The sequence below is a fragment of the Odontesthes bonariensis genome, chromosome 6 (genome assembly GCF_027942865.1).
Source record: "Odontesthes bonariensis isolate fOdoBon6 chromosome 6, fOdoBon6.hap1, whole genome shotgun sequence".
In the NCBI taxonomy this organism is placed as follows: Eukaryota; Metazoa; Chordata; class Actinopteri; order Atheriniformes; family Atherinopsidae; genus Odontesthes; species Odontesthes bonariensis.
This window is the reverse complement of record NC_134511.1, coordinates 2,084,610-2,154,551: the sequence shown is the minus strand read 5'-3', so window position 1 is coordinate 2,154,551 and position 69,942 is coordinate 2,084,610. Positions and strand designations below refer to the sequence as shown.

At 43.9% G+C, this 69,942-nt stretch overlaps 4 protein-coding genes across 10 annotated transcripts in view; 3 read left to right on the top strand and 1 right to left on the bottom strand.

The window, feature by feature from the left end:
* srp19 (signal recognition particle 19) overlaps positions 1–2,580 on the bottom strand; it is a 3,989-nt gene extending 1,409 nt beyond the window's left edge. The window contains exons 1-4 of the mRNA XM_075468888.1: positions 2,387–2,580; positions 1,597–1,672; positions 1,356–1,427; positions 253–361 (exon numbers count right to left, since the gene is read on the bottom strand). Of these exons, the coding sequence (XP_075325003.1) occupies positions 253–361; positions 1,356–1,427; positions 1,597–1,672; positions 2,387–2,424 (295 nt within the window). The 5' untranslated portion in view covers positions 2,425–2,580. The remainder of the gene's footprint in view (positions 1–252; positions 362–1,355; positions 1,428–1,596; positions 1,673–2,386) is intronic.
* A 4,283-nt stretch (positions 2,581–6,863) lies between these two features.
* On the top strand, positions 6,864–22,122 carry LOC142381808 (serine/threonine-protein phosphatase 2A catalytic subunit beta isoform). The gene is made up of 8 exons (XM_075467043.1): positions 6,864–7,296; positions 11,850–11,888; positions 13,058–13,228; positions 17,564–17,737; positions 17,855–17,944; positions 18,939–19,100; positions 19,186–19,304; positions 21,422–22,122. Exons 1-8 carry the CDS (start codon positions 7,195–7,197, stop codon positions 21,492–21,494), a joined length of 930 nt encoding a protein of 309 aa, XP_075323158.1. The 5' UTR covers positions 6,864–7,194; the 3' UTR covers positions 21,495–22,122.
* A 4,140-nt stretch (positions 22,123–26,262) lies between these two features.
* shld3 (shieldin complex subunit 3) lies at positions 26,263–31,518 on the top strand. 2 transcript variants are annotated; one of them, XM_075467041.1, is made up of 3 exons: positions 26,263–26,396; positions 27,975–28,590; positions 29,637–31,518. In XM_075467041.1, exons 2-3 carry the CDS (start codon positions 28,057–28,059, stop codon positions 29,838–29,840), a joined length of 738 nt encoding a protein of 245 aa, XP_075323156.1. In that variant the 5' UTR covers positions 26,263–26,396; positions 27,975–28,056; the 3' UTR covers positions 29,841–31,518. The 2 variants fall into 2 exon arrangements, with proteins under 2 accessions (XP_075323156.1, XP_075323157.1); XM_075467042.1 differs by having other exon boundaries at positions 26,263–26,428.
* A 684-nt stretch (positions 31,519–32,202) lies between these two features.
* On the top strand, positions 32,203–69,368 carry LOC142381806 (phosphatidylinositol 3-kinase regulatory subunit alpha-like). Of its 6 annotated transcripts, none has more exons than XR_012769897.1 (18): positions 32,203–32,368; positions 36,543–37,023; positions 41,621–41,750; positions 48,306–48,398; positions 48,778–48,849; positions 48,929–49,045; positions 49,122–49,320; positions 50,592–50,674; positions 58,587–58,692; positions 58,778–58,876; positions 59,783–59,963; positions 60,239–60,364; positions 60,774–60,916; positions 61,524–61,700; positions 61,785–61,859; positions 64,138–64,308; positions 64,473–66,348; positions 66,529–69,368. XR_012769897.1 is itself a non-coding variant. In XM_075467038.1 (17 exons), the coding sequence occupies exons 2-17, from the start codon at positions 36,832–36,834 to the stop codon at positions 64,660–64,662; spliced, it is 2,154 nt and encodes a 717-aa protein (XP_075323153.1). In that variant the 5' UTR covers positions 32,203–32,368; positions 36,543–36,831; the 3' UTR covers positions 64,663–69,368. The 6 variants fall into 6 exon arrangements, 2 of the variants coding, with proteins under 2 accessions (XP_075323153.1, XP_075323155.1); XR_012769898.1 differs by having other exon boundaries at positions 64,473–66,708; positions 66,739–69,368; XR_012769899.1 differs by having other exon boundaries at positions 64,473–66,788; positions 66,819–69,368.
* Positions 69,369–69,942: the final 574 nt, after the last annotated feature.

The following is a 69,942-nucleotide window of genomic DNA, read 5'->3' as shown; positions in this document are numbered from 1 at the left end:
AGACATGTCACTGTGTTTCACACACACCACATTCAGCTGCTTACAGATAACGCACAGCATGATACTTCATCACATATATCATAGTATATAGACTGTGTTGTCTCTTGAACTTATTGGTGGCTTTTGGGGGTGTCTTCTGTCAGCATGACAACAAATTCATGTGTTTTTAACGACCGTTACCTCCCAAAACTTTGCTTTGTAAAGCCACAGCAGATGTGTGATTGCAAACCAAACACTCAGAGTGGGACTTACGGGAGCTGAACTTCTCCTGACACAGGCTGCCGTCATCCTGCTTTATCTGAACTCTGACCCGGCCTCTGAACTGCACGTCCCTGTTCCACTCCCTGGGGTGCATCTTGTTCTGAAAACACACACATAAGCATCATCGCACTGGAAAAAAAATCTAAGTCTTACCAAGTATATTTGTCTCATTTCTAGTCAAAATATCTCATTACACTTAATATAAGACACAACTGCCTAACAAGTGCTATTTCAGCCAGATATAGGGACTTGTTTGAAGACAATACATCTGGAATATCTTGTTAAATGAAAAAGTCTTGAAAACAAATTGTTTTGAGTCACATATCACATGAAACAAGCTTTTTTTTTTACATTTGAAGAGGTTTTTAAGCTAATTTCAAGGTCACTTTTATCTCAAAAGTCCTAAATATCACATTTTATTTCAAGAAATCTTGACAAGCTTAATTACACTTAATAGAAGACACAACTGCCTTCACATGAAAAAAAATGCCCCTCCAAAAATAATTAAAAAAAACAACAAATGAAAGACGTTTTTTCTTGAAATAAGCAAAAAAAAATCTGCCAATGGAACTAGTGAAAATCGGCTTGTCAAGATTTCTTGAAATAAAATGTGATATTTAGGACTTTTGAGTTAAAAGTGATCTTGAAATTAGCTTAAAAACCTCTTCAAATGAAAAAAAAAAGCTTGTTTCATATGAAATATGACTCAAAACAATTTGTTTTCAAGACTTTTTCATTCAACAAGATATTCCAGATGTATTGTCTTCAAACAAGTCCCTATATCTGGCTGAAATAGTACTTGTTAGGCAGTTGTGTCTTATATTAAATGTAATGAGATATTTTGACTAAAAATGAGACAAATATACTTGGTAAGATTTAGATTTTTTCCAGTGTAACAAGCATTTCAAAGTCCTAATATCACATCTTATTTCAAGAAATCTTGACAAGCCGATTTTCACTAGTTCCATTGGCAGATTTATTTGCTTATTTCAAGCAAAAACGTCTTTTATTTGTTGTTTTTTTACTTATATTTGGAGGGGCATTTTTTCCAGTGCGTGCACCGTGTTTAACCCCCGCCTGAGAGATGCTCTGACCTCCATGTAGACGTTCATCCCCGCAGCCGTCAGGACGTCTTTGATCTCGCCGCAGGACGGATTCTCCACCGCCTGCAGACACACATTCAATCATTTCCTCCACCCCAGAGCACAGAGCACCCGGTCTGTGTGTCCAAACAGCCCAAAAATAACAATAAAAGAGCTCTGAAGTTATATGTTGTATTTATTCTGGTGCAGACAAGATGTTCACAAGAAAAGTGCAGAAAATGAGAAGCTTCACCTTCTCTGTGGGGATCCTGCGTCCTTCTGCCAGCGTCTTCTTGCTGTTGATGTAGACGGGATAGAGGCAAATGAACCTGAAACACACCACGCACAGCTGTTCAGATCTGGCACAACAATAAAAACTTTAAACTCAACACAGAGCACTCATCTCTCTGAGTATTTATTATTTAAATATTATTTATTTATATCTAAGAGGATTTCAAGAGAATTTAGTTTCATGACAATAAAGAAAAAGGCTGTGAACACATTTCAATCATTTCTTTAGCATTTAACTGAATAAAAACACGGAGGGACAGTAAATATAAAGCTAAAACAACTCATTACACGTCATGCTTAAGAGCCACCAAATACGGAAAGAGCGAGAGGTCAAAGTTAATCTAAACCTACCCAACTTTATTACTATCTGCTTTGAGACAGAAGGGGGAAAAAAACTGACTTTAGTTGTTATTTACTAGTGTTTCTTATTACAAGCACTTCAGTGTGGAATAGTAGGACAGATGTTTTATTAAATTTAATAGCAAACATGAATAGCAAATATTAGCGCCTTGATTCTGTTGAATTGGACTGTTTAAACCAAAAAAAATGCTACTTTTTTATTTTCAATCGTAATTTAATGTATGCCGAATTGTGGAACAGTTCTTCCACACCAACATGTTCACGTGAATGGCAAACATTAGGCAGGTTAAACTAGAAGGTGGCCTTGTTTTTCTTAAATTAGCAGTCTTAACAGTGAGGTTCGCCGCCTCAGCGCAGGGCTAGTGCTGTTAGCTTTAGCTTAGCTAACTCACCTCTCCTTATCAGCGGGGTTTTGGGTTAAATGAGCCATAGCAGCGGTCGATCCTGGACTGGAGTTGATTTCAATCGTTAAATCACACGATGAACGCCAAGATCTTTTGTATTATTTCATCACATTCATGGCACGTTCAACACGCAACCATACGTGTGTTTTTGCACCTTGTTCGTTGACTTTTAAGGTGGGTAACCATAGTGACTGTGAGCGTCATACCGCCACCTACTGCACCGGAGTGTGAAGTTCATCTGCGCATCCATTTTCTATACCTGGCTGATCCGGAGGTTTAATTTGTGCCAATAAACGTGTTCATATACGGTCACTGAGGCAAAAAAAAAAAAAAATGGAGGAAGAACTCGTATCTAATTTTCTATTTGAATAATAAAGACGAAATATCAAGTTTAACCCTCCTGTTGTCTTGCGGGTCAAAAGTGACCCACCACCATGTTTAGCTGTAGAAAAAATACCTTAAACTGTCTTTTTCCAACTTGAAATGTTATGCCTTTTCCTAAAGGGACCCCATCATTAGAAAAAGTCATACTTTATTTTTGTTTATGTTTCCATGTGGGCTGTACACCACTGGGGTACAAAGATTGTCTTATGGGTCATTTTTGACCCGTGAATTATAAAAACATTTAAACACCAGAAAAAAGTTCACTGCTTTTTTTCCCTTTCAATATAATTAATTCAGAAGTAATTACTTCACATTTATATAATAGCAATAATAAACCTTTATTATGTAAAAGAAAACTGAGAAAACAAGAAAACTGTTGGTCTGTGGACCAAAGTGTAATCCTGAAAACTGGTGATTGTCTTTTTGAAGACAAATGCAACTACTGGAGCATTGACTCGTGCCACCATATATAGCCGGCATGAAATCTTGACGTCATCAACACCGGCAACCATGCTAGAGGCTTAAGGCCCTACGCAGTGCGGTCCGATCTGCTGAGTGCATCATCGGTAGGAAACTCCCAACCCTTCATCTACCACACAAGCTGTCTCCGTAGAGGTGCAGGATTCTAAAAGACGGCCATCCCCCATCCCTCAGACTGTTCACCATCCCTCAGACTGTTCACCATCCTTCAGACTGTTCACCATCCCTCAGACTGTTCACCATCCCTCAGACTGTTCACCATCCTTCAGACTGTTCACCATCCCTCAGACTGTTCACCATCCCTCAGACTGTTCACCATCCCTCAGACTGTTCACCATCCCTCAGACTGTTCACCATCCCTCAGACTGTTCACCATCCCTCAGACTGTTCACCATCCTTCAGACTGTTCACCATCCCTCAGACTGTTCACCATCCCTCAGACTGTTCACCATCCTTCAGACTGTTCACCATCCTTCAGACTGTTCACCATCCCTCAGACTGTTCACCATCCCTCAGACTGTTCACCATCCTTCAGACTGTTCACCATCCCTCAGACTGTTCACCATCCTTCAGACTGTTCACCATCCTTCAGACTGTTCACCATCCCTCAGACTGTTCACCATCCCTCAGACTGTTCACCATCCCTCAGACTGTTCACCATCCTTCAGACTGTTCACCATCCTTCAGACTGTTCACCATCCCTCAGACTGTTCACCATCCTTCAGACTGTTCACCATCCCTCAGACTGTTCACCATCCCTCAGACTGTTCACCATCCTTCAGACTGTTCACCATCCCTCAGACTGTTCACCATCCTTCAGACTGTTCACCATCCCTCAGACTGTTCACCATCCTTCAGACTGTTCACCATCCCTCAGACTGTTCACCATCCCTCAGACTGTTCACCATCCCTCAGACTGTTCACCATCCCTCAGACTGTTCACCATCCCTCAGACTGTTCACCATCCCCCAGACTGTTCACCATCCCTCAGACTGTTCACCATCCTTCAGACTGTTCACCATCCCTCAGACTGTTCACCATCCCTCAGACTGTTCACCATCCTTCAGACTGTTCACCATCCCTCAGACTGTTCACCATCCTTCAGACTGTTCACCATCCCTCAGACTGTTCACCATCCTTCAGACTGTTCACCATCCCTCAGACTGTTCACCATCCCTCAGACTGTTCACCATCCCTCAGGCTGTTCACCATCCCTCAGACTGTTCACCATCCTTCAGACTGTTCACCATCCCTCAGACTGTTCACCATCCTTCAGACTGTTCACCATCCCTCAGACTGTTCACCATCCCTCAGACTGTTCACCATCCTTCAGACTGTTCACCATCCCTCAGACTGTTCACCATCCCTCAGACTGTTCACCATCCTTCAGACTGTTCACCATCCCTCAGACTGTTCACCATCCCTCAGACTGTTCACCATCCTTCAGACTGTTCACCATCCCTCAGACTGTTCACCATCCCTCAGACTGTTCACCATCCCTCAGACTGTTCACCATCCGTCAGACTGTTCACCATCCCTCAGACTGTTCACCATCCCTCAGACTGTTCACCATCCTTCAGACTGTTCACCATCCCTCAGACTGTTCACCATCCTTCAGACTGTTCACCATCCCTCAGACTGTTCACCATCCTTCAGACTGTTCACCATCCCTCAGACTGTTCACCATCCCTCAGACTGTTCACCATCCTTCAGACTGTTCACCATCCCTCAGACTGTTCACCATCCCTCAGACTGTTCACCATCCCTCAGACTGTTCACCATCCCTCAGACTGTTCACATCCCTCAGACTGTTCACCATCCCTCAGACTGTTCACCATCCCTCAGACTGTTCACCATCCTTCAGACTGTTCACCATCCCTCAGACTGTTCACCATCCCTCAGACTGTTCACCATCCTTCAGACTGTTCACCATCCCTCAGACTGTTCACCATCCCTCAGACTGTTCACCATCCTTCAGACTGTTCACCATCCTTCAGACTGTTCACCATCCCTCAGACTGTTCACCATCCTTCAGACTGTTCACCATCCCTCAGACTGTTCACCATCCCTCAGACTGTTCACCATCCTTCAGACTGTTCACCATCCCTCAGACTGTTCACCATCCCCCAGACTGTTCACCATCCTTCAGACTGTTCACCATCCTTCAGACTGTTCACCATCCCTCAGACTGTTCACCATCCCTCAGACTGTTCACCATCCCCCAGACTGTTCACCATCCTTCAGACTGTTCACCATCCTTCAGACTGTTCACCATCCCTCAGACTGTTCACCATCCCTCAGACTGTTCACCATCCCTCAGACTGTTCACCATCCCTCAGACTGTTCACCATCCCCCAGACTGTTCACCATCCTTCAGACTGTTCACCATCCTTCAGACTGTTCACCATCCCTCAGACTGTTCATCATCCTTCAGACTGTTCACCATGCTGCCTTCTGGTAGGCGGTACAGAAGCATCCGGTGTGGCACCTGCAGAATGCAGAGCAGTTTCTATCCTGAGGCCATCAGGCTCCTAAATGAACTATAATGCACTCTCATCACTTTACACACATGCCTACCTCCACTGCTGTTTGCTCCACAACATGCAATATTGCACAATATTGTATTATGTTTCTAGGTTAGTATAGGTCTTAGATTAGCATAGACTATTATGTGTATTATATAGAAATAGAAAAATACTTTTTTCATCCCCCAATGGGGGAAATTCAAATAAGTCAAGTAGCTCAACATTTTGTTTAAATATTTACAATGATTGTATTAACAACAACAATAATAATACCAATTCTAGTAAAAAAAAAATACTACTAACTAATAATAATAATAAATGACTAAATAAACAAATAAATAATAAAAATAAATAAATAAATTTTGAAAAAGTATAGCCCTAGTAATTAGCTCTAGTATCCATATTGCCTATTTATTGTCAGAGTACTTATGTCATGTCATGTTAGGGCATGTTATGTCTTGTTATGGTAGCTGCTGTACGGTGTCCTGTCCGACTCTGATTCTGTGCATCTGACAATAAAAGACTTGAAACTTGAACATATTAGAGAGTCTGAAGTCACCAGCAAGTGTAAAACTCCCGAAAAACACAAACCTACACTTTCATAATATATTTCTTCAATTTCAGTTTTTTTTTTTCCAAATAAACAGACACTGTGTCTATCATTTATGGAAGTTTTTCTGTGCCATCAGAGTTTGAATAGGAATTTCTAATATTGAATTTTTACAGAATCCAAATCAGACTTTGAATTTGAAAAACCAGCAGTGTGAAAAGAAAAATTCTAAAAACAAACATCAGTATGAAAAAATTCAACATCTAAAAAAAAAATCAGTGGAAAAAAATTGAATTTTTAAATGTCTAATTTTTTTACACGGATTTTTTTTTTTTTAAGAATAATTTTTTTTTTTTTACACTCTTGGTTTTTCAAATTCAAAGTCTGATTTTGATGCTGTAAAAATTCAATATTAGAATTCCTATTCAAACTCTGATGGCACAGAAAAACTTCCATACATGTCCACCTGGTGGCGATGGTGCGCCGAGTCTGCGCGTTGCTGAGATACCCGGATGTTATTGAGGCTAGCTCTTTTAGCACATCGGCTAGCTGCTGCGACGCTGCTGCCTTCTGCCGCATCGGGGACTTTCGACCATTTTGACTCCCCCGGCCCAAATTAATTTGGTTTTTAACATTGGAAACTCAATATAAGTCGTTTATCATGATATAAGTTAATTAAACGGATCGTTGATTTTTAGGTTTTATCGCTGATTTTCCAACCGGTTTGGCGGGACTAGATCGGGTTAACAAGGCTAAGGCGGCTAGCGCTGAGACACAGGCCCGTTTGTTTTGTGGGGAGCTAACACAGTTAGCTTACAGTTAGCTCACAGTTAGCTTGGCAAGCTACCGCTGCTGTCATGGAAGACAAATCATTCACTAAAGAACTAGACCAATGGATCGAACAGCTGAACGAGTGCAAGCAGCTAACGGAAAACCAAGTCAGGACACTCTGTGAGAAGGTAAGTGTGTTTTTTTTGTGTTTTTTTACTCCGACTCTGTTGACCTAATTTTTTTGTTGCGGCCTTGTGTTTGCCACAAGCGGCTCCGGCTTATTCCTGGAATGAGGTAACGCTACGGAAGAGTTTTGTCGCCCGATTTTTCGACCATTACCAATACTTTCGTTTATTAACATCAGAAAAGTTAACCAGTTGGGAGACCTTTTTGTATTCTTGAGAATCGGTCAGACCGTGTCGGTGTTGGCGGCTGGATGAGAGGCTTTCCGTCGGCTCAGAACAGGCCGAAAATTCGCCTCTTAACACCAGTAAATAGATGGAGCCCTCAATACCATCCACCTTCTAACGAGAATAAATCTTCTTCACCGACTGGTTTACCGATGTGTGGTTCCCAGTATGCAATGATTTTACTTCTGTTTTAAGAGTTTTATCGCTGGTTAATGTGTGTGTACGTGCAATGATTCGCACCGCGCCCTCTTTATTGATCAACCTTTTTTTTTTTTTACTTTTTTTTTTGAGAGAGTGAGCATTGATCAAAGTTATTCAACATACATATTTTTCTTATTCCCACCCCACCATGCTGTCAATACAAAAAAATAAGAAAAAAAAGCTGAGTAATAAAAATAAACATAGTGACTGAAAAGTACACCCCAAGTGTTACACTAGAAAAAAACTTCCAGACATGGAAATATACAAAATTAAAATAATAAAGACAATAATGATACAAAATAAATAAATAAAGAAAGAGTGGATATTCAGGACAGTACCAGCAGGCTATTTGCTTTCTTTAATTGTCACTCCACAGGTCTTCTGAGGTCTCAGAGTCTTCATTCCCGTTTACTTTTCAGTCATGTTAGAGGGCTTCAAGCTTCTCAAAATAAGATAAAAGTGGGGCCCAAGTTTCGTGGAATTTTTGGGTCGATCCTCTAAGGCAATATTTTATTAATCAACCGTTTTGTTGCCTAAACCCGACCGGCCTTCCAGGTTGATAACCGGTTCCGTTGCATTTCTGCTGCCTGGATCGTTTAAAGTTGGGCTAAAACAGAAGCCTGTGCTCTGTTTTCTGTTTGTGACTCGGATGAAATGAGAGAAAATGAGCTGTTCAGTTGGTGTGAGCACATTAATCCAAACAGGGGAAGTAAATACTGAGCATTTAACTAAGTTAAAGGTGCAGATTTAAACTTTTTCTTATGGAAATCAAATCCAAATCAGATTGAATTTATTTATATAGCACATTTCATGTAAAAAACGATTCAAAGTGCTTCACATAAAATAAAAGCATTGCAGCAGGGAGTGGAAGAAGCATTAACATAAAAGAATATAAAGAGAAACAAATAAAATCATTTAAATGAATTTAAAAACCAGCAACAGTCCAGATAAGTTCAAAGATATCGTGCAGATTTCATGCATAGACACATGAGAACAGAAATGTCTTTAACCTGGATTTAAAAATGTCTCCATTTGGTGAAAGTTTAATCTCCACTGGCAGTTTGTTCCACTTGTTTGCAGCAGAACAGCTAAGTGCTGCTTCTCCATGTTTAGTCTGGACTCTGGACTGTGTATTATTTCATGTAAAATGCCTCTAAACCTCCTCACTTAAAGATAAACTGCTGTCATGTGTTGGATTAGAGCGCCGTTGGGTCTGATAGGCACTGTTATATGGATATGAATCTATATTTTTAAAGGTATTCTTCTTAACTCATTGGCTACCAGCCATTTTCAGTTCAGAGCCACCCATACTGCCAAGTGTTTTTCAGTATTTTGACTGATATTCCAAGACCCACAGAAAAGTGTGTCTTATGACTATGTACACACCGAAATTACCAAACGAAAGAGTAGACTCTCTTCTTTCATCAGGAAAAAAAAGTTTGTTTCTACCATTTTCAGTCCTTTAGTAATAGACAGTAGAACATAGGTTGGTTTCACCAAAAACAGCTGTTTGACCCAAAAAACGGAGAGTTTTATGGGCTCAGTTTGGGGTGAAACAAAGACTTATTGATGGTCCTTCTCCTGTAAGGATTGGCTGCTCCCAGGTTACAGGTGCGGAATGTGAGGGTGTTATGAGCCAGGGTGCATTATGGGATGGCACGGCCGTCTTTGGTTGTCCCACTCCACTTTGCCTGCAGAACATTTTCCTGTTGACCACTGGACCTCTGCTCGTTTTTACTTCTGCCAGACTCTGGCTGTGTTCGACCATCAGACAGGATGCAGAGCGTTTACCCACAATGCATTTCGCTCCTGCCCGAGCCGAAATCAGCCGGCCTGAAGCTGATTTCTCTTAAGCTCTAAACTCTGTAAACTTTAGCAACATTTGAAACATTTTCAGGTGAGAAAGTAGTCGTTTAGATCCCCAACGTGTTGCAAACCTGACAAAATACCGGCTGTTTACAATTTTGTTCCCACGAATTCGGCGCTACTAAAGCTAGCCGCAGTGAGCAACGCACTTCCGGTTATTTTCACAAAATAAAATACCCGTTGCTTTTTATCATAGGGAAAGCCATTACCATACAATTGGTGCTTTTGTTTTGAAAACAGGAAGTGAACCTACCCTCGTTGTAGCTAGCTTGAAACTGCCGTTTTTGACAGGAAATGACAATCGGCGACGTCGCGTTACGTTGCATCTTGGGTAGTTTGAGTATGAGTAGTAACCTCATGATGCATACCCAACATTTAGGAGGATCTAGTATGCATCCGGGAACTTCTCGCTTACTCAAACTCGCATACTAACTCAGAAAGTTAGTATGAGTAGTAGGAGAAGTATGCGGTTTGGAACACAGACTCTGCCTCTCTTAGGTGCTCTCTTTAAACCCAGTAATGTCACTGACCTGTTCCTCGTTCACCGGACTAGTTTTAGCATCCGTTTCCTTTTAGTTTCACTAAGTTTTCCAAACTTTCGTTGCCCCGGTTCCGGCTTTTCTTCAGATGTGTTGCTGTTGTGCATAAAATGTTCGTTCATGAGCGGTTTAAATCTTTGCATTTTACACCATTTTCCTTTCTCAGTTTGTAGAATTAAATCGGGTGTGAAGCGGGTCCCAGAGGAGACGGACTTAAATGTTCTTAATGACGGTCGCAGCTCCATTTGGCCGTTTAATGGGATGGTTTGATGCATGTGGACTGAGAGATAAAACCTGTAACGGTGATTCTGTCAGGTGTGAAATCAGGTTTTTATTAGAGCAGAGCGACAGTGAGCCGACTCGCAGTCTGAATCTAACCAAACTAAATGATCTCAGTCTGCTTTGAGAAGCTGGATTTCGCATAGTTTCATGTTGACGGTCGTTCCTCGTCTTTTAGACGCTGACTTTAAAGGCCTGTCGGGCTCGTTCTGTTCAGAGCATTCAGTTTTGCTGCACCCAGAGACGCACCTTTGTTCCTCCAGGTGTGTCTCTGACTCACATGGATCCACATACCTCTGACTCTGACCTCACAGCAGCTTTTATTGATCACATGTTTCTGCTTCTGCAGAGCAAACGTGCTCGTTGCTCCCCGTCCTCTCCGTGTTCCTCTCACCAGCGTTAGCGACCACGTTCATTACAGCCGATGCCACCAAAGCAGCCCGTTTCTGCAGAAAAAACGGCTTCTTCTCTTAAAGCCCTTAAAGTCCCGTTTCTGCTGAAACTGAACTGTCTGAATCGATATTTGTGCATCAAATCGGATCAGAACCTCTTTGGAAATGAACTGATGGGTGAAATCGGTAGTGATGCTAACTAGCTAAACCTTTTCTAAAACGTGCATTTTCTCTGTTTACGTGCACATTTGGTGTTTGAGGACCCGGGACTGGAAGCACGTGACCTGAATTGTTTCCGTTCAGGCATTTAAGTCGATAAAGTTGGTGCTGAAAAGCTGGGATGTGGTGACTTAAAGCTGAGAACATCTGGAAAAGATGAGTGGTGGTTGGCCTGGAAACCAACCCGGTGACATGTTTGTTGTAGTTTTTATCAGCGAACGCGTTCCACCTTATTTTTAACCCGACTGCCATGAAGACGCGTCTGTATCAGGAGATTTTCTGTTTGTCTGCCTGAACAGATTCACCTCTTTCTGCTTTCTCTCTGTCTGCCTCCTGTTAAACTAAATGTTCCCTAACGCAGAGGGGTGGGTATCGGCAAACAAGTCGCGATTCGATTCGAATCATGATTCACATGCCACGATGCATCACGATAAAAAAAAAAATTCAGCCATTACCAGTGGCTGACTGGCTGTGTATGATCTGGATAGTGTCTTCAATTGATACATAACTCAAAGCAAATCAATTTATAACTGTATTTGTTGAAACAACTTTTGGAGGTATTGCCATTAAAATAAATATTACTGGACACACTCATCACAAAAAGGGCATAGGCTTTATAAAACTATAAATAAATATTGCAAACATCCCTTGCAGCGAAATGCATCAATTGCATGTGTCCTATCATTAAAGGTGTAAAAAGCCCAAAAAAATAAATAAATCGATACTTGGGGTCAAGAATCGATGCAGTAGAAAGTGAAAATTTAGAATCGCGAGGCATCGCCATGACTATTATTTTGCACACCCCAACTAACGGATCTGTTTGTTTCCTCTTCAGGCCAAGGAGATTCTGACCAAGGAGTCCAACGTTCAAGAGGTGAGTTTTCATCGAATCGTCGCTGAGTTACGGTCTAAGTCCCGTTGGTTATGAGCTGCCTGACCTACAAGCCTCTGAATAATAATACTGTGAGTTTAAAGAGTAAGAATAAGAAAGGATTCTTCTTTTTTCTGAAATGGAGCCGTGAGAAGACGTGTTCGGGTCCGGCTCCACAGGACATTAAATCAATCTGCCAGTTCTTAATTAAAGTCCATTAAAGACATAAATGAGCACAACAGAAAGCTTTCCAGAAGCTTTGAGACTGTTCAGAGGATAATAACGGCCGTCTGTGGCCTCTGCAGCCTGAACAATCTTATTAAAACATGTTAATGTCTGTTTCTATAGCTGCTGAAGAAGGAAACTGACATTACTGACAGAAACTTTGGTTTCAGTGTGGCAGGACGGTCGGTTTCCTTCGCTCCCATCGAAGGATCCGGTGTTTTTCTCAAGTTTTCTCACAGTTTTATCTCTATCCCCCTCGCTGTGAGGTGCACAGAGTGCTGAAACTGGAACAGTTCTCTCATTTTCCAGGGAAATCCGTCTGGTGTGACTTCATTTACTTTAATTTAAGACGGGATGTGACACAGCTGAGAAAATAACTTTATAAGCACCCGTAGGAAAGCTCAGCTTTATTTCTGAGCACCTGTAATCCAGATCAAATCGGTGCATGTTTCAGTTAATATGATTTATTGTTCTCTAACCAGCTCGTAAAGACAGTCAACAAATGACAAACAATCCCGAATCTGAGTGTTAAACCAAGTAAAACCAACTAGAGACTGTGCGTACTTTAGATTTGACTGTGTTCTGTGTCCAATCTGATCAGTTTTTAAATTAAAATCAAACCAAGGGGCCCTGTAAGCATCTCTTTAACATTAGAGACTCATTAAAGTCTTTACGGCTCTTTAAGACTATCTCATGACCCTTTAAAAGCTAAAAGTCTTGTTTCCTCTAATGAAAGGACCGACTGTTTCACATCACTATTAATACCTGATAACAAATAAACTAAGAATCCTCCAGGATGATACTTCAGGCTGCGACGTTAACTGTTAACTTTCCTGTTGGAGCTTCTGTAGCTGCATCAAACTGTTCCTCAGTGTGAGGATGTTTCCTGCTCTGAGCTGTGAAGTGAAACTGTGACCAAACTGTGACGCTGTGGCTCCTCCCTGCAGGTGCGATGCCCGGTGACGGTGTGCGGCGACGTCCACGGCCAGTTCCACGACCTCATGGAGCTCTTTAAGATTGGAGGAAAGTCTCCCGACACCAACTACCTGTTCATGGGAGACTATGTCGACAGAGGCTACTACTCCGTGGAGACGGTCACGCTGCTCGTCACGTTAAAGGTAAACGTTTGATGCTTCCTTTAGCTCCCACCGACATGTTCTGCGCAGCGGTAGCCCTGTTTCACACGGACAGTTGTTACTGTCGCACAACGTGCGCACGTTTGTAGCAGCTTGGTTTGAAGGAGGAAACCGGAGAAAAAGAGGAAAAAATGTTTAGGAGATAAAAGAGAGAATACTGAACAGTGTGTCCAATGTAAAAGCCAGTTAGCTTAGCACGATAGCACAACGTCAATGCTACAGCAGCTCAGCAGAAAGCAGCTAGTTCACATATCGAGTCCACTGAGCGGAACAAACACAAGGGAACATTTCAAATTAGCATTTTAATGGAAATCAGTCGGCTTGTTAGCTGAGAAGGAAGCTAGCAGAGAAGAGAAGGAAGCTAGCAGAGAAGAGAAGGAAGCTAGCAGAGAAGAGAAGGAAGCTAGCAGAGAAGAGAAGGAAGCTAGCAGAGAACAGAAGGAAGCTAGCAGAGAACAGAAGGAAGCTAGCAGGGAACAGAAGGAAGCTAGCAGGGAACAGAAGGAAGCTAGCAGGGAACAGAAGGAAGCTAGCAGGGAACAGAAGGAAGCTAGCAGGGAACAGAATGAAGCTAGCAGAAGGAAGCTAGCAGAGAACAGAAGGAAGCTAGCAGAGAACAGAAGGAAGCTAGCAGAGAACAGAAGGAAGCTAGCAGAGAACAGAAGGAAGCTAGCAGAGAACAGAAGGAAGCTAGCAGAGAACAGAAGGAAGCTAGCAGAGAACAGAAGGAAGCTAGCAGAGAACAGAAGAAAGCTAGCAGAGAACAGATGGAAGCTAGCAGAAGGAAGCTAGCAGAGAAGATAAGGAAGCTAGCAGAGAAGATAAGGAAGCTAGCAGAGAAGATAAGGAAGCTAGCAGAGAAGAGAAGGAAGCTAGCAGAAAAGAGAAGGAAGCTAGCAGAGAAGAGAAGGAAGCTAGCAGAGAAGAGAAGGAAGCTAGCAGAGAAGAGAAGGAAGCTAGCAGAGAAGAGAAGGAAGCTAGCAGAGAAGAGAAGGAAGCGAGCAGAGAAGAGAAGGAAGCTAGCAGAGAAGAGAAGGAAGCTAGCAGAGAAGAGAAGGAAGCTAGCAGAGAAGAGAAGGAAGCTAGCAGAGAAGAGAAGGAAGCTAGCAGAGAACAGAAGGAAGCTAGTAGAGAACAGAAGGAAGCTGAGGCTACTTCTTTTTATCGTATCTAAAATCTGTTGAAATGTCACCAGAACATCAAACCGATGAATGGTTCGTGTCTCTTTTCTCTCTCAGTTAGTTACGGTGTTTATTATCGATGGAATACTCGATTAAATAAAAACCTGTTTGCCACATTCAGGGAAGTGTGAAGTTGCTCGTTGTGTTTTAATTCCAGTGAGAAGAGTTTTCTGCCTGCCAACACTGAGGTGCAATGATGCAGCCGGTGTGCACGGCCAGCTCATTGATCAGAGCCGGTGTGCACGGCCAGCTCATTGATCCGAGCCGGTGTGCACGGCCAGCTCATTGATCCGAGCCGGTGTGCACGGCCAGCTCATTGATCCGAGCCGGTGTGCACGGCCAGCTCATTGATCAGAGCCGGTGTGCACGGCCAGCTCATTGATCAGAGCCGGTGTGCACGGCCAGCTCATTGATCCGAGCCGGTGTGCACGGCCAGCTCATTGATCCGAGCCGGTGTGCACGGCCAGCTCATTGATCAGAATCTGATCAGTCGGATGCTGTTTGTTGAGCAGGTGAAGGAACCTGCTGCCCTTTAAAAATCACCTCCAGTTCCTCGATGGGTTTGAATGACGCCCAGTCATGTGACTGTGTGATCAGCGTATGTGTGGTGGTTTCACCACACAGTCTCACGGTGCGGCCCGGCAGCTGACATCAGGACTCGGGGTGGGATCATGTTTAGGACACAGAGGCCGTCAGTAAGCTGCAGCTTCTTATCTCGTGTTGCTGTTTCACAGCAGAAAACAAAGCGTGTGCGGGCGCTGATGTTTCCACTGGAATCATGGCCAGCGTCAGCTGATCGTGGGACCTCGCTGTTGACAGCTGACACACTGCAGGAAATGCTGAGTCATGTTAAACTGAGGCTGCTGTGGGTGCTGCTGTCTGATTTAAAGGTTATTCAGAAGCTACGGCTGTGTTCGATACTACGTACTACATACTGCGTACTACATACTGCATACTGCGTACTACATACTGCATACTACGTACTACATACTGCATACTACATACTGCGTACTACATACTGCATACTACGTACTACATACTACATACTGCATACTACATACTACATACTGCATACTACGTACTAAATACTGCATACTACGTACTACGTACTGCGTACTGCGTACTACATACTGCATACTACGTACTACATACTACATACTGCATACTACATACTACATACTGCATACTACGTACTAAATACTGCATACTACGTACTGCGTACTGCGTACTACATACTGCGTACTACATACTGCATACTGCGTACTACATACTGCATACTACGTACTACATACTACATACTGCATACTACATACTGCGTACTACATACTGCATACTACGTACTACATACTACATACTGCATACTACATACTACATACTGCATACTACGTACTAAATACTGCATACTACGTACTACGTACTACGTACTGCGTACTACGTACTGCATACTACGTACTACATACTACATACTGCATACTACGTACTACATACTGCATACTACGTACTAAATACTGCATACTACGTACTGCGTACTACGTACTGCATACTACGTACTACATACTACATACTGCATACTACGTACTACATACTGCATACTACGTACTAAATACTGCATACTACGTACTACATACTACATACTGCATACTACGTACTACATACTGCATACTACGTACTAAATACTGCATACTACGTACTACATACTACATACTGCATACTACGTACTACATACTGCATACTACGTACTACATACTACATACTGCATACTACGTACTACATACTGCATACTACGTACTACATACTACATACTGCATACTACGTACTACATACTACATACTGCATACTACGTACTACATACTACATACTGCATACTACGTACTAAATACTGCATACTACGTACTACATACTACATACTGCATACTACGTACTACATACTGCATACTACGTACTACATACTACATACTGCATACTACGTACTACATACTACATACTGCATACTACGTACTACATACTACATACTGCATACTACGTACTACATACTGCATACTACGTACTGCGTACTACATACTGCATACTACGTACTACATACTACATACTGCGTACTACGTACTACATACTGCATACTACGTACTAAATACTGCATACTACGTACTACATACTGCATTCTACGTACTACATACTGCATACTAGGTACTACATACTGCATACTACGTACTGCGTACTACGTACTGCGTACTACGTACTACATACTACATACTGCATACTACGTACTACATACTGCATACTACATACTGCATACTACATACTGCGTACTACATACTGCGTACTACGTACTACATACTACATACTGCATACTACGTACTACATACTGCATACTAATCGATCAGGCAGTATGCAGAGCGTTTACCCACAATGCATTTGGCTCCTGCCCGAGCTGAAATCAGCCGGCCTGAAGCTGATTTCTCTTAAGCTCTAAACTCTGTAAACTTTAGCAACATTTGAAACATTTTCAGGCGAGAAAGTAGTCGTTTAGATCCCCAACGTGTTGAAAACCTGAGAAAATACCGGCTGTTTACAATTTTGTTCCCACGAATTCGGCGCTACTAAAGCTAGCCGCAGTGAGCTAACGCACTTCCGGTTATTTTCACAAAATAAAATACCCGTTGCCTTTTATCAGAGGGAAAGCCATTACCATACAATTGGTGCTTTTGTTTTGAAAACAGGAAGTGAACCTACCCTCGTTGTAGCTAGCTTGAAACTGCCGTTTTGTCAGGAAATGACGATGGGCGATGTCACGTTACGTTGCATCTTGGGTAGTTTGAGTATGAGTAGTAACCTCATGATGCATACCCAACATTTCAGAGAATCTAGTATGCATCCGGGAACTTCTCGCTTACTCAAACTCGCATACTAACTCAGAAAGTTAGTAGGAGTAGTAGGAGAAGTATGCGGTTTGGAACACAGCCCAAATCTTCTCAGAGCTACGGAAGCCCAGAGGGAGTTTGCCCTGAAACCCAAAGTCGAATGAATCCATGAACACTTTGGTTCCATGAATGTGTGTTTTCATACCTGAAAAAGATTAAAAGATGGCGGCGGCCCGTCTTCTGTTGGACTGACCTGATCTGTTCGCCCTCCTGTTCAGGTTCGCTTCCCGGAGCGAATCACCATCCTGCGAGGAAACCACGAGTCACGGCAGATCACGCAGGTGTACGGCTTCTACGACGAGTGTCTGCGGAAATACGGCAACGCCAACGTGTGGAAGTACTTCACAGACCTGTTCGACTACCTGCCGCTCACCGCTCTGGTCGACGGACAGGTAGGAACCTTTCCTCTTTTCGTTTCCTCCCGGTCCAGTTTAATCATTGAACTCATTAAACGATGGATCCTGGACAGAAGGGGAGGAGCTTAAATCTTTCTGCTGTTTCTTCCTCAGATCTTCTGTCTCCACGGAGGGTTGTCTCCCTCCATAGACACTCTGGATCACATACGAGCTCTGGACCGCCTGCAAGAAGTCCCACATGAGGTACGAGCGTGCACGTGCACTCATTTCCACGTGCACAAAGAACAGGACGGCAGCAGTTTGTTAATCTGCTGGACCTCCATCTTTAAAAACTAGGGCTGGGCGAGTTAACACGTTAATTATTAACAACGATACATATTTTATCGCGCATTAACGCAGGTTTCATAAATTTAATTAATTTTTTATAATTTTTGGGGGGATTTTGTGCCGTTAATGGAAAGTTCAGAGAGACAGGAAGCAGGGGGCAGAGAGAGGGGGAACGACACGCAGCACAGGGCCGTCCGATGTGGGACTCAAACCGGGTTTTTATTTTGTAAAAGTCTGTTGCTCACAGGCTTTTATTTTGTAAAAGTCTGTTGCTCACAGGCTTTTATTTTGTAAAAGTCTGTTGCTCACAGGCTTTTATTTTGTAAAAGTCTGCTGCTGTCTGCTGTGGAACAGGAAAAGAAAGTAATCTTTGGATCCACCAAACATGGAGAAGGGTACGGAACTTTTACTCGGCCATTTTCATGTTAAAGTTCTTCCAGACGGCGGAGTCGACAGAACCAAAGTCATCTGTAAACACTGCCAAGTTGAATTGTCTTCTCAGCGTAGTAGTTCCAGTCTAAAATATCACTTAAAGGCAAAACACACAACTGATAGCAGCAAGTCATTCAAGGAAACAGACAGTGGAGCGAGGCTTCTACATAAAAACTACAGAAAGATGCTGATGTTAAAAGTGTGTTTGCACAACAAATGTTATGGCACTTTCATTCATATGGCAGCACATTTAAAATAAAACTAAATGCTAAAAGCTATACGCTACTTTTGGATTCATTTTTGGATTCTGCGTACAAATGCGATTAATCGCGATTAATCAGGGAAATCATGTGATTAATTAGATTAAACATTTTAATCGTTGCCCAGCCCCATTAAAAACGCTTCTGATTCCTCTCTAATGAATCCAGACCGGCTGAAATGATGCGTGACTCTAACTCTCTTCTTCTTCTGCTCTCAGGGCCCGATGTGCGACCTGCTCTGGTCCGACCCCGATGACCGCGGCGGGTGGGGCATCTCTCCCCGAGGTGCCGGCTACACCTTCGGGCAGGACATCTCTGAAACCTTCAACCACGCCAACGGCCTCACCCTGGTGTCCCGCGCCCATCAGCTGGTCATGGAGGTGCGCACGTCGCTCCGACTCCTGAGGGTCACGTGACCTTTTAAAAAAGCTTTTCCCGGTCTAACTGAACCGTTTCTGTCTCCAGGGATACAACTGGGGCCACGACAAGAACGTGGTGACCATCTTTAGTGCTCCAAACTACTGCTACCGCTGCGGTAACCAGGCGGCCATCATGGAACTGGACGACACTCTGAAATATTCTTTGTAAGTGGAAAGATTTTTAACGGTCGGTTTGAAGGCGCCGGGCGTCCCCGATGAGATTTAAACAAACATTTGTCAACATCTCCCAGTGTTTCCCACAGAATTTTTGGAAACTATGGGGGGGGGGGGGTGTATAAATTCACGCGGCGTAAATTTGTGGGACTGCAGATTTTATTTTATTTGATTGATTTGCACACATTCATTCAAATATAACAAATACACAATAAAACAAACAAATTCCTTTAAAAAAGGAATGTGTGCTGGAGATGTCAGAAACCCTTGTGGGCTTATAAGGAAACCTCATCTTGTCATTAAAACCCAATGATAACAATTGTAATAGAAAATATTCACAGGTTAAAACTAAACTTCATGAAAAATATGAATGGATCATATACAGTGAGTACTTATGCCTTTTTGAGAAACTTGAAAAGGTTTTCCTTGATAACAAAGGGTGTGGGAAGTACACAATGAGTTCAGGAACACATCAGAAGTGGTTTGGTGTTGATATCTTTAAAAACAAGAGAGCTATTACAAAATAAAAGTCTAAAATGGAATTAACTATGCACACTGAGTAAATGTTCTACCTAAAATTATTTTTCTGGAAACTAAAAGACTGTGAAAGCTTTATAGTGAGTTCACAAACCCATCCGAAGTGGTTTGGTGTTCATTGGTTGAATATCCAGTGAGAACAAAAAAAGGCGTTGCACTTTAGCGACGGTCCCTAAGCGCTCCGGCTGCCGTAGTTCACTTAGAAATATATTCAGCGCTGTTACTCTGATCTTTCAGGCTTACTTTGGTGAGTTGATAAAGCCTGTGGTATGTTAGTCTTAGTTTTCTGGAAATATTACAATTACAAAGCCGGAAAATAGGCGAATGTCGAATATAAAACCAACTTCACCCCGCTCCGCCTAGTCGGGATGGTTGAACCACACATGCGGGACGGATGAAACACCTTATTTTAAACAGAAACTATTGAGCTTACTATTTTTTTAAGCAACATACCGGACAACATACTAGTGTACCCGTCATTGCTCAAATTTCACATTATTTCTCAGAATATAAATAGGTAAAAAAAATATGTTTGTTAACGAAATCACGATGATTACAGCTGACCTTTATGCACGCGCACCCACTGATCGATAACGTGTGTCAATCGCCCCGACAGCGACTAATAACACATAAACCTTTTTTTCCACTAAACTTCAAAACTCTGACATTGCACACTGTAGGACATGTTTAATTACTAATTCACCTGTTGTATAGTCATATTGGTTGGTTTTCGAGGAAATCGCTGTGTTTAAAAAAATAAAAAATAATTCGCTGTTGGGGATTCAGAAACTATGGCGGCCAAAAGGAAACTATGGCGGGCCGCCATAGTTTCCTCAATGTATGGGAAACACTGATCTCCGCTTCAGATTCAGAGAAGAGATTCACTGAGACCAGCTGAATATGTGGAGATGATTTGGTTAAAGGCTGTGTTCCAAACCGCAACTTTTTGAGTTAGTATGAGTTTGAGTAAGCGAGAAGTTCCCGGATGAGTAAGAGTTTCCCTTAAGCTCTAAACTCTGTAAACTTTAGCAACATTTGAAACATTTTCAGGTGAGAAAGTAGTCGTTTAGATCCCCAACGTGTTGAAAACCTGACAAAATACCGGCTGTTTACAATTTTGTTCCCGCGAATTCGGTGCTACTAAAGCTAGCCACAGTGAGCTAACGCACTTCCGGTTATTTTCACAAAATAAAATACCCGTTGCCTTTTATCATAGGGAAAGCCATTACCATACAATTGGTGCTTTTGTTTTGAAAACAGGAAGTGAACCTACCCTCGTTGTAGCTAGCTTGAAACTGCCGTTTTGACAGGAAATGACGATCGGCGACGTCACGTTACGTTGCATCCTGGGTAGTTTGAGTATGAGTAGTAACCTCATGATGCACACCCAACATTTCAGAGAATCTAGTATGCATCCGGGAACTTCTGCTTACTCAAACTCGCTTACTAACTCAGAAAGTTAGTATGAGTAGTAGGAGAAGTATGCAGCCAATGATTCAGCAGCACCACCCGGCTCATGTTGATGATGTCATCAGGAAGTCGTCCCTAACGACCCTTTTCTCTCTCCCCAGCCTGCAGTTTGACCCCGCCCCTCGCCGCGGCGAGCCTCACGTGACCAGACGCACTCCCGACTACTTCCTGTGAATGTCCAGAACCTTTCCTGTCAGTCATCTATAAGCCCCGCCCACCCCCACCCCCACATCCAACCCCTCGTTTTGGATTTAACGACGATGATTATTACGATGAAGCTGTTCCAGGGAGAATCGGGTCAAACGATTGGCTGTCGAATTGAAGATTTTATGAAAAGGAAACCTAAGGCGCCCCTCCCACAGTGGTGTTGTCAGTATGCGTCATTAATGCTGTGCAACACGTAAACTATCATCTGTTTTCTTTTCTCTTTTTGTTTCTTACATGTTTGAAAACCAGATAATAAAACTACCGACGTGGACCAAATGTGCCATATTCTGATCCTTTTACAGCGCGCGCCACGCGCACCTCTTTCTGTTGATCTTTCTTTTATAGGCCGCACTATAACCCCACCCGACGCCACACCGCCCGCCCGCCCGCCCGATGGCATATGTGCTTATTTTCTGTTGCAAAGATCATTTTAAAAAAGAGGGAAAAAAAAATCTAAAAAAAATAAAAAAAAGTTTGCTTTAAGTAGTCCAGCTGTCAGTTTTAGCTGTCCAGCCTCTGGTCATCTCAGCAAGTATATTACTGTAATTTGAATTAAGACAACAGACATATGAAATAAAATGTCCTATTGACAAACTCCTGGGATCAGTCTGTCTTTTATTCAGTTTGAGGCTTCGCATCAGTTTCCTGATTAAAAAAGGGGAAATGAGACTTTACTGTATTGAAAAGTGACGAAATGAGATGAGCCGCCGTCATTCAGATGGTTATTAATATCAGAAGGTAAGTTCAGCGACTATATTATCACTTCTTCATTTCTATTGGACTGGAATTATGGTTTAAAGCACTCCTACTTCTTTTAGCCTAGCAAGCCAGACCCGTACAGCAAAAAGCTGTACATGGGTCTAGTCACAGATTCTATAATAGGACAGATACGCCACTCACGGTGCATTTCCGGTTTCCAACGAGGCGATTTTGGTTGCAGTTCCACCCTCTTTCCACGTGGGGCGCCCAATTTTGGAGACCAGAATGAATGGAGTCCTATGGAGCTATACGCCCTTTCGTGCCCTTATCTCAAGATGTAATTTTTTCTCTAGTAATTCGAATGTTGTTTTCGAAAGAGGATGTTTAGAAAATACCCATGGCTGAGTTTTAGACTTTTAGAGCCACTCATTTGCTTAAAAAAAGGATTTGAAGTGTATATGACGTCATACATAGCTTACGACCGGAGATGCCGCTTTACGGCAACAATCCTGCTTGTTGTTGGTCTCAAAGGCAGCAGCGTTTTCAAGGAAGAGCTGTAGTAAGAGAGAATGTGTGGTAACATCACAGATTCTTAGGCTGTGGTAACATAAGCGGAAAAAGTCCATCTTAATTCTGTTGTCGCTTGGTATGGAGCCAGCCGTCAAGCGGTGCCTCTGGTCGTAATTCTGGTCGAGCGCTGTCATTAGCACAATGCTAGCGCGTGGTGGACAACAAGAAGCCAACCAGTAAGAAATCAAAGCGATATATGTACTCGTTCAGTAGATTTTTGACTTGAAACCCATGTTGAGCTCTCAGAAACTACATTCAAATCTGAGCGCTCTTTAGGAGACTTAGGTGAAACTGACCATTTGTAGCATCTAGCTCCATTGGGCCCCATTCATTCTGGTCTCCACCGACGCCCCCAGTGGAATTCTGGTGGAACTGCAGCCAAAAAGCCGGTACAATGGGGCTTAATAGTAAGTGGCAAGGCTGTTAGATATAATGGCTGTGGTCTAGTGACGCTGCATAGCAGTGTGGGCGGGATTAACGGCTGTCTGTCAGGTTCAACGCCACGCAATAGGATGGCGCAACAACCAATCAGAGCGATGAAGAAGTTTTACGTCGTCAACGCGACGGAATTTACATTGTGGTTTGTAGTCTATGGCCTGAAAAGCTGATTTCCCTTAAGCTCTAAACTCTGTAAACTTTAGCAACATTTGAAACATTTTCAGGCGAGAAAGTAGTCGTTTAGACCCCCAAGGTGTTGAAAATCTGACAAAATACCGGCTATTTACAATTTTGTTCTCACGAATTCGGCGCTACTAAAGCTAGCCGCAGTGAGCAACGCACTTCCGGTTTTGACTACTCTCGTCCCGTTAACGGAATTTGACCGTTCAAATGCCTCACCGGAGAGTTTTGTCAGCTCTGAGACGAAGATCGGCCCGCTGTCTTCGGTACATCATGCTCGCAATTGACTGGGGATTGTACTCAGATGTAAGTTTACTTCGTTTCCCTATAAAGCTAAAGAGAGCTAGCTAATGGAACTTTTTTTTTTTTACCTCTCTCTGGAACTACACACTGAAACGTCGCACCTCTGTCGTCACTAGGTAGCCCCGCCTCCGACCCTGCTCCTCACGATTTGATTGGCTCGATCAAGTTTTGATTTGGAACGTTGCAAAACGACCGCAAGTGACTAGACTAGCCCCGGAGCAAATTCCATTTGCGGCCGCTAGGGGCGTCTAGATTTCTAGGCTATACTTCTTTATTTATAAAACACTTTAAAACAGCAGCAGCTGTACAGACGAAAATCAATAAACATGCAAAATATGGAAAAGACAACAGAAATAATAAAACACGATAACAGAAAGTAAGAGAAAAAGTCTCAACGTGTGTTAAAAGCCAGAGAATAAAAATATGTCTTATATAGGGCTGGGCAACGATTAAAATGTTTAATCTAATTAATCACATGATTTCCCTGATTAATCACGATTAATCTCATTTGTACGCAGAATCCAAAAGTAGTGTATAGCTTTTAGCATTTAGTTTTATTTTAAATGTGCTGCCATATGAATGAAAGTGCCATAACATTTGTTGTGCAAACACACTTTTAACATCAGCATCTTTCTGTAGTTTTTATGTAGAAGCCTAGCATCATGTTTTGGGGGTATTTTGCTGCAGGGGGGGCTAGTGTCCTATCATTACATTACATTACATTACAGTCATTCTGCAGACACTTTTATCCAAAGCGACTTACAATCACTCAGTGGGGGCACATGGCTCTGAAAGGATCAGATTATTGGCTAAATTACAATCAGACTGAGCTGAGCGAGGGTAATTCTCCTTGGATATATGGCGGTGAATGAATGGGATCAGAGGCACAAAGCGTGTCATACCCCGGTATGATAGGTGGCGCTGTACCCATTCCAGCTGTTGCTAATAGAGCCACTTCCTGTTGACCTCTTCACCACCAACAACAACAACAAACTCAGGCATTGGAGAAAGATGGAGAACGCAGAGCCAGATGAAGCTACGTCCCTCTACATTTGCTCTGTGATGAGCTGCTTGTTGCACAAACTCGATGCCCAACGGAGCATTCTCCATCGCGTTGTTTGTTTCTTTCTGACGGCGACAACAACAGGAATATCGTCTCCTTTGACTTCCGGGTCACGACCCCGGGAAAACATCTGGAGCATGCGCAGAACGCAAAGTCTGATTCACCACGAGCTTCAGCGTCTACAAGCAGGTTTAGAGTGACTTTCAGCCCAGTTATCTCGGGGTCTGAATCCGATCCGATCCATTCTTAGTCAGATTAAGGTGTCTACATGCACTTAATAACTCAGTCTGATTGTAATTCAGCCAATAATCCGATCCTTTCAGTGCCACGTGACCCCACTGACAGTGTTCCACATCGGTAGGCAAAAGAACTTCAGATCACAAGAAATCAGAAGTGCATTTCCTTCCAAAACCAAACAGCTAAGAACATAACTAGTGCTAGAGTAAGTGCAGTAGGTCAAGTACCGAGACAAATGGGGGAAAAAGACAATTTAGGAAACAAAGGAAAGAAAAAAAACTCAAAGAAAGAACATTATGTGAAAGTAGTGAACAGGACATCAGCCAGGAAGTTAAAGTTTGATCTTCCAAATGAACAGTGGCCATAAGCAGGACAACAAAGTCAGTGTTTCACACCAGTTCTGTCAGGAGGAATCAGACAGAATTCCAGGAAACTCTTGTGAGAATCTTTGGGAAGGATAGCAAAAACATTTAACTCAAGTCATCCAGTTTAAAGGCAGTGCTGCCAAATACTAAAGAAATGTGTGTTAAGTAGTGACTCTAAAGAAAGTAATGAAAAACTCTCTCTTTCATCATTCTTGCATTTAGCAAACAGAAAAAAATGAATAATCCTAACTGACCTAAAACAAAAAGTTTAGTCTGATTTAATGTCAGACAGTGGAAGAAATAACTCTAACCTGCCTGTGAAAAGGACACACAGGACCAGAATATACACTTTGTATCATAGATAAACGTCCATCTGAGTTCTGTTCACAGTCAGCAGCCAGAAACCCTTGTTTATGTTTTATTAGAATGTAGAAATAGAAATAGAAAAATACTTCATGAAATACTATATTCTATATATAATATACTATATTCATCCCCCAAATTAGTCAAGTAGCTCAAAAATTATTAATATTTACAATGATTGTATATTAACAACAACAATAATAATACCAATTCTAATAAAATACTACTACTAACTAATAATAATAATAATAATAATAATAATAATAATAATAATAATAATAATAAATGACTAAATTAAAAAATTAAAAAAAGAGAAGGTCAAGAAAAATTATCCAGCAAAACTCACAAAGAAGGAAGAGCTTCACACTAATAAGGGATTATTTAATGTTTTTTTCTTTAGAAAAAGTCTTGTTAATAGAAAATAAAAAAAATGTATCCACTAGGTGGCGGTACGGTTCAAATTAGCTGTTCTTCAACCAGAAAAAAAGACCACAGAAGAAGAAGAAGAAGAACCGGCTCACTCCAATTTCCACTTCCGGAGTTCCGGTTAGCTTCTTTGTGGCTAGCTAAATTCGGGACGGCTGTTTCCATGGAAGACGGTTCGGCTGGTTTGGCTGGTTTGGAGGTTCCTGTTACCGGTTCTAACTTCTGGTTAGTGGCTGGTTTGGCTGAAGGGTTTATCGGTCTGTTCTCCAGCTATTTCCTAACATCTTTGCGCTAATGTTTGCTAAGTGATGAGCTAAAAACATTAGCTTCTATCGGACTGTTGCCCGAACAAGTCTTTGAGTTGTATTTTTTTAAATTAATCTTTTATGATATTTTATTTCTGTATATAAAGAACCTGCGAAAATTGGTGAAAAGTTAAACATTCTTATTTTAATGTGTGGAAATCTCATCAAACTTACAGATGTGGTCACATTTATTATAAAGCTCTGCTTTATTACTGACATAATTACAGCTCTTTTTATTATTGTTGTTATTAATAATACAATATATTTTATTTATATCCAGTTTCGGATTTTTGACAGTATAAAATTCTGTTTTGATTCATAAAGTTTTCAGCATATTTAGAGTCTCCTTTTTCCAGCTAATATTTTCAGTTTTTGGCACCTTTTGATTGTCTTTGTTGTTATTTGGTGTTATTACCTGGTTCATTATAACTGATTATATTCCTGCAGCATTAATTATGATCAAAGTTCAGCTGTTGTTACAGATAACAAAATTAAATATAATCAGCTGAAGTGTGGCAGAGAGGAAGGTGTGGCAGAAACCTTCATGTCCAGGATTACAGCATCTGTTGTTAACCAGCTCTGTGATCCTCCTGCTTTCCTGTTCCCGCTCTGTCTGCCCGGATAGTCTTACAGCTGAGCAGAGAGCCGTTAGAGTTTTTCCTCATCAGGTCTCCAAGCTCGTCCATTTCATCCTCCAGTGATCTCACATTTCCCCTGATGATCACCAGAAGAAAAGGTTTAAACTTCCTCCTCCTTTTCCTCCATTTTGTTCCTGCCCTGCATCCCAGATGTCTCCTCTTCAGCTCATCTTGATTTGAGGTCTTATTCCAGGCATCACTTTGGCCTTTGGAAAGCTCAGTTATCAACAGTTACCAGCAGGAATCACAGCATCTGTAAAAAAAAAAAAAGTGTTTTCATAGAAAAAAGCTCTGAAGAAAATGCAAAGAAAGACACAGTTTCAGAATATTTAACCTTGTAGCACCCACAGTTGCAGATATGCAACAAGCTTTTTATTTATTTACATTATTTATTTACATTACATTATTTGATTTTTTTAAATTTACATACATTATTTACATTCATGTGTAATATTTTTTTACATTACATTCTATGTAAAAATGGGTGGGAATAAACCAATATTTTTGGTTTATTGGCAGTTGCATATCTGCAACTGTGGGTGCTACAAGGTTAAGCTGTTCTGATTCTGAGTCTTTGTCGAGTAGAGTCGGGGGTTAAATCAGTGCAACATGAAGCAAAGAGTCTTTACTTTAAACTGAATTATAAGTAAAAAGAAAAACCAGGAACATGTTTTCTTTGGGAACAGGTGTAAAGGTGTTTTTCCGTCTCACAGAAGGTAAAACATTCGTCCGACCCGCAGGTTTTATTTCTCAGACTCATTCTTATAAACCACCTTAAACCAACCCGTCCGAGCTGGTGTGATTAAAGATGATCTGACATGTTCGGGCTCCACTGAGGTAACATAAACGTGTTTCCACAGACGCTCTGCGGCTCATCATGAAGAAGAAGAGGACGAGGAGGCGGAGCAGGGTGGTGCTGCGGGGGCTCTGACCTGCGCCTGCATGGAGCAGGGTGGTGCTGCGGGGGCTCTGACCTGCGCCTGCATGGAGCAGGGTGGTGCTGCGGGGGCTCTGACCTGCGCCTGCATGGAGGATGTGGTGCTGCATTATCCGTCTGGCTCTGCGGACGGGCTCGGCTCCCTGCTGGAGCGGACCGAGAAGCTTCTGGAGCTTTTCCCCTGGCGGACCCCTCCGGCCTTCAGCCCCTGGTTCCCCCTCGCCTCAGCGGACCCCCGGCTGCCCATCAGACCCGCCAAGCCGGCTCCTGTCATCACCGAAAGCCCCCAAAGAGCCGTCTCAGAGCCCCCGAACCACCTCCGCCCGGCAGAGCCCGGCGCAGCGTCGCCTGGGAAACCGCAGGAGAAGGCGTCGGCTTCGCCGGGCCGGCGGTCCTGGAGCGTCTTCAGGCAGCGGGCGGTCCTGCTGCAGCCGGCTCCGTCCAAGCGCTTCGGTCACATGGTGGCGGCCCACGGGCTCCACCCCCGGCAGAGGGCCCGGTGGGTGATCCGTGAGCACAACTGCAGGGACGTCGAACAGGTGGGTCAGCCGTGAGCTCAGTGATGCTGCCATTAGGCTGACGTCTGTTTTCTGATGTTAAAACTGAAGCCACAGTTTTATAGTTTTTAGCTTTAATTGGCGGCTCGCACTCGCATAGTAGCTTATAACAACATGGTAACAATAACAATACATTTTGTTCAGATAACATACAGTGAATACTGAACAGTATTAGGTATTTTTATTAAGTATTAATTAAGGCTTAATGGTGTTTCCTAAAGGGGGCACACTGTTAAACCTGGCAACGCAGCCCGCTTAAACCACCTCACGCTAGCTCCTTTAGCCGGTTTTTAATTAAAAAAGGGCAAAAAGCAGCATAAAAACAAACGAAAATCAGCATGAAGACGCCAGAGAGGGGACGAGCAGGCAAACGTCGGGTGTACCGCGAGATGCAGGCACAATGGATCTGTTTTTAACTAAAAAAGGGCAAAAAGCAGCACAAAAACCATGCTCATCCTGAATGTCTCACTATGATTACAACAACAAACTACAAACACAACATGAAGAAAGTCGAGCACATGCACGCCAGCTTCCGCTCATCCCAGTATTAAGGTAAATGTGCTCTGAATTGAAAATGTATCGGCTGTGTTGGTTATTTTTTTGTGGGATGTTTTATATGTAGAAATGCATATTTGCAAAAGGGGACTTTAGTATGTTGTGTTCCCTTGATTTTGCTGCCTATGTGGAAAAAATAGTGAGTATCACTGAGTTATAGGGTTAAAAAGTGAGAGTAAGGATGGTGCTAACTGGGGCCAGCTTCACAAAGCACATTAAAGGGACAGTTCGCCTCTTTAAAGGGACAGTTCGCCTCTTCTGACATGAAGCTGTGTAACATCCCATATCAGCAACATCATTTCTGAACATCTTCTTACCCCCTGCTGCGTCCTGTGAGCAGAGTTCCAGCCTCGTTTTGGTGTTGATGAAGGTAGTCCGGCTAGTTTTGCATCACAAAATGGTTCTCCAGGAAAAAGTCAGAGCTCACAATCTCTTGGCCCTATTTTCTCTGAGTCTTCTCCTTCCTCCTCCAGGCGTGGCGCACCCTGAGCCGGGCCGTCGGGCGGTCCAGGCTGCCCACCTGCAACGCCAACATCCAGAGGGAGCGGGCGGAGATCTGGGTGTTCTGCGACCTTCTGCGGTCGGAGCAGGTGGGGCGCCTGCTGAAGGAGGAGCTGCAGCTGGGGGGCAGGATCGGCCTGTGGGTTCACCGGCTGGGAGAGATCTTCAGCATGTAGAGAACCGGCTGTGAAATACGCTGTGAGATCAGTCCTTTTCCTCTGGTCAAACACCCTCAGGTGGTGGGGCCATTTTTACACTGTAGTGAGCAGTGTGGCCTCCAGGGGGCAGCAGGAGCACCTGGGGGGGTTAAAGTTTCTCTGGTTTAAAGGCCTCCAGGGGGCAGCAGGGGCACCTGAGGGGGTTAAAGTTTCTCTGGTTTAAAGGCCTCCAGGGGGCAGCAGGGGCACCTGAGGGGGTTAAAGTTTCTCTGGTTTAAAGGCCTCCAGGGGGCAGCAGGGGCACCTGAGGGTGTTTAAAGTTTCTCTGGTTTAAAGGCCTCCAGGGGGCAGCAGGGGCACCTGAGGGGGTTAAAGTTTCTCTGGTTTAAAAGCCTCCAGGGGGCAGCAGGGGCACCTGAGAGGGTTAAAGTTTCTCTGGTTTAAAGGCCTCCAGGGGGCAGCAGGGGCACCTGAGAGGGTTCAAGTTTCTCTGGTTTAAAGGCCTCCAGGGGGCAGCAGGGGCACCTGAGGGGGTTAAAGTTTCTCTGGTTTAAAGGCCTCCAGGGGGCAGCAGGGGCACCTGAGAGGGTTAAAGTTTCTCTGGTTTAAAGGCCTCCAGGGGGCAGCAGGGGCACCTGAGAGGGTTCAAGTTTCTCTGGTTTAAAGGCCTCCAGGGGGCAGCAGGGGCACCTGAGGGGGTTAAAGTTTCTCTGGTTTAAAGGCCTCCAGGGGGCAGCAGGGGCACCTGAGAGGGTTAAAGTTTCTCTGGTTTAAAGGCCTCCAGGTGGGATTCCTCTGAAGATGATTCTCTACAGATCAGGGAGCTCTGAACCCTGAAATGTCCCTGCTGGGTCTCCGTAGACGGGATCTCTGCTCCGACAGGCGGCTGAAGCCCAGAGAAGCGTTAAAAAAGAAATAAAATCTTTGTATCTGAACTGAAACGCCACCGTTCCTTCAGACGAAGAAGAGTTCATCTCTTTTATTCCACATTAATCTGGAGACGTTGAGTTTGTTCTCTCTATAAACGGCACTTTTTTCCTGTTATTTGGACTTTAAACTGGAGCCACTTCCTGCTTCTTATTCGTGTTTTTATTCTGTCACGGCTGTGAAATCTGAGCCTTTTGTTTTCATGGCGTCAGTGACATCAGCTCCTTTGTACCTCGAAGTCTCTGAACCCCAGAACACGGCCGCAGTTATGTGTTTGTTTCAGGAACATTAAGTTTCTTAGTGGGACTTTCAGGAAGCTCTTCAGGTGTCTCATGATGTTTCCGCTCAGATAAAAGCTGCACAGAAGCCCGTCGGGTCACATTTCTGATGTTTCTGAATGAAAAGCTGCTGAATGCAATGAGCTGAACACTCTTTCAGCTGCTCTGGGGATGTTATTCTGCCTGTAAACACACTTTTTAAAGGAATCAGAGCCTTTTTAAAACCTTTTAATCACCAGCAGCTCATCCTACACATGAAATGTTATAAATAAAAAGTCATAAATGTGCTTTTATTTCCACATTTCAGCCTCACAGCAGCCCTGAAAAGCACTACTGCTGGAATGTTTTACAGAAATGTGTTTTTTTTTTTTTTTGCTCCTCATGAACTGAGCTGAGACGTTCTTTTTGTTCTCTGTTGTTGTGTTTATAAAGTTTAAATGAGAAACTGTGTTTTCCTCTGGTGTCAATAAAGGTTTATTTTTATAAAACAGTAAAAAGCTTCATGAGTGCATGTGATGTGCAGCGTGTTGTGGAAAAAAGCTGCAGCAGCAGCAGTCACATGGTGCGGGAGTTACCCTGCTGCTCACGCGCACGGGCACGCGCACATGCGTTGTGTGCTGCCCGTGTCAGAGCTGAATGAATGAGGGCAGCATGAAAGCAGCTCACACGCACTCCTTTGTTGCTGGGAGCTCCTGTCTGACATCTCTGCACGCTGCATTAATATCTGGGTTACCGGATGTGACGTCAGAGCCCGGCCTCCCTGCCCAGCTGTAATCTCCAGTAATCCGCCATTATGCTCCGCCAGCGCAACAAACGCGTCATGCAAAAAGAAGGCCGGTGCATTTAGCTCAAAACGCACCGTTTAACTGAACATTTAATAAAAAAAATGGAGTTTTATTTGGCCCTGAAACAGATTTACGCGTCACATCTCCGCCCTTGCGCTTTTATTGTGAAAGCCAAGCGGAAGCTTCCGGGTGTCTCGCTCAAATATATCCTCCAAACACACCTTTAGGAGGAACATTAAGCGCCACTTGTTGTTAGTAGTTATACGGAGCAGTCTCCATCAAAACTAACCTCCGTTTAAAGGTTTTAGCAGTTTGATGATATAAATCACTTTTATTTTGACAGGCTCCACCGGAAGTGGTTTTGGCTCATGCGCATGCGCACTTGACGTCAGTCTGCCAACCAGCACACAGACGCCCGTCCGCCAGCGTCTTCATCCCGGGAATAATCGACAAAAGAAGGAGATATCTCCGCTCCGGACCACCTCTGGATGTTTAATGGCGGCCGCCGGCTTCTCTCTCGGAGGTTTCCGCGGATGAAGAAGCAGAAAATTCGAAGGTGAGACGCTGGAGCGACACACAAACAAGCTAACAGGCTAAGCTAACCGGCTAAGCTAGCGTTGGCATGCATTGTCGTTTCCCGTTTCCTGGAGGGCTTCACGGGCTCAGAAATGCGTCTTTATGCCCCCCTCATACCACACCGGGGAAAATGGATTTTTAAAGGTAATTTAGGGGGATACTACGGAAGAGTATTAGGGCCAGGCATAAGAAAAAATATTTATATTTTGCCTGTCAAGAATAAAGTCGACATGTCGAGAATAAAGTCGACATGTCGAGAATAAAGTCGACATGTCGAGATTAAAGTCGACATGTCGAGATTAAAGTCGACATGTCGAGAATAAAGTCGACATGTCGAGATTAAAGTCGACATGTCGAGATTAAAGTCGACATGTCGAGATTAAAGTCGACATGTCGAGATTAAAGTCGACATGTCGAGAGTAAAGTCGACATGTCGAGATTAAAGTCGACATGTCGAGAATAAAGTAATTAGATGATGGACCAGAGGAGTTGACTTTATTCTCGAAAATTCGACAAAAAAGTCAACTCCTTTGGTCGATCATCTAATTACTTTATTCTCGACATGTCGACTTTATTCTTGACAGGCAAAATATTATTATTTTTTCTTATGGCCCTAATACTCTTCCGTAGGATACCAATGAAAAATAAAAGTAGTTTTTCATCAGTTTGTGTGACTCAGCGGGAAAGTACCATAAAAGCTTTTTTCTTTTTTTTTACTGTTTACTGAGCGAAACTTTGTGTAATAATCGACATATTTCTCATATCTTCGCGCTCCCATCTGTTTAATGTGTATTTTCCTTTACTTTTAGGCGTGTTAATCTATTAGATTTACCGTAAAGACTCCGGCTCGTTTGCTTAGATAACATCAGTCATGTCAGCTCATTTATCCTGAGAACAACCGAGCCTGAGCGTCTCATGTTAAAATACCAAAAATACTTTTTATCACCAGCTACTTTAGAGTAGATTTACTCATTTTACTGCCCAAAATCTGCCGGTTTTAACCTAAAAAAAGAGAATATTTTCTGGTTTCCGTCATATCAAACCAGGCATATCTGCTGTGGGGTTTTATAAATGTCTTTATTTGTCAAATTAGTAATTCTGACCCCACAATTTTTTCTTTTTAATCACATCAGACAAATAAAGTCACTAAATTTCAACAGGGAAGAAGCAGAAACCAGTTAAAACTGACAAAATAATCCCAGATTTACTGAATCAGTGGATTTATCCATAAATAAAATTATTAATCGATTATTTGCATGATTTTTAACTGGTGTTTATCAAATTAAATTTATTTGTATAGAACATTTCATGTACAAAACAATTCAAAGTGCTTCACATGAAATAGAAGCATTGCAGCAGGGAGTGTAAGAAGCATTAAAATACAGAAAAGAATATAAAGAGAGACAAATAAAATAATTTAAATTAATTTACTGGAATTACATCATTCCTGCCATCGTTTAGGGCTCATAAATCCATTAAAAATCTATTCTTATTTCACATAAATCTTGTTTCATGACAGACGAAACGCTGTGTGCAGTATCTGTTCATGTCTGGAGGAGTGAAACCACCATTAACCCCCCAAAAATACAAAATTATAGACGTGGCAAAAGAAATACGTTTTGTTTGATTATAAATGCGACTAAAATTATGCAAAAAAACTCGTATAGAATGTGAAAGAGATGCATTATTTAGAGGTGATAATGTTATTTTTGGGTGTATTCGCGTCCCCGTTATCACTTTGCATTATTTAACAGGGAGAAAATGCAAAGCACATTTATTTCCATGGTTTCTTCCAACATTTCCCCACAGCTCTGTTTTTACCTTCAGCTTCATTATGCAAATGAGGGGCGTCAACAAAGAATGAAATTTAATATATTCCACTTTGAATAACAAATCAAAGTGGAAACAACAGCAACACAAACTTTGATGAATGCAGTTAAAAATCAGATTATAGTCATTGCATCATTTCTGTAACTTATTTAGCCGTTTGGAACCTTTATTTTAGGCACCTTCAGGCCTCCGTACTGCGTGTAAAGAAAGCCGAATTAAAATACTTGTAGTTGGATTTAAACTACGATTGATTATCAGGGTCTCCTCTTTCTGTGCAGGCAGTGAGCTCAGCATCTTTCTTAAACTCCGTCCTCTTACTGCGAGATAAACGTTACACGAGGAGATGTTCCATCAGGGCCAAACGTGCACGTTTCTGTGCTGAAAACCTGTATAACCTGTAAAACCTGAGCCATCGTGGGTTTATCAGCCTGTTCGGGACAGTTCCTGAATGTAATTTATACAGTTTTACATGTTAAACACGTCCTCTCTGGTGCTTTGTACAATGCAAACAGAAGGCTGGCCCATTTAATGAAACTAACTGATCATTTCATTGTTTTAACCCCTGAGGATGAACTCCACCCTTGTTGTAGTTCCCTGCTGGATTTCCTGCAGCTCCATATTGATCACTGGCTCTGAGAACGCTGCTGGTGGAAGATTTAGGACCAGCTGACTCCTCCTGCTGCTTCCAACGGCGTTAAAACGCCAAAGAGACGCGCGGAGAGGCGGCTTCTGTGGGCTGAGAAACTGATTTACTAACTTTTTAATGATAAGAATCCAACTCCGATATGGATCAAGAATTATTTCTTTCTTTATACTCAGGAGAATAAATAGGAGAGCGTCGCTTCCTATCTATCCGTCGAGCGGACTGTCATGGAGGCTGATTTAGGACCAGATCCTGGCCACAGTACATCATTAACTGCCCCTCTTCCAACTTCTTTTGGTTTGTGTTGCTGGTCTGAAATGTAGAAATAGATGCAGATTAACGAATGAAAATAATCCTTAAATGTGCTGCTGTTAAAGTTTTGGCTGCTTTAAGTAGTGAAAGTGATTAAAAAAACACAACGTTTCCTCTGAGATCCTGAAACATTAACCTGTAGAGAAGCAGCTCTGAGCTGCAGATGATCAGAGTTTTAATAAGTTTCCCAACACGGCGTTAATCTGCGCTCCGGTGGGCTCTGATGTGGCTGAGCCACTTCCTGTGGAAACTGCAGCAGCCTGACAGCCGAAAGCACCGGCAGGAAACCAGCTGGTATCACATCAGTCTGTCAGCGAGAAGCTTATCTGGCACAGAAAGTGTCGGCTCAGCCACCGATGATCACCAGCTTTCTGCTCTGTCTGAGCTCTGTCTGAGCTCTTTCTGCTCTTTCTGAGCTCTTTTTCTGCTCTGTCTGAGCTCTTTCTGCTCTTTCTGAGCTCTTTTTCTGCTCTGTCTGAGCTCTTTCTGCTCTGTCTGAGCTCTGTCTGAGCTCTTTCTGCTCTGTCTGAGCTCTTTCTGCTCTGTCTGAGCTCTTTCTGCTCTTTCTGAGCTCTTTCTGAGCTCTTTTTCTGCTCTTTCTGAGCTCTTTCTGCTCTGTCTGAGCTCTTTCTGAGCTCTTTCTGCTCTTTCTGAGCTCTTTCTGAGCTCTTTCTGCTCTGTCTGAGCTCTGTCTGAGCTCTTTCTGCTCTGTCTGAGCTCTTTTTCTGCTCTGTCTGAGCTCTTTTTCTGCTCTGTCTGAGCTCTTTTTCTGCTCTGTCTGAGCTCTTTTTCTGCTCTGTCTGAGCTCTTTCTGCTCTGTCTGAGCTCTTTCTGAGCTCTTTCTGCTCTGTCTGAGCTCTTTTTCTGCTCTGTCTGAGCTCTTTTTCTGCTCTGTCTGAGCTCTTTCTGCTCTGTCTGAGCTCTTTCTGCCCTTTCTGAGCTCTTTTTCTGCTCTGTCTGAGCTCTTTCTGCTCTGTCTGAGCTCTTTCTGCCCTTTCTGAGCTCTTTTTCTGCTCTTTCTGAGCTCTTTCTGCTCTGTCTGAGCTCTTTCTGCTCTGTCTGAGCTCTTTCTGAGCTCTTTCTGAGCTCTTTCTGCTCTTTCTGAGCTCTTTCTGCTCTGTCTGAGCTCTTTCTGCTCTGTCTGAGCTCTGTCTGAGCTCTTTCTGAGCTCTTTCTGAGCTCTTTCTGCTCTGTCTGAGCTCTTTCTGAGCTCTTTCTGCTCTGTCTGAGCTCTTTCTGAGCTCTTTCTGCTCTGTCTGAGCTCTTTCTGAGCTCTTTCTGCCCTTTCTGAGCTCTTTTTCTGCTCTGTCTGAGCTCTTTCTCTGCTCTTTTTCTGCCGGCTGTTAAACCTCCTCCCCTCTGTCCTCAGGTCCAGCCTCCCAGATGTGGCCGCCACCCCTGCTCAGGCTGCTGTTCATGAAGGGCGAAGACGCCTCTGCGATCGGGCGGCCGCGGCTCGGCCTGGAGGGATGACGGCACGTTAGCAGACATGGAGACGGGGGAGACGCACAGGAAACCCGAAACGCCATATTTTCACAGCCTCCATTCCCCACATTAGACCTCCTCAGGACCAGAGAACCAAACTATTTTTGTAACTTTTTTCTACTCGCTGCTGTTTTATTGAGCGTTTGTGAAGCCATACGCCGTTAGACGTCAGGATGAGCTCGGAGGGCTTCCAGTACCGAGCGCTGTACGACTACAAGAAGGAGCGGGAGGAGGACATCGACCTGCACGTGGGCGACGTGCTGCTGGTCACCAAAGGGGCGCTGCTGGCGCTGGGCTGCGGGGGCGGAGCCGAAGAGCGGCCCTCAGACATCGGCTGGCTGCCGGGCTTCAACGAGACCACTCAGGTAGGACCCCCACTGACACCTGGTTCTGCTCTGACCAACCAGAGATGGTTACTCTGAGGGTCCCACTTTACCTACAGTAATCAATGAATCAATCAATCAAACTTTATTTATATAGCCCTTTACAAAAGCCAACTGGTACTCAAAGTACTTTACAACAGGATAAAATCAACAAAACATAAAACACGATTCAAAAATGCTAAACGTGCTGCAGGGCATTAAAGGTAGGGTAGGAGATCCTGGATTTTGAGTCCAGCGAAGCTGCATTTTGAAAATACACAGGTAAAAAGTCCCAACCCTTTTCTTCACTTTCCCCCCGAAGGCACGCCTCTAGAGTACATGAACGCACATGAGCACGAAGGTGCACGAGCGCTGTTCTGACAGCAAGCATCGATCGTTGCCGTATTTAGTATTTAGTTTATGCTAACTATACGTTTAATAATGCTAGGTGCTAGCCAAGCTGGCTCTAGTTTAGCTTCCTGCCAAGCTTCGTTCACGGAGCAGGGTACGCGCACAGGGGGAAGGAGGAGCAGATTGCAGTTTGATAGACGGCATCAGAATCCAATCATTGTGAACGGTCCGTTCAGTATGATTGGATACTGTTTTTCCTAGATTGTACTTGTAGAGGCCACTAAAACTTTTCATTTTTGTGTCAAAACTTTTAATTAATTGGTTGCAATGGGGGTGTGAAGAGTATTTCAAGCAATATGTAAAAAAATGTTCCAGAAAAAGAACCCCTACCCTGCCTTTAAACGCCTTCCACAAGTTCCATAAAATGAATTGAATAAAATTTGTATAAAATTAAGATAATTAAAAAAGAGCGGATAGAATGGATGCATAGTGGCCCTAATCAGAGTTGGAACGCCAGTCTAAAAAGGTCTTAAGCTTCGATTTAAAAAGGCCGAGATCAGTGATGGTGCGGACGTCGGGGGGCAGTTTGTTCCACAGTCTAGGAGCAGCAATGGCAAAGGAACGATCACCCCACTGTTTAGATCTCCACCTTGGGACCTCTAAAAGAAGCTGACCTGAAGAGCGCAGGGCTCTACCGAAGTTGCGAAAAGTGAAAATGTCCGACAGATAAGAAGGTGCAGAGCCATTAGTGGCGTTAAAAACAAACAACAGGAGTTTAAAATCGATTCTGAATCGTACCAGAAGCCAACGGAGAGACTATAGCACAGGAGTAATGTGTTCGTGCCTAGAAGTGTCCGTTAAAAATCGTGTTCTGCACAAGTTGAAGACGTGAGAGAGGTTTGACTGAGGCCAACATAGAGAGAGTTGCAGTAATCCAGTCTGGAGCTGATAAAAGCATGGATTGCCTTTTCGAGGTCCTGCCGACTGAGGAAGGGCTTCACTTTGGCCAACAGGCGCAGCTGGAAGAAGCTTGTGCTGACGACTGAGCTGATCTGTTTGTTAAACTTCAGCCCACTATCAAATGTAACACATGAGATTTAAAATGGGGTGCCAGCGAACCAGAATTTAAAGTAAAAACATTCACTGAAGTCCCAAATAAAATACATTCAGTCTTGTCCTCATTCAAGAGTAAAAAGTTCTGTGCAAGCCACTGCTTTATGTCCAGAAGCTTGGAGAAAGCAGTGTCATCATTTGGTCGCATTGGCAAGTATAACTGAAGGTCGTCGGCATAAAAGTGGAAGGACAGGTCGTGTTTTTCGATTATTGATCCCAGGGGTAGCAAATATAAAGAAAGTAGAATAGGGCCGAGAATAGAACCCTGTGGTACCCCACAGGACAAGGGTGAGTCTGAGGAACAGAGGTCACCAATCATGACAGCAGAACTCCTGCCTGCCAGATATGACCTAAACCATTGGAGAGCGGTGCCACGGAAGCCTACATACTGGACCCTGTGGTCATCTCTAGGGCTGAGCAATTTTATCCATACTGCGATATTTATCCATATTTCATTTCCCGATAAAGTATCCATCTTTCAGCCGCGAGTAATGATTTTTTTTTTTTTAATTATTTAAAACGTTTTTTATTTATTTATTTATTTAAATCTTTTTTTAATAAAAACATTTTTTAAAGCAAACTTTATTGAAAAGTCAGACGTTACAATTAGTGAAAACACAGAACATTAAGGTTAGGGGTGGGCGGTATGCACGGTATCATACCTTATGCGGTATTTTTCACCAACGGTAGAGATTTTTTTGGCATACCTTATACCGCAATAGCTCATGAGTCCGGCAGTAATGCAAAGTTTTGAACATCCGCTTGGATATGCCGGACGACAGTAATCGCAAGACAAGGTAACACGAGTAATTTGTTTTACCACCTGCGGGCTAACCATGCTCCGGAATATGAAACGAGTCAACGCCGGTGTTCTGTCGACTTCTCCTACTTGTCGAGATTTGCTACTTTGTGGTTTTGTGCATGCGCCGAGCCGATTTTCTAAGTTTCGTTTTCACGCCCATAATGTTTAATGCTACCCTGCGTCTCAGCTGGTGTGTAACGGTGACATCCTCAAAATCCTGATTATTTTCTCTTTTGGAAGACATGCAAAGTAATAAAAAACTTATCGTATTAACAAGCAGTTAGCTTAACATGCACAAATGTTCTGTCTGAAACATGACGCATATTTGAGCATGTTGAATAAGTGGAAGGCGCCTATGAAAGTTACGTTATCCAAGAGGCAGCGGCTTTTCTCTCGCAGAGTTTATTCGAGGAAATTGACCTTTTCTTATTTTTTAAAATATTAATATAACGTATATATTTTTTATATTTCCTGTGTTTTCTGTTATGCACAATACATTTAAATTAACATTGCTGCAAACATCCTGATTGAAAGTGTTTATTTGGTGCTATGGTAACCACTGAGAAACTGTTCTGTTGTAATTTATATACAAAAGTACCATACCGCGATATGTGCCGTATACCGTCAGTGGCTCAAATTTTACCGGGGTATACATTTTAGGCCATACCGCCCAGCCCTAATTAAGGTAATACAATGCCAGGGGGTCACATTCTACAAAACAGTGATAAATTAGTTGATAAAAATGTTGTATAAAGTGCACAGCTCTCAGGTTTGTGACATGTTTGTTTGCTTCCGGGTCAAAGGTCGGACCACCGGTCCAATCAGCGCCGATTCATGTCAAATCACACTGTCCCTTTTTCCCCAGAAAATGATGCAAGTGTATCGAATCGAATCGTTGGCTGAATATCGTGTATCGTTACAGCCCGAGCCATTTCCTCATGAGAACAGAACCGCAGAACCATCCCTCAGTGGCGAACTGAAGCTGCCAAATGTTTGTTAGAGGCTCTGAGCAGTGATCTGACCCAGTTTACAGACTGATGCTTGATAAGATCTGCAGCCATTTAGAAAAGACCAACTCGTATGTGGGGATATAATTTATGTTTTAGCCTTTAACTCATCCAGTGTTACATAATGCAGAAACACAGACATGATGAAGCTGTTCCTCCAGCTCTACATACAGATACAGATAGTTCCTCTGTTGGTCCCAGAGGGAAACAGGTTAGCATGTAGCTGGAAGCTAGCAGCAGATGCTAGCAAACAATGCTTTTTCATCAACAGTGATGGACCAAGCCGGAGATGTACACAACATTTAAATACGTGCACTTTCGGGTGTTTTAAGTGTTTGGCCCCTGATACACTTTGAGTTTCACAGGAAATGGTTTCTGATTAAGGAGTTAAAGGAGTTTAAGGTGAGCCGGGGCCTGGTTTATAATATCTGTGGATGGTTCGGACCCCTGAGCCGATGAACCAGAAACCAGCTGAGCAGCAGGCTTCAGATGAGCTGGAGTAAAGATGGCCGCCCCTGTAAATAAGAAGATATCTCGGGATGCTTTAGCTTTATGCTGCTGGGATGCACCTTCTGTGTTCTGGAGCTTCGTGTTTAAGGACCTCTTTTATGTGTTTATCTTTCTTTTCCACATCTGTGCTTTCCAAGTTTCCTGCTCTGGGCTTGGTGATGAAGTGTTTTGGGTGGTTTTCATGCTGGTGATGGCCTCACGGTTCCTGCTGGTTGTTCTGCTGTTTGTGGTGAAGCTCACGCTTCTCCGTTTGACAGCTGAAGCTCTTCGGTTTTCCTTTGATTAATGGGATGTTCCACAGGTAGAACATGGTGCATTTTTCCTTAAAAACCCTACAAAGTGCACTTTTTCCATGCTGTGAAACGGCTCTGAACCCCGCTTCCTTTGACCTTTCATCAGGAGAGTTTCAGGCTCTTTGTTTGGTGGCAGACGGCCTTTCAGGCGGTGAAACGCAGCTTTAGCAGCATAGTTTGACGTGTTCCATGTGAAATCTGAACCTCTGCTGGTTTTATGTGGAAACCGAGTCCTTCTTCTCGTCTTTCCTCACGAACTCGCTCCATCTTTACTCCTTACTTTGCTTTGAGGGGCCTGAGAGACGCTTAATTCTAATTTATGGCTCAATAACACAACTCGCGGCTGGGTTGATCATTTTCTGTGCAGAAGCTCTGATTCAGACGGGTTTGATGTGACGTTTGTCGTGATTTGGCGCCGTGTTAATAAAGCTGAATTTGGACAGAACACGCTTTGTTCCGTCTGTTTGATGACCAACAAACTGTGGATGCTGAGCACCTCCGTCTCTGTTCTCTCCCCCCGACAGGAGAAGGGCGACTTCCCGGGGACGTACGTGGAGTTTGTCGGGAGGAAGAGGATGTCCCCGCCCACCCCGAAGCCCCGCCCACCCAGACCTCCGTCTGCAGCATCAGTGAGGACCGACTCGGAGTCAGAGGGTGAGTAAAGCTCCTGGATGTGTGGTTCCAGCTCTGCTGTTGGGTTCTGTTTCGTTCTTTGACCCAGTTTGATGGTTGTTCCTCGTCCAGGATCAGAACCAAAGCAGCTGTTGAGCAAACAGAGCAACAAAGAGAAATCAAAGTGTTTTTTTTTACTTGATATCTGCAGCGTTTATCATTAGTTAAACTTATTATTTACATATCGTGTTTATTTCTACCAGTAACTGCAGGGATTACAGTCTCACTCAGTGGGGTCACATGGTCCTGAAAAGATCGGATTATTGGCTAAATCACAATCAGACTGAGTTATTAAGGGTAGTTCTCCTTGGATATATGGCGGTGAATGAATGGGATCAGAGGCACAAAGCGTGTCATACCCCGGTATGATAGGTGGCGCTGTACCCATTCCAGCTGTTGCTAATAGAGCCACTTCCTGTTGACCTCTTCACCACCAACAACAACAACAAACTCAGGCGTTGGAGAAAGATGGAGAACGCAGAGCCAGATGAAGCTACGTCCCTCTACATTTGCTCTGTGATGAGCTGCTTGTTGCACAAACTCGATGCCCAACGGAGCATTCTCCATCGCGTTGTTTCTTTCTTTCTGACTAGGTCCCGACCGATATGGTTTTTTCAGGGCCGATACCGATAATTATGGAAATGTGAGGCCGATAACCAATAAATAGAAACATTATTCACGATAAATTAAAAATAGCATGCCCTTCATATCCATGAAGTCTTTTTAATTGTAAAAATTAAAAGTGCAGGGAGCTGCCAGCAGCATTTGTAAAATAAAGCCAAACATAACTTAGAATAAAACGGGAAATAAAATAATAATTAGGGCTGGGACTTTAGCGCGTTAATTTCGATTAATTAACTACACACATATTAGCGCGTTAAAAAAAATAACGCATTTTAATCGCACACTATAATTTATTTATTTATTTATTTATTTTTTTAAATACAGACGGATGGAAGCGTCGACAAGAGCGTGGTTGTGTGCAGATTATGCAACAAGGAATTCGCGTATCACCGCAGCGTATCAAGCCTCAAATATCACCTCAACGCTAAACATGTAGCAGCTAGCGTGGAAGCTAACGGGGGCCCAACGCAGCTTAACATCCAAGATTCTATATACTGTGTTTTCATGCATGCTACATTCAAATTTCAAATAGGGATATGTTCTGTGTTTGTTGAAATATTGTTGAAAATGTTAATTCTCTAAAGGATAAAGTATATGCGATTAAAATGCGATTAATTTCGATTAATTAATTTCAAAGCCTGTAGTTAACTCGATTAAAAATTTTATCGAGTCACAGCCCTAATAATAATAATAATATAAATACATAATTATCAATAAAAAAATTAATCACTCCCTGCTATGAGAATACTTGAATATATGCTATTTTTATATTAAGAAGTAATAGAAAATGAACTGACTGAGAACTAAAAATCAAGTGTAGGGAGCTGCTTATAGCATTTTTAAACAGTAAAATAAACATAAACATCCCTGTACAACTTTACAATGAACCATCTGAGTCGCGTCGCATTGCGTACGGCTTCATGAAGTTGTTCACCTAACACCATGGTTGTTAGCACAAGCCTGCTAGCTACTTGGTGGTGGTGTGACAGCCTGTCTGGCTTCCCGTAACAAGATGTTACTCCAGATGTTTGAAACGCAGCGACTGGCCAAAACTTAATTTTATTAAAGTTAATTAAGAGGGACATTACGACCAATCACCGCTGGTTCTAACGTGCTGGGTAACCAGTTGTTACGGAACGAGATGGGCTCTCACACCGGCAGGCTACCAAGTAGCTAGCAGGCTTGCACTAACAGATGGTTAGTTTCAGGAACAAACACAAACACGTTTTATTTGGTCCTCATTGACCATGGCTTTCAGTCCACCTTTCGTGTAGAACTACAGACACGTTCACGTTTCCATGTGGTGGTTTAAAAATGACTGTACACTATGCTGGGACTGCTTTATGGACAGCCGTTTCAGTGAGGAGTATTCGCCGTCATTCTGGTTATCCTTACGTGAGCTGAAGGTTTGCGTCGTTACACAGATCAAACGGACCATTTTCACTAGTTGTATACACTAATAAAGACGTTGTGGTGCCGTGCTTTTGCAACGTTGGTGTGTTTGTGACTTATTGCAGGGGATAAGGCTTCGTATATGCTTACCTTGAAGGGAGTTTGTTCTCTGCTTCAAGTAGTACTGCCACCACCGCGGCCCCACTTGCACCGCAGCCGCCTTGAAACCGCTCACAGCGTTCAGTAGCCACCCCGCCCCCAACTTGCGCCACGGCCGGCTTGAAACCGTTCGCAGCCTTGCGTGTTGATTGGTTGTATTCCGTGTGTCAAACAAATCAGATGCTGTGACGGGCGGGGCAATGCTCATGAACTCAAAGTGGCGAGAGCAGAAGACGCGTTCAGAACCAAACGGCTGCAAAATTGGTTGTGAAAATTATATAAACTTATCGGTGGAAATTTATGGAAAGTATGGCCGATGCCGATATCCCCAAAATGCTAAATATCGGCCCGATATATCGGTCGGGCCTTATCTCTGACGGCGACAACAACAGGAATATCGTCTCCTTTGACTTCCGGGTCACGACCCCGGGAAAACATCTGGAGCATGCGCAGAACGCAAAGTCTGATTCACCACGTGCTTCAGCGTCTACAAGCAGGTTTAGAGTGACTTTCAACCCAGTTATCTCGGGGTCTGAATCCCATCCGATCCCATTCTTAGTCAGATTAAGGTGTCTACATGCACTTAATAACTCAGTCTGATTGTAATTTAGCCAATAATCCGATCCTTTCAGGGCCATGTGACCCCACTGACTCAGTTTTTAAGAAGTCTGATTCGACACAATAAGAAATCCTCTTTTAAATCCTTTAAAAGTTTATAATTAAATACTTAAGAAGTGCATTTAGTTCTGAAACTGTCCCATTACAAATGGAAAGCAGCTTAAGCTCCAACTGGATATTCTCTGATGTGTAGAATCTTTTTCTAAGCTGTGTACAAGCAGGTTTAGTGTAGGGCTGAACGGTGTACCGTTATCGTATCAATATCTAGATATGAACATTCAAGATGTTAATATCGCAAGTTCAACGATATACATTTCCCCCACATGTGCAGCTCAGGCAGTCGCAGACATCATTTTTACGTTCGCCCTTATGTACAGCTGAGCTCAGCCAATGACAAACATCCGAGGAAGACGGACACTCTACATTCACAGCGGGGAAATTAAAAAGAGAAACATGATGAGGCCGGTGCAGAATCTGCACATTCGACAGATATAGTGGCAAAAAATAAGTAATTCTCCATTATTGGAGGTATTTTGGATTCAGAAAAGAGGATGTGGACCAGAGCGAGGTGTTGTGCAGGTCGAGGTAAGACGACACACATGTTCCGCTTTCAGAAAAGGGTTCAGACGCTGGACAAATGTTACAAAATACCCTCCCGAACATATTTTAATCAAGTGGCCGTTCCAAAAATCTACAACGAACGTAAAATGAATGTTTAACCACGGACCTGTGGTGGAGCTGGAGACTGAACCTTACGTCAGTTTAACGCTCCATTTCATAACAACAAACTTCCAACTCAACACCCGATGGATGCAGACGTCCTTCTTTTGTATTATGTTTTTTATTTTTCAGGAAAATTCTCAGTTTTCACTGAACCCACTGAAGTCATATCGTATCGATATTGAGATATGAAATTTTGTCCATATCGTTCAGCCCTAGTTTAGAGTGACTTTCAACCCAGTTATCTCGGGGTCTGAATCCGATCCAGTTCTTAGTCAGATTAAGGTGTCTACATGCACTTAATAACTCAGTCTGATTGTAATTTAGCCAATAATCCGATCCTTTCAGAGCCATGTGACCCCACTGAATGTTTTCTTCTTCTTCCTCTCTGTCATCCCTCCGTTTGCACGTCATACAGAATAGATTTTAAAAGCCTGCTGATGGTTTACAAATCCCAGAACAGTTTAGGCCCAAAATACATCTGTGATGTGTTCAGAGAATATAAAGCCAGCAGAGCTCTGAGATCCAAGAACTCAGGTCAGCTGGTCCAGTCCAGAGTCCAGACTAAACATGGAGAAGCAGCATTTAGCTGTTATGCTGCAAACAAGTGGAACAAACTGCCAGTGGAGATTAAACTTTCACCAAATGGAGACATTTTTAAATCCAGGTTAAAGACATTTCTGTTCTCATGTGTCTATGCATGAAATCTGCACGCTATCTTTGAACTTATCTGGACTGTTGCACGTTTTTAAATTCATTTAAATGATTTTATTTGTTTCTCTTTATATTCTTTTATGCATTTTAATGCTTCTTCCACTCCCTGCTGCAATGCTTTTATTTTATGTGAAGCACTTTGAATTGTTTTGGACATGAAATGTGCTACAAATAAATTTGATTTGATATAAAAGCACGTCTGGCGCCAGCAGGCATCGATAAAGAAACTGATTCGCTCGTCGGTGTGTGATTGTGAGGCTGGATCTGTTCATGTCCTCCTGAGTCTGGAAGCTGAGCTTTGAGGCTCTGGTGTTGGTTTCAAAAACACCAAACTGGCTCCGAACATTCAGCTGAAGTCAGAGTAAAGATGCTGACGTCAGCGAGTCGAAGGAAGCAAACCTACGAGGTCTACAGAGGATGTTTTCCCCGCCTCACAGCCAGCGCTTTGGTTCATAACAAACCCATCAGACGTTTCTGCTCATATTCATGAATCATGGCTCTGACGCTCTTTTCTGGGGAAATGTTTTATCGGCCTGAAACTCGCCCGCAGTGACTCAGTTTCCTTCAGCTGCTTCCTTGCAGCAGCTTGCATAATAACACATTTATGCATCTGTCTCTGGCTGTCAAACCTGTTTCCTAAACCCAAGAGAAGCTGCCGTCGAAGCTCGCACACAGCTGGTGTTTGGTGTTTCTGAGTGCTGACTGAACAGATCTCAGCCCCGATCGGCTGCCGCCAGAAAACAGGAAGTGTTGTTGTTACCTGCCTGCTTCCTGCAGCTTTCTCCTCTGAGTCCAACACCAACCGAGTGCAGAGACTCGGACCTGTTGGTTAAAACATCTGCATCAGAGGCGCCTTTAACCCGGCCGAATGTTCGGTTACACGCAGTCATGTTTCTGTATTCTGACATTCCTAAAAGACGTTTACATAAGAGGGAACGCGTCCCCATAAAAGGTGTTTCGGCCCCATTTTAAAGGGACAGTTCGCCTCTTCTGACATGAAGCTGTGTAACATCCCATATCAGCAACATCATTTCTGAACATCTTCTTACCCCCTGCTGCGTCCTGTGAGCAGAGTTCCAGCCTCGTTTTGGTGTTGATGAAGGTAGTCCGGCTAGTTGGCTGGGGTTTAAAAAATAAAGCGTCTTGCTTCTCAAAACAATATGCGTTCAACAGAGTAATACATTTGCATCACAAAATGGTTCTCCAGGAAAAAGTCAGAGCTCACAATCGCTTGGCCCTATTTTCTCTCCCTTAGGCTCCAGCTCCTTAGCTTTAGCTCTTTAGCTTTAGCTCTTCAGCTTTAGCTCCTTAGCTTTAGCTCTGGCTTTAGCTGTGGCTTTAGCTCTTTGGCTTTAGCTCTTTAGCTTTAGCTCTTCAGCTTTAGCTCTTTAGCTTTAGCTCTTCAGCTTTAGCTCTTTAGCTTTAGCTCTTCAGCTTTAGCTCTTTAGCTTTAGCTCTTTAGCTTTAGCTCTTCAGCTTTAGCTCCTCAGCTTTGGCTTTAGCTCCTTGGCTTTAGCTCTTTAGCTTTAGGTATTTAGCTTTAGCTCCTTAGCTTTGGCTTTAGCTCCTTGGCTTTAGCTCTTTAGCTTTAGCTGCTTAGCATGCATGTCCTAAAGCCTTCTGATTCTCCAAACTGATACACTCTAAAAAGTCAGAGCTCACAACCGCTTGCCACTATTTTCTCTCCCTTCGTATCACTGCCTGCTGTGCAGAACGTGCAAACACCGGTGCGGCTAAGAGATTGTGAGGTCTGACTTTTTCCTGGAGAACCATTTTGTGATGCAAATGTATTACTCTGTTGAACGCATATTGTTCTGAGAAGCAAAACGCTTTATTTTTTAAACCCCAGCCAACTAGCCGGACTACCTTCATCAACACCAAAACGAGGCTGGAACTCTGCTCACAGGATGCAGCAGGGGGTAAGAAGATGTTCAGAAATGATGCTGCTGATATGGGATGTTACACAGCTTCATGTCAGAAGAGGCGAACTGTCCCTTTAAGCTTTTATGCTGATGACGCCATCATTTATGTTGTGGATGAAGTAACCCGACATCTGAGTCTCCGGCTGCCCCGAACGACTAAAGGAGTCGACTGTGATTTATACAGTACGGAGAGATGGAGGGGAGGAAAAAGGTGAAGAAGGAGAAATATTCTGGAACGTTTAAGCTTCCTGAAAAGTGTTTTTTTTTTAACTCAAAGGGAAATTAACTGTTTTTTTTAATTTTTTTTATTAATTTTGTTCATTCGTAGTTTGTTGTTTTTAAAGAAATAAATGTTGTTTTCCGTCCTGTTTGTTTGTTTGTTCCTCAGGCTTTGTTTTGCCGGACCTCCCAGAACAGTTCGGACCTCCGGACACCGCCCCTCCCCTGCTCAGCAGACTGATGGACGCCATAGAGACGAAAGGTAGCAAACACACACGTAAACGCCATGTAGAACGGCCAAACGCTTCCCGTTAGCTGCGTGAGCTAACGGCCAAACGCTTCCCGTTAGCTGCGTGAGCTAACGGCCAAACGCTTCCCGTTAGCTGCGTGAGCTAACGGCCAAACGCTTCCCGTTAGCTGCGTGAGCTAACGGCCAAACGCTTCCCGTTAGCTGCGTGAGCTAACGGCGTCACTGCAGCATTTTAATTAATTCCTCAGTTTACTGGAACATTTTAACATGAAGACACCTGAATTCAGGGATAATTCAGATAAAACGTCTGTTTTCTGGTGCTAATGTGGGACTTTCAGCCTGTTTTATTCAGGGGGCGGGGCTTAAGAGGATAACTCTGTGGCTGTTGCAGGTGTGGACAGCCCGAGCGTGTATCGCAGTGCGAGCGGAGGAGTTCTGGACACCCGGCAGCTGGCCGACACCGGTGAGGAGTCACGCTTTCATCATGACATCACGACCTCATTAAGTCTCTGCACGTTAAGCTGAGGTGCGTTTGTTTTCAGACCTGGAGCAGCTGGAGGTGCCGTGCCTTTGTGACGGGGTGGTCCGCTTCCTGCAGGACCTCCCCGGCCCCGTCCTGCCCTCCTCGCTGCAGGCGGACATGATCCACGCGGTCCAAGGTCGGTGGAAACCCGAGCCCGTCGGTTCTGAAGCGATTAGCCGAGCGGCTCGCTCATCGTCTGTTTCTGTCCGCAGAGGCTCGCGACCCGGAGGACTGCGCCCAGGTGCTGCGGGGCGTGGCCAGCTCGCCCGCCTGCCCCGCCCAGTACGGCCTGACCCTGCTCAGCGTGGTCCGACACCTGGCCCGCCTGTGTCTGCACGGCTCCAGAAACCAGCTGAGCCCCCGAAACCTGTGTGAGACCTTCAGCCCGCTGCTGTTCAGACAGGCCGCCGGGTCCGTAACCTCCGCTGAACCTTTCCTGCCTTTCACTCCTGCTCTGTGGCGCGCTCACAACTATAATAATAATGATACATTTTATTTATAACGCACTTTACATTTACAATAAAGTCTCAAAGTGCTACGGTGGGATAAAAGACAAATATTAGGTTCAAAAGCAGAGACAGTAAAATGCAAATAAAATACACAAATAAAAGTAGTGAGTCCTTTAAATGCAAAAAACTAAATAAATACAGGATGGAGCATTCAAAGGGAGATCATTAAAAACATTGGGTAAAAAGAAAGGTTTTCAGGCCTTTTTTAAAGTGTTTCACAGTCTGTGGAGGCAGAGCGTTCCAACTATCAATCATATGGCACAAAAGAGTTTCCTCTAAAAGTCCAGGTGATGACCGGCTGTTTCTTAGCTTTTCAGGTTCCTAAAACGTGAATAAAACAAAGTTGTTTTTTTTTATAACTTAATTTTTATTCATTTTTTCACAATGGTAACATGACAAGTCAAATTTCCCTTCATAGAATAGAATAGAATAGAAAAATACTTTATTTATCCCCCAATGGGGGAAATTCAAATTCGTCAAGTAGCTCAACATTTTTTAAAATATTTACTATGATTGTATTAACAACAATAAAACAACAATAATAATAATACTACTACTAACTAAATAATAATAGACTAAATGACAAAATAAACAAATAAATAAATAATGTACATGTTTACAGCTGCACATCATCTTAGTAAAATCAACAGTCATGAAATAAAGTAGTTCAATAAATGAAAACTAATAAAACATTAGGACCAATTACACAAATTTGAAGTGAAAATTAAAATAAAGATAAATAACTGAACATAATTTAGAAAAAAAAATGATAATTTTAATAGTAGTGATAATTTGAAAGGGGGAAAAAAATAATATAAGTAGAAAAAATAAACGATTTTTTTAAAGGAAGGAGAGAAAGAAGAAGGGAGGAAAGAGAGGGCGAAAAAGAAAGAAAAGGAAAGATCCACTCTAGGTATCAAATGACTGATGGTGTGAATGTATTTAGCGCCTAACCAGAAGTCTCATGCTCTACACTTATTGTATTAGCAGAGCTATAACAGGTTTCCATCTTTTATTAAAAATAGGTTTCTGAAGTCTTAATGAGTATGTAATCTGGTAGATGTCCCATATTTTTTTTACGGTGTTAAATCATCCCCTGAGCGCACGTGTCCTTTAACGCAGAGAAAGCCTGAATGATGATGCTAAACCGACTGCGTCTCTGTTTGTGGGCAGATCTGAATCCGGTCCGGATCCTCTGGTTCAGGTCCTGGAGGTTCTGATAACCAGCGAGCTCAACATGAACCAGGCCGCTCCAGGTAACTCACAGCTGACTCAGATCTCAGATCATAAGTTCCTCTTCTTCTTTTTTTTGGTGTCTGTGTCACGGGACGATTCTTCACGGAACTGTTTTTAGAGCGTCTTGTTTGCCTTGAGAGGGAAAACATCTGTGCCACAGCTGTGTGGGACAGATGTGTCACACCAGAACCCACAGTTAGGAATTTAATGTTTGCCTTTAATTAAACAAAATAAGTTGCAGAAGAAATGATTTACAACAGAATTTCTTATCAATTCAGTTTAGTTGGCAGCTGGTTCCACAGAGAGGGGCCTGATAACTGAAGGCTCTGCCTCCCAAACTGGCAGCTGGTTCCTCAGAGAGGGGCCTGATAACTGAAGGCTCTGCCTCCCAAACTGGCAGCTGGTTCCACAGAGAGGGGCCTGATAACTGAAGGCTCTGCCTCCCAAACTGGCAGCTGGTTCCACAGAGAGGGGCCTGATAACTAAAGGCTCTGCCTCCCAAACTGGCAGCTGGTTCCACAGAGAGGGGCCTGATAACTGAAGGCTCTGCCTCCCAAACTGGCAGCTGGTTCCACAGAGAGGGGCCTGATAACTGAAGGCTCTGCCTCCCAAACTGGCAGCTGGTTCCACAGAGAGGGGCCTGATAAATGAAGGCTTTGCCTCCCAAACTGGCAGCTGGTTCCACAGAGAGGGGCCTGATAACTGAAGGCTCTGCCTCCCAAACTGGCAGCTGGTTCCACAGAGAGGGGCCTGATAACTGAAGGCTCTGCCTCCCAAACTGGCAGCTGGTTCCACAGAGAGGGGCCTGATAACTGAAGGCTCTGCCTCCCAAACTGGCAGCTGGTTCCACAGAGAGGAGCCTGATAACTGAAGGCTCTGCCTCCCAAACTGGCAGCTGGTTCCACAGAGAGGGGCCTGATAACTGAAGGCTCTGCCTCAGAAGAAACTGAGATGCTATTTATTTTTCAGTTTGCTACTTTATTAAACTTCCTCCTCCTTTTCCTCCATTTTGTTTCCTGCTCTGCATCCCAGACGTCTCCTCTCCTCGTCTTATTCCAGCTTTGGAAAGCTCGGTTTTCTGCGTCCAAACCGGCTCAGAAACATGTTCCAGCACTCCTCGTTTGGCCTTTTCTGACTTCTTTTATTCTCACTTCCTCTGTGGTGACGCACATCTGTCACAGATGTTGCTCAATGCAACACGTTGAGTGTTTGATTTATCACCCGGCTGAGCTGAGGAAGTGCTGAATTCATTGGAAACCTTCTCAGGTTGACGGGGTTTATTTCTTTGTGGGTAAAGCTGATCAGCTGTTTCTGATTCCAGACATGAAAGAATATTCTCATTTCCTGAAGACTTTGGTCATAAAAGAGAGAAAAAACAAAGAGGTTTTATTTATTTTGTCCTTACGACACGTTTGGTTTCTGGTTAGCGACCACTTCTTCATCCTAGTTTATTATATTAGTTTCTTACAGCCATGTGAAGTCAGTCTGTATCGCCCCCTGCTGACCGTAATGCGTACAGCAGCCTGATGTCCGTTTTCTGTGAAAAGAAGCGTCACATTTGTTCTGTTCCTGGGTGGAAACTGATCTCGTGACACCAGAAAATCCCCATTTTTCTGTTCGAAGCCTCAGATGCTTCTTTGTCTTCGACCGTCTGCTGTTAAACTGAATAAAATACTAAATAAAAAATATAATAATAATAAAAGAAGACTGAAAGCTTAGAAAAATGTCTGATTAAGCTCCTGGGAGGTTTTAATTTAACTGAATTTCCCTTTAACTTAAAGTGCAACTAAACAGGAGCTTAGAAAATATTCTTGTTGATTAAAAATTAATCAAATTAATTAAGATTTAACCTTAAAAAGGTCCTGTCATCGTAAACGACAGTAAAAACTAGGGCTGGGCAACAATTAAAATCTTTAATCTAATTAATCACATGATTTCCCTGATTAATCACGATTAATCTCATTTGTACGCAGAATCCAAAAATGAATCCAAAAGTAGTGTATAGCTTTTAGCATTTAGCTTTATTCTAAATGTGCTGCCATATGAATGAAAGTGCCATAACATTTGTTGTGCAAACACACTTTTAACATCAGCATCTTTCTGTAGTTTTTATGTAGAAGCCTCGCTCCACTGTCTGTTTCCTTGAATGACTTGCTGCTATCAGTTGTGTGTTTTGCCTTTAAGTGATATTTTAGACTGGAACTACTACGCTGAGAAGACAATTCAACTTGGCAGTGTTTACAGATGACTTTGGTTCTGTCGACTCTGCCGTCTGGAAGAACTTTAACATGAAAATGGCCGAGTAAAAGTTCCGTACCCTTCTCCATGTTTGGTGGATCCGCCGATTACTTTCTTTTCCTGTTCCACAGCAGACAGCAGCAGACTTTTACAAAATAAAAGCCTGTGAGCAACAGACTTTTACAAAATAAAAGCCTGTGAGCAGCAGACTTTTACAAAATAAAAGCCTGTGAGCAACAGACTTTTACAAAATAAAAGCCTGTGAGCAACAGACTTTTACAAAATAAAAGCCTGTGAGCAGCAGACTTTTACAAAATAAAAGCCTGTGAGCAACAGACTTTTACAAAATAAAAGCCTGTGAGCAACAGACTTTTACAAAATAAAAGCCTGTGAGCAACAGACTTTTACAGAATAAAAGCCTGTGAGCAACAGACTTTTACAAAATAAAAGCCTGTGAGCAACAGACTTTTACAAAATAAAAGCCTGTGAGCAACAGACTTTTACAAAAAATAATAACACAGGGGGGGTCCGTGGCGTAGTGGGTTGAGCAGGCGCCCCGTGTACAGAGGCTATAGTCCTCGCTGCAGCTGGTTCAAGTCCCACATCGGACGGCCCTGTGCTGCGTGTCGTTCCCCCTCTCTCTGCCCCCTGCTTCCTGTCTATGTGAACTTTCCTATCCATTAAAGGCACAAAAGTTTTTAAATAAATAAATAAAACCTGCGTTAATGTGCGATAAAATAATTAACAAGTTACCTCGCCCAGCCCTAAAGTACAGTTAGTGCTACATTCAGTTCACTCCTAATTTACTTAGTTTTTAACTTTATCATTTTGTGCATATTTATATATTGGGCTGTCAAAATTAACGCTTTAATAACAAGTTAACGGAAATTCCTCCTAAAGGATCCCTGAATATGACCCTTGGCCCGCTCCGTAGTTTGACAAATCAGGAAGTGATGTAGCCTAATGTTGTGGATGGATAAATGGCTAAATGGCGAGTTCATCTTCTAAACGCTGCCAGATGTTTTCCTTGACAGGACCAAAGTTATCCGTTCCTTTCCATTAAAGGCACAAAAGACCAAAAACATTTTTTTTGTTTTAATAAAAAAATTAAATAAAAATAAATAAGTTAAATGTGCGATAAAATATTTATCGACGTTAAATAATGAATGCGTTAACGCGATAATAACGAGTTAACTCGCCCAACGCTAATTAATTTAGATTTAACCTAAAAAAAAAAAGGTCCTTTCATCGTAAACAACAGTAAAAACGGACTCTTCTGAACATTTATCTCAGAAAACCGATAAACGGCGACACGCTGCTCCTTCAAACGGACTTCAGAACATAAAGTGTCAGTTATTGATCACAGTTTTGGTAAATTGAACTACAACCTGCCTGATTGGATGCTCTTCCACCGTGTAAACGTCTTCAGCAACATGCTCCGTAAGTCCCTTTTTCATGAGTTCTTACAGAGTTTTCCTCTGTAGAAGGAAGCGTCCGACCCAAACCGACACCAGCCGGTCACCGTCACGCTGCCACGTGATTGGCTGCATGATAATTCGGTGTGAATAATTCTGCAGCATCAGGTAAAGGAGCTGAAAAACAAAGATGGCGTCAGGAAAAGGAGCCAAAGTCTGGTTTCAGGGACTCACCGCTGGATTAAAAATGTGGGTCAGCGAGTAGTTTGTTCATCCTGAGTCAGTCGGTCAGAAACGATGACCTCATCCATCCACACCGAGAGATGCAGCAGGGGAGGGGAGGGGGGCGTTGCCCCGGTGATATCTCTGCCACGCCGGGATTGGCTGGGAGCAGCGGTGATGTCACACATCTCCAAGCTGCTCTCCTGAGCTCTGAGCGGAGGCTGAGAGAGAGCTGCGTCGTTTCAAACCGAAGCAGAACCAGAACCGGAGGAGGCAGAACAGAACCGGAGGAGGCAGAACCAGAACCGGAGGAGGCAGAACAGGACCGGAGGAGGCAGAAACAGAACCGGAGGAGGCAGAACAGAACCGGAGGAGGCAGAACAGAACCGGAGGAGGCAGAACAGGACCGGAGGAGGCAGAACAGGACCGGAGGAGGCAGAACAGAACCGGAGGAGGCAGAACAGGACCGGAGGAGGCAGAACCGGAGGAGGCAGAACCAGAACCGGAGGAGGCAGAACAGGACCGGAGGAGGCAGAACAGGACCGGAGGAGGCAGAACAGAACCGGAGGAGGCAGAACAGAACCGGAGGAGGCAGAACAGAACCGGAGGAGGCAGAACAGGACCGGAGGAGGCAGAACAGAACCGGAGGAGGCAGAACAGGACCGGAGGAGGCAGAACAGGACCGGAGGAGGCAGAACAGGACCGGAGGAGGCAGAACAGGACCGGAGGAGGCAGAACAGGACCGGAGGAGGCAGAACAGGACCGGAGGAGGCAGAACAGGACCGGAGGAGGCAGAACAGGACCGGAGGAGGCAGAACAGGACCGGAGGAGGCAGAACAGAACCGGAGGAGGCAGAACCGGAGGAGGCAGAACCAGAACCGGAGGAGGCAGAACCGGAGGAGGCAGAACCAGAACCGGAGGAGGCAGAACAGGACCGGAGGAGGCAGAACAGGACCGGAGGAGGCAGAACAGGACCGGAGGAGGCAGAACAGAACCGGAGGAGGCAGAACAGGACCGGAGGAGGCAGAACCGGAGAAGGCAGAACCGAACCGGAGTCTGAGCTGCAGGAGACGGCAGTGAGACGGGACTTAATTTCAGCTGAACTCCAGCAGATCCCAGAGAATCAGCCGGACAGAGAATCGGCCGGACAGAGAATCGGCCGGACAGAGAATCGGCCGGACAGAGAATCGGCCGGACAGAGAATCGGCCGGACAGAGAATCGGCCGGACAGAGAATCAGCCGGACAGAGAATCAGCCGGACAGAGAATCAGCCGGACAGAGAATCAGCCGGACAGAGGGTCGGCCGGACAGAGAATCAGCCGGACAGAGAATCAGCCGGACAGAGATGCAGCCGGAGCGTTTACCCTGAGGTGACGTCAGTGTTTCTGAGGCAGGATGGGAGAACACCAGGTTTCTGCTCCCCCGGAGTCGTCCCGGAGGCTCGTGGCGGTTTAACGGCCGTCATGGAGGCAGGCCGGGCCGAGGCCCACCCGCCGAGGGGCCGAGAGAAGATCATCTGCTACCTGAACATGCAGAGTCCAGGTAGGAGCTCAGACCTGAACCCGGAGGCCGGGCCGACCGGAGGCTGGGCCGTTTAGGGTTCTGAGCCACTTTGTTTGGACCTGAACTCGCTCAGAAAGCATTCGTTTTGTGCAGAGAAACCTGTGCATCTAAGCTCCTTAGCGTCCTGGTTCTGAGGGATTTAAGCCCAAAATAATCCCAGTTATCACGTTTTAACGGGGTTTCCATCCTCTCTGAGCTACAGTCCTGCTGCTTCTCCTCAGAGCTGCTGATAAACTCTGAGCAGCTCTGAGAATAAAAAGGTTCTGACAGAATAACCAGCCGGGCCCTGCTTCCTCTTCCTGTTTAAATGGTTCCAACCTGCAGGAAACAGAGCCGGTGCTGGTTGGTGTCGGACCGTTAACCATCGGACTGTTTGTGTTCGGATGCTTCAGGAACTCTGCAGATGATCTGTTAGCATCACAGTTAGCATCACAGTTAGCATCACAGATGATCTGTTCCTGGTTAGCATCACAGTTAGCATCACAGATGATCTGTTCCTGGTTAGCATCACAGTTAGCATCGCTGATGATCTGTTCCCGGTTAGCATCACAGTTAGCATCGCTGATGATCTGTTCCCGGTTAGCATCACAGTTAGCATCACTGATGATCTGTTCCTGGTTAGCATCACAGTTAGCATCACAGTTAGCATCACAGATGATCTGTTCCCGGTTAGCATCACAGTTAGCATCACAGTTAGCATCACAGATGATCTGTTCCCGGTTAGCATCACAGTTAGCATCGCTGATGATCTGTTCCTGGTTAGCATCACAGTTAGCATCACAGATGATCTGTTCCTGGTTAGCATCACAGTTAGCATCACAGATGATCTGTTCCCGGTTAGCATCACAGTTAGCATCGCTGATGATCTGTTCCCGGTTAGCATCACAGTTAGCATCGCTGATGATCTGTTCCTGGTTAGCATCACAGTTAGCATCACAGATGATCTGTTCCCGGTTAGCACGTGGTGAATCAGACTTTGCGTTCTGCGCATGCTCCAGATGTTTTCCCGGGGTCGTGACCCGGAAGTCAAAGGAGACGATATTCCTGTTGTTGTCGCCGTCAGAAAGAAACAAACAACGCGATGGAGAATGCTCCGTTGGGCATCGAGTTTGTGCAACAAGCAGCTCATCACAGAGCAAATGTAGAGGGACGTAGCTTCATCTGGCTCTGCGTTCTCCATCTTTCTCCAATGCCTGAGTTTGTTGTTGTTGGTGGTGGTGAAGAGGTCAACAGGAAGTGGCTCTATTAGCAACAGCTGGAATGGGTACAGCGCCACCTATCATACCGGGGTATGACACGCTTTGTGCCTCTGATCCCATTCATTCACCGCCAGATATCCAAGGAGAATTACCCTTAATAACTCAGTCTGATTGTGATTTAGCCAATAATCCGATCCTTTCAGAGCCATGTGACCCCACTGAGTGGGTCTCATCCACCGTTTGCTGAACGAGATGAATCTTTAAGCTCAAACATTTGGCCTGACGGGGTTTTGTGGTGCTCCACGTTTATTAAGCTATAATTAAAATGTTCAGTAAGTGAGGTTTTCACCACCAAACCCTGCGTTTGGCTCGCTGGTTAAAACTTACGCATCGAGACTCTGTGAGGATGTCTGTGTTCGCTGTCGCCTGATCGGCAAACTGAACGTTACAGACTGACAGAGACGTCCATTTTCAGGATCTATGTGTGAAAAAAGGACTTAAATGTGAGAGTTTTTCATTAAAAAAAGGCTTCCACTGAAAATAAGTTGAAGCTAAAGAGGCTGAGAAAGCTCAGGAAGATCCTCCGTGTGAGGTTTAAACCGGCCGGATGATCAAAAGGAGGAAAAAACGAATGAAACCAGCAGCTCATTCTTCATCTGCAGCTTGTTGAGATCAGCTGAATAAACTGACTCCATCTCTGGATTAAACAGCAGGTTGGTCCAGTTCAACGCTGGACTGAAGGAACTGAGCCACAAAGAGGGATCAGTTCCAACTCTGAGCCTGAAACTACGCGGCTGATGTCGTCAAACCCCTTAAATCAGACCGCTAACACAAAGCTGTTTAAAAAGGCACAAAATGGCGCCTTTGAGTCCCGTTGGGCCGACGGTGGCTGGTTGGAAAGGTCGAACACATCTGGAGTCAGCTGGGTATCCGATTATTAGTAGCTGAGGGTTATTCACCTGAAACAGCTGATCCCAGGTGTGATCCACATGTTTCCAGCCCATCCAGATGTGTCAGGTGGCAGAAACTCTGGGTCTGAGCCTCTGAAACATCTGTGTGAGTCGGCAGTAATTTACAGAAGCTGTGCGGTCTGAGCCGCTTCTGTTTCCTCCTGACACGGTTCTGATGTCATCAACTCTGAGGTTATTCCTTCGGTTTATGCTGATGAGCTCAAAGTTTACCTCCTGAAAGTTTCCTCCTTCTTCTTCTTCTGTTTTCCACACATTTCTCTTCCACAGTTTATCGTCATTTTAAACTAAACTAAACTCCTTTAACTCCGCCTCCTTTTCTTTCAGCTTTACCTCCCAAACCTGCGAAGCCGCCGACTCCAGCACCTTCCAGCAGTTTCAACAACAGCATAGCTCTGCAGGACGCCGAGTGGTACTGGGGAGACATCTCCAGGTAAAGCACCCGCCGCCGTGCGCACGCCAGGTGGGAGGAGCCAGAGTAAGGCAGTGATGTGATTGGTGTGTTCGGTTGTGTGCAGAGAGGAGGTGAACGAGAAGCTGCGAGACACGGCCGACGGTACGTTTCTGGTCCGAGACGCCTCAACCAAGATGCACGGAGATTACACTCTGACTCTGAGGTGAGCGGCTCGTCCTTCTGAGACACGAAGATGAGTGAGCCTGGTTATAAAGATAAAGCTGCGATGAAATAGTTTATGAAAGCAGAGACGGCCGGAGAGAAGCTAACAGATATTAGCACAGCTGGGTGTTAGCCAGGAAGCTTACAGATGTTAGCACAGCTGGGTGTTGGCCAGGAAGCTAAAAGATGTTAGCACAGCTGGGTGTTAGCCAGGAAGCTAACAGATGTTAGCACAGCAGGATATTAGCCAGGAAGCTAACAGATGTTAGCACACCTGGATGTTAGCCAGGAAGCTAACAGATGTTAGCACTGCTGAATGTTAGCCGGAAAGCTAACAGATGTTAGCACAGCAGGATATTAGCCAGGAAGCTAACAGATGTTAGCACAGCTGGATGTTAGCCAGGAAGCTAACAGATGTTAGCACAGCTGGATGTTAGCCAGGAAGCTAACAGATGTTAGCACAGCTGGATGTTAGCCAGGAAGCTAACAGATGTTAGCACAGCTGGATGTTAGCCAGGAAGCTAACAGATGTTAGCACAGCTGAATGTTAGCCAGAAAGCTAACAGATGTTAGCACAGCAGGATGTTAGCACAGGTGGGTGTTAGCTAGGAAGCTAACAGATGTTAGCACAGCTGGGTGTTAGCCAGGAAGCTAACAGATGTTAGCACAGCTGGGTGTTAGCCAGGAAGCTAACAGCTGCTGTTCCATCAGCATCAGGACGGATTCTGCTCACATCAGCCAGGAATAACTGAGGCTGGTTCCTGATGTTTCTGTTTCTCCTTTAAACACTTTTTATAGTAAAAGTGTTTCTGATCCGATCGATCGGTGGAATAATCAATGAGCTGAATGAGTGTTTGCTGCAGTAAATCCAGATGTTTCTAAGCTGCTGGTTCTGTCCCCGCTGCAGGAAGGGAGGCAACAACAAGCTGATAAAGATCTTCCATCGGGAGGGGAAGTACGGCTTCTCCGACCCGCTGACCTTCAGCTCCGTGGTGGAGCTCATCAACCATTACCGCCACGAGTCTCTGGCGCAGTACAACCCCAAGCTGGACGTGAAGCTGCTGTACCCGGTGTCCAAGCACCAGCAGGTGCGTCCCTCAGTCTGCAGCTGCAGCCGCCGCTCCGCCGGCCCGTCTGACTGTTGCTGTTGTTGTTGCTGTTGTTGTTGTTGTTGTTGTTGTTGTTGTTGTTGTTTAGGACCAGGTGGCTCAGTCTGCCAGCTGCAGCCTGCTCCGCCGGCCCGTCTGACTGTTGTTGTTGTTGTTGTTGTTGTTGTTGTTTAGGACCAGGTGGCTCAGTCTGCCAGCTGCAGCCCGCTCCGCCGGCCCGTCTGACTGTTGTTGTTGTTGTTGTTGTTGTTTAGGACCAGGTGGTGAAGGAGGACAGCATCGAGGCTGTGGGGAAGAAGCTGCACGAGTATCACCTGCAGTACCAGGAGAAGAACCGCGAGTACGACCGGCTGTACGAGGAGTACACCCGGACATCGCAGGTACCTGGAGACCGTCTTCTCTTTTTAAAGCCTTCCTCCTGCTCACCTTATCGTGCTCACCCTCCTCTTCCTCCTCTTCCTCCTGCTCACCTTATCGTCCTCACCCTCCTCTTCGTCCTCTTCCTCCTCTTCCTCCTGCTCACCTTATCGTCCTCACCCTCCTCTTCCTCCTCTTCCTCCTCGTGCTCACCCTCCTCTTCCTCCTCACCCTCCTCTTCCTCCTGCTCACCTTATCGTGCTCACCCTCCTCTTCCTCCTGCTCACCTTATCGTCCTCACCCTCCTCTTCCTCCTCTTCCTCCTCGTGCTCACCCTCCTCTTCCTCCTCACCCTCCTCTTCCTCCTGCTCACCTTATCGTCCTCACCCTCCTCTTCCTCCTCTTCCTCCTCTTCGTCCTCTTCGTCCTCAGGAGATCCAGATGAAGAGGACGGCCATCGAGGCGTTCAACGAGACCATAAAGATCTTCGAGGAGCAGTGTCAGACTCAGGAACGCTTCAGCAAGGAGTACATCGAGAAGTTCCGCCGGGAGGGCAACGACAAGGAGATCCAGAGGTATGGCGTCGCCATGGCAACTGTGATGGAGACCTTAATCTCTCAAAGACACACACACACACGTGGGTATGAAGGATGCCTGGTTTCCATGGCGACAGAGCCTTCAGGGAGAAAACCACCTGATTCGGTTTGAAGCTGGAAAGAAAACGGACTCAAAGTTTAAACTTTAAAGTTTCAAAGTTTGCTTTAAACCAACCAGGTTCAGGTTCAGTTTAACCGGCCTTTGGGATCCCAACCCATCGCTTTCAATCAATCAATCAATCAATCAATCTTTATTTATATAGCGCATTTCATACCACAGGCAACTCAATGTGCAAGGAAACAGACAGTGGAGCGAGGCTTCTACATAAAAACTACAGAAAGATGCTGATGCTAAAAGTGTGTTTGCACAACAAATGTTATGGCACTTTCATTCATATGGCAGCACATTTAAAATAAAGCTAAATGCTAAAAGCTATACGCTACTTTTGGATTCATTTTTGGATTCTGCGTACAAATGTGATTAATCAGGGAAATCATGTGATTAATTAGATTAAACATTTTAATCGCTGCCCAGCCCTAGTTAAAACATCCCGACAGTAAAAACCCGTTTTGTGTCTCCTGGAAGGATCATGGAGAACTACGACAAGCTGAAGTCTCGGATCAGCGAGATCGTGGACAGCAAGCGCCACCTGGAGGTGGACCTGAAGAAGCAGGCGGCCGACTACCGAGAGATCGACAAGAAGATGAACAGCATCAAACCGGACCTGATCCAGCTCCGCAAGACCAGGGACCAGTACCTGATGTAGGTACCGGCTCGGCTCGGCTCGGCCCGGCGCCGCCCGGCTGCTCGCCGCTCTGACAGCATCTGTCTGTGTTTGTGTTTCAGGTGGCTGACTCAGAAAGGCGTCCGGCAGAGGAAGCTGAACGAGTGGCTCGGCCTGAAGAACGAAACCACAGAGGAGTAAGTTTCACCCCCAACATGCTAAAGAACTCTAAAAAAAAAAAAAAACACGATATCAAAGGTTGTATCTGCTGCTGGGGTTGATCTAAAGATCGGACCGGATCCGTCAGCCAATCAGAAGCAGAGAAGCTGCAGGACAAATCGATCATTCATTTATTGGACAAAACATTCAGATTCTGAGCTGAAAACATCATTAATTTTATAACTTTGTACGTTTGATGGAGTCTCTGAAACAAGATGCGACTCAATCCAACTGACTTCATCTCACTGATAACAGAGAATAAAACACATTTATATTAATTCACCTTAATTTTATCAGTAAAATGTCACTAAAAAGTGAAATGATTCATTAAACGAAGCTCCAATTCATTCATAAATTTGTACTTTTACAGCCGGTAGTTAACCTCTGACCAGCTGCTCTGATTCCTGTCCTGTTACAGTATATAATCAGGTTATTGATCATGTTATTGATCAGTTTATTAATATTAAAATATTACCATATTTTCTACCATATATCTTCATATCATCAGCGTACACACCAGCAGTGATGCAGAGATGTGCAGAATGTGATCAGGCTGCTGTAACAGGGAGTCTAATTCAGGATTATTTCAGGTTAAATGGCTAGAATAAGACGCCGGGAGCTCAGTAAGAAAATCATGAACACGAGTTTTTAGTTTGTTGCAGCTTGATTTGATGAAGGAAACAACGAGCAGCAAAATCAGAAAAAAAGAAAAAAAGTCAGTTTGGGAGCATTTCAAAGAAAAGAGAAAACACTGAACATTGTGTCCATTGTAAAAGCCAGTTAGCTTAGCATGATAGCATAACGTCAATGCTACAGCATCAGAAAGCAGCCAGTTCACATATCAAGTCCACTGGGCGGAACAAACACAAGGGAACATTTCACGTTAGCATTTTAATGGAAATAAGTCGGTTTGTTAGCTGAGAAAGAAGCCAGCAGAGAAGAGAAGGAAGCTAGCGGAGAAGAGAAGGAAGCTAGCGGAGAAGAGAAGGAAGCTAGCGGAGAAGAGAAGGAAGCTAGCGGAGAAGAGAAGGAAGCTAGCGGAGAAGAGAAGGAAGCTAGCGGAGAAGAGAAGGAAGCTAGCGGAGAAGAGAAGGAAGCTAGCGGAGAAGAGAAGGAAGCTAGCGGAGAAGAGAAGGAAGCTAGCGGAGAAGAGAAGGAAGCTAGCGGAGAAGAGAAGGAAGCTAGCGGAGAAGAGAAGGAAGTTAGCGGAGAAGAGAAGGAAGTTAGCAGAGAAGAGAAGGAAGCTAGCAGAGAAGAGAAGGAAGCTAGCAGAGAAGAGAAGGAAGCTAGCAGAGAAGAGAAGGAAGCTAGCAGAGAAGAGAAGGAAGCTAGCAGAGAAGAGAAGGAAGCTAGCAGAGAAGAGAAGGAAGCTAGCAGAGAAGAGAAGGAAGCTAGCAGAGAAGAGAAGGAAGCTAGCAGAGAAGAGAAGGAAGCTAGCAGAGAAGAAAAGGAAGCTAGCAGAGAACGGAAGGACGCTAGCAGAGAAGAAAAGGAAGCTAGCAGAGAACAGAAGGAAGCTGGCAGAGAACAGAAGGAAGCTAGCAGAGAACAGAAGGAAGCTGGCAGAGAACAGAAGGAAGCTGGCAGAGAACAGAAGGAAGCTGGCAGAGAACAGAAGGAAGCTAGCAGAGAACAGAAGGACGCTAGCAGAGAACAGAAGGAAGCTAGCAGAGAACAGAAGGACGCTAGCAGAGAACAGAAGGAAGCTGGCAGAGAACAGAAGGAAGCTAGCAGAGAACAGAAGGACGCTAGCAGAGAACAGAAGGAAGCTGGCAGAGAACAGAAGGAAGCTAACAGAGAACAGAAGGAAGCTAGCAGAGAACAGAAGGAAGCTAGCAGAGAACAGAAGGACGCTGGCAGAGAACAGAAGGAAGCTGGCAGAGAACAGAAGGAAGCTAACAGAGAACAGAAGGAAGCTAGCAGAGAACAGAAGGACGCTAGCAGAGAACAGAAGGAAGCTGGCAGAGAACAGAAGGAAGCTAGCAGAGAACAGAAGGAAGCTAGCAGAGAACAGAAGGAAGCTAGCAGAGAACAGAAGGACGCTAGCAGAGAACAGAAGGACGCTAGCAGAGAACAGAAGGAAGCTAGCAGAGAACAGAAGGACGCTAGCAGAGAACAGAAGGAAGCTAGCAGAGAACAGAAGGAAGCTAGCAGAGAACAGAGGGAAACTGGCAGAGAAGAGAAGGAAGCTAGCGGAGAACAGAAGCTGGTAGATGTAGTCATTGTTTGCTAACCTGTCCTCCGTTCGTCCCTCAGTGAGTACAGCATGGTGGAGGACGAGGAGGACCTTCCTCATCACGATGAGCGTCTCTGGCGTCTGGGAAACATCAACCGCTGCCAGGCTGAAGCTCTGCTGCGAGGGAAGAGAGACGGGACCTTTCTGGTCCGGGACAGCAGCAAGCCGGGCTGCTACGCCTGCTCTGTGGTGTAAGGCCCCCCCCAACCCGTCCACCATCACTCATCCACCAGCTGCTTCTGTTCTGCTCATTAATCTGATTGTTGTCACATCACCAGTTAATCGTTCCATCTCTAGAATCTGCAGTTCCAGGCTCCGTCAGCCGGTCTCACCCGTGTCTCTCTTCCTCCCTCAGGGTGGACGGCGAGGTGAAGCACTGCGTCATCAACAAGACGGGCACCGGCTACGGCTTCGCCGAGCCCTACAACCTGTACGGCTCGCTGAAGGAGCTGGTGCTGCACTACCAGCACACCTCGCTGGTGCAGCACAACGACTCGCTCAACGTCACGCTGGCCTTCCCCGTCTACAGCCAGCAGCGCCGGTGACCCGCCCGCCCGCCGCCTGCACACCCGCCCCAGCCACCTCCCACCTGATCACATGACACGCTCCCTCACAAAGACAACGGTGCTGCAGATCCCAGCGGATCCAAGACTGGGTGGAACGCGGTGCTCAGTTTGAAGCGTCCGCGCCGAGAAAAAAACAAAAAATTCAACTGTGAAAGTCGGCAGGTGAAACTTTGACTTCATGCAGGGATGAAACGAGCATGTCACTAACCGTAACGCACTTCTGTACAGATTCTGCAAAAAGTTGATCACATAGAAACACCAGATCCCATCGGGTTAGCTCACCGCTAACGTGTCCGATAAACATTTAGAAATGAGAACAAACAGCGCTGAACATAATAAAAACTGAATATGATCTATTGGTTCGTAGTTTTCTGGATGAAATTCTTCTAAATCTGTTCATAAGTGAGCAGAAATATGTAGAAAAATATGTTTAAAAAACACAAACCGGATGCGATTCCAGCTGAATTAGCATCAAAGATTGATTAACCAGCAGCTGTTGATTCACAAGTTGTAGAAGGACCTGTTCTGGGCCCGTTCAGACACTTCCTGTCCCAACCAGGAAGTGTCTGAAACAGCCTCGGTTTATAAATCAGAGTGTGTGGTGGACCTTTAATTTATCTTCCATTTTGCCCTAAATTAGAACATAATTAGCCAAATCTTCATCACGCTCCATTAAATGAGATGAGCAGCCAGTGATTCAGATAATAGTCTTTTTCCTGGAGACATCCTCATACGACTAAACGCTGCCCCCTGCTGCACGCTGGACAGAATGCAGTTTGCTCTCTTTTTAAGGCGTCCCGTGTGATCAGGACCTCAGCCTGAGGAGAATCACGGTACTGAACTGTCAAATATTCATCCCTTTGGGTTTCTGGGCTCATGTTCCCTCACCTCCACCTGAAAGAGAGGTCTGAAGTGGTCTAATGTGGTCTGAACAGGTCTGACCTGGTCTGAACATGTGTAATGTGGTCTGAACTGGTCTGAACATGTCTAATGTGGTCTGAACAGGTCTGAACATGTCTAATGTGGTCTGAACTGGTCTGAACAGGTCTGAACATGTGTAATGTGGTCTGAACATGTCTAATGTGGTCTGAACTGGTCTGAACAGGTCTGAACGGGTCTGAACATGTGTAATGTGGTCTGAACAGGTCTGACCTGGTCTGAACGGGTCTGAACATGTGTAATGTGGTCTGAACTGGTCTGAACATGTGTAATGTGGTCTGAACAGGTCTGAACATGTCTAATGTGGTCTGAACTGGTCTGAACAGGTCTGAACGGGTCTGAACATGTGTAATGTGGTCTGAACAGGTCTGACCTGGTCTGAACATGTCTAATGTGGTCTGAACAGGTCTGAACATGTCTAATGTGGTCTGAACTGGTCTGAACAGGTCTGAACATGTCTAATGTGGTCTGAAGTGGTCTGAACAGGTCTGAACGGGTCTGAACATGTCTAATGTGGTCTGAACAGGTCTGAACATGTCTAATGTGGTCTGAACAGGTCTGAACATGTCTAATGTGGTCTGAACAGGTCTGAACATGTCTAATGTGGTCTGAACAGGTCTGAACATGTCTAATGTGGTCTGAACTGGTCTGAACAGGTCTGAACATGTCTAATGTGGTCTGAAGTGGTCTGAACATGTGTAATGTGGTCTGAACAGGTCTGACCTGGTCTGAACATGTCTAATGTGGTCTGACCTGGTCTGAACATGTCTAATGTGGTCTGAACAGGTCTGAACATGTCTAATGTGGTCTGAACTGGTCTGAACAGGTCTGAACATGTCTAATGTGGTCTGAAGTGGTCTGAACAGGTCTGAACGGGTCTGAACATGTGTAATGTGGTCTGAACAGGTCTGAACATGTCTAATGTGGTCTGAACAGGTCTGACCTGGTCTGAACATGTGTAATGTGGTCTGAACAGGTCTGAACATGTCTAATGTGGTCTGAACTGGTCTGAACAGGTCTGAACGGGTCTGAACATGTCTAATGTGGTCTGAACTGGTCTGAACATGTCTAATGTGGTCTGAACAGGTCTGACCTGGTCTGACCTGGTCTGAACAGGTCTGAACATGTCTAATGTGGTCTGAACAGGTCTGACCTGGTCTGAACATGTCTAATGTGGTCTGAACGGGTCTGAACAGGTCTAATGTGGTCTGAACAGGTCTGAACTGGTCTGAACATGTCTAATGTGGTCTGAACAGGTCTGAACATGTCTAATGTGGTCTGAACAGGTCTGACCTGGTCTGAACATGTCTAATGTGGTCTGAACGGGTCTGAACAGGTCTAATGTGGTCTGAACAGGTCTAATGTGGTCTGAACAGGTCTGAACTGGTCTGAACATGTCTAATGTGGTCTGAACAGGTCTGAACATGTCTAATGTGGTCTGAACACGTCTGAACTGATCTGAACTGGTCTGATCTGGTCTGAACTGGTCTGATCTGGTCTGAACTGGTCTGGTGGCTCCATGGAAGTGTTCCATCCATGAATGGATGATGATGATGTCAGAAAAAGACGGACAATCCAGAACAAGAGAAGTTTCTTGTAAACACTGTGAGTGCTTCTGAACGAGGTTTAAAATGAGGGCTCGTCAACCTTCATATCAGGAGAATTAAAGACAAGCCCCCCACACCCCCCCCTGGTTCAGGTTCTCGTTTCTCAAGCTGGGCTATTTGTTGCGCTTCAGTTGTATTTTAAAGTGAGTGACTGGTTTCATTTCAGTAAATATCTGTAGAGGAACTTAAGGACGCTCAAAGATTTACCTGATGGAGGAAAGAACTAAAGAAGTGGATCCTCTCCATCTCTGGAATCATTCTCAAGATTTTCAGCTGAGTTTGTGGACTAAACGTCACAGTTGAAAAAAAGGATAAAATGGATTAATTTTTCCTTTTTCTGACGAGAGAAAGCAGGTACAGAAGATGGAAACGTCTCAATACTTTCCTCAGCTTTGCGGATCTCTGAAAAATATTCCCTGTTCTGTTCTGTTCTGTTTGGTTTTCAGTGACTTTAAGTAGATTTACCTGAAATTAAGACCAAAGTAGTTCAAATCTAAATAAAGAGTTTAGCTCCGGTTAATAAATCATCGAGTGTCTGAAGTCTTCATCAGTTTAAAACTCACCATTAGACCTTCTTCATGCTGTTTTATCATCCATTTTATGTTTTATATCTGTGGGCGATGTTAGAGAGACAGAAATTAGCTTCAATTAAATCCAAACCAGGAACCAGCTTGGTGAAGAAAATGTAAAACTTCTCGTTACTCACTTAAAAGATTATTTTTCCCAACAGCATCCGACCGTAAAAAAAAGTCTTTAACAGTGAAACACGATAACATGTTCTGCTAATTATTGTTTTAGGTCGACACACGATCAGAAGTTTCTGTGAAATGTCTGGCGGAATGATATCAGTTGGAATATGTTACGTTTCCTTTTATGAAACGACTAAAAATACAAGAAAAACCAAAAATGAATAAACAAGACCAAGCCCCGCCCCTAAAAAGCCTGCTCTGCTGTGATTGGTCAGCTCTGGTGGCTTGACCAGGCCTCGCCCAATCCGGATTGGTTGCGCTGAAATTTGAAATTTGAAATTTGAAAAGGCTGTTTGATTGGATGCAAAGCCGGTACACGCCCACAAGTGCAGGATGAGTCGTCAACATTTTCTTAGTTCACCAGATAAACTCTGATAAACTTTCCTTTTTTAATGATATGAACTGTTTAAATCTTTTTCCATCAGAAAAGCAACAAACTGGAGAACTTTGAGTTTTTCTTTGGCTCAGTTGTTAAAGTTTAATGTGTTGGATAAAAGAGTTTCTGGACGTTTTACTGTCAGCTTCTTTAAACTAATTCAAATCAATTGATACACTTTGTTACTCCTAAAATACCAGAAAAGGTAAATATATTATTTAAAAAGATATTTTTTAGTTTTTTTTTTAAGGTTAAAAGCTAAGAAACTGATTTTTTTTTTTTTTTTTTTAAAGTCCAAAATAAAAAACAAAAAGTGACAAACGTGAAAACTGATTCTTCAGCTTTAAAGTCTCAAATATTCAAATATCAAAGAGAAACAAAGCGGGTTTGTGTCCTTCCAGCTTTCATCTGATTATATAATCATAAATATCAGGCTGAATTATTTTTCTTTTTTGTTCAGAACTGATCTTAAAAGGACAAAAAATAACTTTAAAAGAGAGAAAAAAGAAAATTTGCTGCTTCAGGAACATGTTAGGATGTATTTTCTTTAGTTTTTTTAGTATTAATATTTTGTAGCAGCTGGGCTTCATATATTTCCACATTATTTCCAAACTTTTCTTTTTTGTTTTTATTTTATTTTGTCGCTGTTTTTTGTTTTCCTTTTCTTATTTTTCGAAGTGAACTCGGAGCTATTTAAGCTTAAACAACAAAACCTGTAGCACAGTAGGACAATATTCATCTATTTAAGCGTTAGCAAACCTATTCAAATTTAACCTGACTTATTTTGTGTTGATGGAAGTTTGTATGTTAAAAATAAGTGAACCCAAAGCTGTTCCTCCACCCAGGAACAGCTTTAAAAACACTTTAAAGGTTTTTATTTTTATTTTTATTCAGTATCATTGAAAGTCAGTTTAATTTCCATAAACAGTATTTTCTGTATCAGAAGTTTTCTTTTTTTTCTTCTTTGCTTCTCACTGTTAATGTTGATGACAATAAAGCACCAGAACCTTGAAACTGGCTGTTTTCTTTCTGTTATTTCAGCTGTTTGGAAATAACCAGAGGTGGGCAGAGCAGCCAAAAACTGTCCTCAAGTAAAAGTACCGTTACTTCAGAATAATACGACTCAAGTAAAAGTAAAAAGTATTCATCCAAATAATTACTTGAGTAAGAGTAAAAAAGGTGAAAAAACTACTCGAGTACTGAGTAACTGTTGAGTAACGTCTGATTTATTTGTTAACACAAGCATTCAATCAGACAGACAAAAATACTAAATAATCATCTTTAGGCAAATTAGAGTTCATCCAATTGATAAAATAAATTAAAATTAATTAATTAATTACAAAATAGCCTAAATTAAAAATAATCCAGGCAAATTCAAGAACTTCAATAAAGAATAAAAGAGACTTAGGAAATGTTTAAAACATATGTAACCCATATGTAACCTAAAAAACAAACATTCACCTATCCATGGGGGAAAAAACGAGTTTAGGAAACTTAGCGCTACATGTTTCCTCAAGTTAGATGTTGAGTTTCTGCTGAAATGTGCGTTTGTTTTGGTTGCCACAGAAGACACATAATGCAGCTGCTG

What these genes read in the sequence shown, in the direction of transcription:
- LOC142381808 (XM_075467043.1), top strand. Translation starts at nt 7,195, where the DNA reads ATGGAAGACAAATCATTCACTAAAGAACTAGACCAATGGATCGAACAG. An exon ending in TCAGGACACTCTGTGAGAAG is followed by an intron (nt 7,297 to 11,849) that starts GTAAGTGTGTTT and finishes TTTCCTCTTCAG; the next exon opens with GCCAAGGAGATTCTGACCAA. An exon ending in CCCATCAGCTGGTCATGGAG is followed by an intron (nt 19,101 to 19,185) that starts GTGCGCACGTCG and finishes TTCTGTCTCCAG; the next exon opens with GGATACAACTGGGGCCACGA.
- shld3 (XM_075467041.1), top strand. Translation starts at nt 28,057, where the DNA reads ATGGAGCAGGGTGGTGCTGCGGGGGCTCTGACCTGCGCCTGCATGGAG. An exon ending in ACTGCAGGGACGTCGAACAG is followed by an intron (nt 28,591 to 29,636) that starts GTGGGTCAGCCG and finishes TTCCTCCTCCAG; the next exon opens with GCGTGGCGCACCCTGAGCCG.
- LOC142381806 (XM_075467038.1), top strand. Translation starts at nt 36,832, where the DNA reads ATGAGCTCGGAGGGCTTCCAGTACCGAGCGCTGTACGACTACAAGAAG. An exon ending in TACTGGGGAGACATCTCCAG is followed by an intron (nt 58,693 to 58,777) that starts GTAAAGCACCCG and finishes GGTTGTGTGCAG; the next exon opens with AGAGGAGGTGAACGAGAAGC. An exon ending in ACCAGGGACCAGTACCTGAT is followed by an intron (nt 61,701 to 61,784) that starts GTAGGTACCGGC and finishes TTTGTGTTTCAG; the next exon opens with GTGGCTGACTCAGAAAGGCG.